This window comes from Chaetodon trifascialis, chromosome 2 (genome assembly GCF_039877785.1).
Source record: "Chaetodon trifascialis isolate fChaTrf1 chromosome 2, fChaTrf1.hap1, whole genome shotgun sequence".
Lineage (NCBI taxonomy): Eukaryota > Metazoa > Chordata > Actinopteri > Chaetodontiformes > Chaetodontidae > Chaetodon > Chaetodon trifascialis.
The window spans coordinates 1,266,168-1,329,446 of NC_092057.1; the positions used below are offsets into that span (position 1 = coordinate 1,266,168).

Sequence of the window (63,279 nt, forward strand, 5' to 3'; positions counted from 1 at the left end):
CGACTGGCAGCCAAACTCTAAACTTTGGTATAAAATAAAGAGAAGTGGAGGGAATGTAGGTGAAAAGCTGACAGGGGCTGCAGATCATCTGGAGTATCATGACAACATGAATGGCAGCCACATCTTGAGAATTAAAGAGCTGAAGAAGAATGACTCTGCAGAATACGCATTCAGATTCCTGACAAAGTCCACAGAAGGGAAACTGTCTTTTGATTCTCCCGGAGTGACTCTGGTGGTCACAGGTAACTCTTTAGCTTAAATACCTGGATATCTTTCTGAAATGCCTCTCCCTCATCATGCAGTCAGCAAACTGCACTCTGTCTGCACAACAGGATGAAACGATGCTTCAGACTTACATGCAGTGTCATACTTCTGTCGCCACCCTCTGGCAGTGAGAGTAATTACACAAACGCTCTCCACATGCTTATGACGCCGTAAGTTGCTCCCCCCTTCACCTCTGGAAAACCAGTCATTGCTGGTTGATGTTAAGTGCATCACTGGAGCACCAGCACATGAAGAAAGTCACTGCAGACCGTAAAACTCTGAAATACTGTGAAATACAGACATGTGGTGGCCAAAGGCTCAACCAGTGTGAAGTCATTTGGCAGGGCCTTGAATATACTGGATGTTCATTTATATATGAAAATCCTGCACTCCAGCTTTACTGTGGTAATTACTGCAACACATGGCATGCCAACTGAAATTCATTATAATGCCAGCAGCACCTCAGTGGCTTAGCCTAAAATCTCACTCACCTACAGTGGTCTGCAGAAGTTTAGGAACCCCAAGATATTTGCGCTCTCAGATAACTTTTACGAAGGTCTCAGAACTTCATTATCTTGTTAGGGCTACGGTTTATTCACAGTCATCGTCAGGAAAGTCCAAGTGATGCAGATTTCAAAGCTTTATAAATGGTCTGATTCCTCAGTCCTTGTCCCAACAGTCAGCAGTCACGGGCTCCTCTAAGCAGCTGCCTAGCACTGACGAAAAGCAGCTACAACAGGCTTTTTTATGGTTTTATTAACTATATTGTGTGCATGACTAAAAGACAATTTACGACGTAAACTTTACGTAATAGACACAGTTAAGTTTCAATCACAACATGTCTCTTCTACCTTTACTGACCAATCTAACCGTCCCTCAGGCCTGAGAGTGACACTGAGTCCGTCTGCAGTGGTGACGGAGGGTCAGAGAGTCACACTGACCTGCAGCACCAGCTGTCCTCTGACTGACAACTACATGTGGTACCTGAACAGTCGACCTCTGACCCTGCCAGAGAGACAGAACAAGCTCCTGGTTCTGGATCCAGTCAGCAGTCAGCATGCAGGAAACTACTCGTGTGCTGTCGAAAGTCAGAGAGACATCAGCTCTCCTGAAGTGACTCTCGCTGTGCAAGGTGCCATTTCGTTTTAACTGAGAGAGTTTTGAGCACTAGAACCACTTTTGCAATTGCAACTCAGGGGTTTTAATAGGAAGTAGGACACATTTAACCTTTCCCTCTTTTGTTTGTCTTTTAAAGTTGGTGACACAAATCAATTTTCTCTCCAGCTCAAGGAAAATCAATGGCAATAATCAATGGAGTAAGACTGATCCTCGTATTACTGATCCCCATTCCTCTGCTTCTCTTCCACCTGTGGATGAGGTGAAAGACTTGTGCATGCTTTTACTTATACTTCCTGTAATCTACATTTTGACTTTGCTGTTAACAATGGTAGTTTGAACTGTCTGACCAGGAGTGTGTTTGGTGTGCGCGTGCTCAGTCATCTCTGTTTGAACTGCCCTGCAGGTGGACTCGAGGAGGACATCTCAGTCGTGGTCATGAATCCTGCAGCTCAGGGAGAACCAGCAGGCAGCAGGACGACACTGTGTGATGTACGACCATGCATCTACACAGAACACTTCGCACAGTGCGGAAAAACTGCATGTCTTTATCATTTCAGCACAAGTTCACAAGATATGATCTGAGAACTGCAAAGGCAACGCCACAGGATACAGCGTGTATATTCAGTTGCACCTTTGATGTAGTTTTGATTTGGGAGAAAACATTTCGAGGAATAATGGATTTATATTTGTCAAGCGAACAGAAACATGAACATAACATTATTGATATTAATCCATGTCTGATGGGCGTGATCGTAAGTCGGGGCTTGTTGTGTTTCTTTCTCAGAGCGTCCCAAAATTAATGCATCAATAAACAGATATAATAATTGTTATTGAAATATTTGGTATTATTCAAGCTAGTTCACCATTTCTCATTTGGGAAGTGCAAATCTGTAACATTCATTTTTATTAATCTGGTTCATTACGTTAACTCAAACTATGAGTTTTAAGTGGCCTTTCTGCACCGACCTCACTGCTGATGTATCCTGCCCCACAAAGGCAAGTGCAGGACTACAGAACTACAGTTTTAGTCACAACAATATTAAAAACAAGCTCACTTGTCTTTGTTCTGTTGTCAAAATGGGTGCATGTCAAAGAGAAATGATCTGCTTTATGTATGTTTTATGCAGCATCCAACTGTTTTTGGAATCAGGGTTGTAGTTGTTGAGATATTTCTGTCCGGACTGAAGAGGTGGACCGACTCACATATCACTCAGCTTTTTACCATCATATTTAAATACTTTTGGAAATATGTCCTAACATCAATATTCAGATGTTGTGATATGTGAGCAAATGTCCGACTAACGAAAGGTCGGTGGAGGTAAAGTCTGCAGCTTCTTCTTCACAGGTTTGGCACCTTTGAACAGCACACTAACCGCAAACAACACTTAGGTCATTGACACCTACACAGGTGGACTCTTTGACCCCTTTAACACCTTTTTTGTTAACGCATATTGCTGTTTAAAACTGCAGCATGTTGCAGTGCAATACAAGAAATGTACACACACCGTACTCTTAAAAGGTGTTTCTTGTGACTAAAAATAATGATGACAACAAGAGGAAGGAAGTGAAGTTCAGAGCTGCAGGCTGTGTCCTCACCTGCACTGATGAACCGTCCATTCTGTCCTCTTCAGCCTTTAATGTGGACTGCTGGTGAGTCTGACTCAAGGTTATAATTTGGAATTAGACCTTTATACAATCGCTGATCTGATTAGAGGCTGAGTGACTACGAACAGCCATGTTGTTGGCAGGAGCTGGATGTACGCTCATGGGTTTCATCCTGTACACCTCAGGTATTAATGACTGTTCACTTTATATCTATTACATACTCTTATTAATGGTGAATAGTAAACAGAGTATATGCAAATCTATTATGCATGATCATTTTTCTTAAAGGATCTGTTGATTAATGCAGAAAGCCATATATTTGTCCTAATGTTTGCTGATGAAGGTCTTTGGGGAGCAGCAAACAGCATCTGTGCTTTGAAAGGTTCATCAGTGCAGCTGCCCTGCTCAGCTAAAGAGCTAACCTCAAGCATGAAGTGGTACACTGTGCAGTGGAGTGGCTACGAAGTTCTTCAGAAGGAGCTCTCTGCAGGAGAAAAGTACGACATGTCTGAAGCCAGTAATTTCAGTCTGACGATCAAAGATGTAACAGAGGCTGATGAAAGGGTTTACTGCTGCAGAGGAGCCGACCAACCAGATCTCTGCTGGTACAACAGAATTGAGCTCCATGTTGCAGGTACAGTGGACGTAATTTATTAATACTGACATCAGTATATCAGTCTTATCTGACACATGATGGTCCTCTCAGACCTGCAGGTGAAGGTGATTCCCTCCACAGAGGGACACACAGTCACACTGATGTGTAGCACCAGCTGTCCTCTGACTGAAAACCCTGCAGCCTACATCTGGTACAAGAACAGAGAGTTTCTCTATCAGGACTGGTCTCCCTGGTACCAACATCTGGTCAGCAGTGAGGAAGCAGTCAGATACTCCTGTGCTATCAAAGGCTACGAGGATCTCAGAGCCCCTGAGGTCTCAGTGGGTGAGTGACCACGTTTAGCCTCTTATCATGTTAAGAAACCTCTTCATACTTTCAGGAATTGTATTAATGAGGCACTGGAGCCTTAAATGCAGAAGCTTTTGAAGCACTCTGTTGGGCTGGCTAGCCGCCAAATAGTTGGACCCAGAGATGCAGACCTGGAGACAGGACTTGTGTGAAAACGAAAATAATTTATTCACAAAACGAGAACAGAAAACGCACTCAACGAGTGGAAAAACAATAACAAAAAGCGCACTCGAAAACAGAGTGGATGAAACACAAGGAGCTCCGACGAAGCGGGTATGACGAAAGAGACATGCGTGGAAGTGGCAGGAGAACACTGAAATAAAGAAAACACAGCACACAGTAAGTGGCTGGAAAGTAGACAAACAAAAAACACTTTCTCTGAGAAGAGATAGAAACAAGAGACGTAGTACTTACTAACCAGTAGACCAAACACCGTCATGGGAGGATGCGAGAATAATCTGGCGACTGGAAGAAGACTACATGCTGCTTAAATACTCCAAACAATGAGAAAGTGTGCTCAGGTGAGCACCAGGAGGCGGAGCCGGCTGCAGGTACAGGGATGCCCAGCCGCGGGAACAGGGGTGACAGACAGACACACACACACACAGGGAAAGAGGGGAGGAGACACAAAAGGAGAGACAGGAAGGTAGGATCCTAACACTCTGACTGTGAACACCAGTCAAAGTAATATATCACATTTCTTCTTGTCCAGATTCTGTCACACCAGCCTGCTTCACTGTGAGCTATGCTAAAGGGAGAATGTGTTCTCATGAGCAGACATCAGAGGACGAGCCCTGCTCCATCACATACCCCAGAGGTGAGGTGTCCTGCACGCTCCGCAGACATTCACAAACACAAAAACAACTCGTGAACCAGCGACATTTTCTGAAATCGACAATCAAACATCCCCATTTCACACAATGTGGATGTGAACATAAATATAAATATAATCAGGTGAGTTACAGATAAGAGCCTTTTCTACAAGACATCAGCAAGCCAGATCACACCTTCATCGTTAAGTAACAAAGTGTTCACATTATCTTATCATCTTTACTTTCTTTAAAAAGGAAAAAATAAAGGAACAAAATCCTCACTTGTAGTGTAATTACTGCTAAACACAGTCTCCTTTTTCTCATTCATTTCTGAACAGAAGTGCATGTTCAGAGTCTACGTGAAGAGAGTTACGTCTCCCTGAAATGCGCCAGCAGCTGTCCTCTGGTTAGCCCCAGAACCCCCTACACGTGGTACGACAACAGACAGTTATTCAGATACATGGAGGAAGACCAGTTTTCAGTCTCCTACTCCTCTGCTAAAAGAGTCTCCTGTGCCGTGAAAGGCCACGAGGATCTGCTCTCTGCTGAAGTCTGTGAGTATCAACCAGCTCATGCACTTTTGACATTTCTGTCAGTTTGTTGGTTCATATCCCTGCAAAAATTCAGAAGTGTTTCATGTCTGTCACAGACTCAGGCCTTCAAAAATTAATGGTTTGAAGCATTCATCTGGCACCTCGCGGTCAAAAGTGACAGTGTTAACACCGGCTTCTGCCCGGATTAAACCAATGCTTTTCGGCTGCGGTGCACGATGCGAAGATGCAGATGCGCCACGAGAAACCTGCTGCTCTTTGCAGTGTCATGACCGGCTCCAAGCCACAACAAATAAAGCAGAGGGTGACAAACGTTAAAGCAAAATGATCACCATTTATTTAACTCAACAAACCAACTAAGGCAACAAACTAAAGCCAACAATGCAAAACATGGGGAGCGCCGCTCTGGGGAGGGGAGGGGAGGGGAGGGGAGGGGAGGGGAGGGGAGTCCTTTCTCCCTTCTCCCACCAAAGTCAGTCAGGCGAGGGCTTAAGTAGTGGGAACACCGGCCCAGGTGCTCCCAATAACATTCATGATGACCCCGCCTACTGGGCACCTGCAGCAGAAAAAGAAAAAGAGACAGCAGGCAGCCGAACAGCCTAAAGGGGCGGGGTCGTGACACTAAGCAGTTGGCGATGACATGTTGTAGCAACACACATGTCTGCGTAATGAGGTCAGAGAGTACGTGAAGCAAATAAAGAGCATGGTGATGACTGTCCGAGCGGAGTATGGTTACTAATGTTAAAAAGAAGTTGAAAACATTACAAACGATGACGAGAATCCAAAATGGTACGCGGAAAAAGCAGAAGCAGTTAAAACTACACTTGAAGCTGACGAAGAGGAAGAAGAGAAGTGAACGGAGTGAGCATGGTGCTACCGACAGTAACTCCCCTTGATGTGTCGAGCGACCCAGCTAATGTCGGCGTCCGCTGGGAAAGATGGCTTAATAGTTTTAAACTCTATTTAGTGGCGTCGGGAATCCGCGACGATGCACAGAAAAGAGCTTTGCTGCTACATTTAGCAGGAGCTGAAGTCCAAGACATCTTCTTCACTCTGGATGATGCAAACAACGGTGGATATGACGGTGCAGTAAATAAGCTGAATGCCCATTTTACACCGCAGAAAAACATCCCCTATGAAAGACATGTGTTTAGACAAGCAGAACAAGCACAAGGAGAGTCCACAGACAATTCTGTGCATAGATTAAAGAAGCTAGCAGCTACATGTGAGTTTGGGGACAACAGAGAGGATTTCATATGTGATCAAGTGATTGATAAATGCTCATCAAACGCACTGCGCAGACGGTTGCTGCCAGAAAAAGATTTGACACTCCTGGTGCTCCAAGAAATTGCAAGAGTGATGGAAACAGCAGATTATCAGGCTGAAAGGATGGAAAAATTGACAATTAATGCTGTAGGAAAGAAATTTGACAAAAGTGGAGAAAAATCTGTAAGATCCAGATTCACCAAACACCAAAGTCAGTCAGCACGTGATGAGCACAGCATCAAGTGTTACAGATGTGGGCGTGCCGGACACATGAGCCATGAGTGCACAGTGACGAAGAACAAAAAGTGTAATAACTGTGGAAAAGAAGGACATTTCGCAAAGATGTGTCAGACAAAGAGGATGCATAAAGTAAACAGAGTCCCAACCACAGTAACACACCAAGGACCAGTGACAGTGAAGATGAGCATGTGTTCACAGTGAATGACTGTGCTGCCGAGGGGACACTGTCCATATTAATAAATGACCAACCAGTTGACATGTTGATAGACTCGGGGGCTTCATGTAATATCGTGACAGAATCCAAGTTTGAGCAGTTGAAGTCAGAGTTACATCAAGCTGCAGCGTCCAGAGAAGAGAGTCTATCCATTTGGCTCTACAACACCATCCATCCATCCATCCATTATCTTCCGCTTATCCGGGGCCGGCTTGCGGGGGGAGCAGTCTGAGCAGGGACGCCCAGACTTCCCTCTCCCCGGACACTTCCTCCAACTCTTCCGGGGGGATCCCGAGGCGTTCCCAGGCCAGCCGAGTGACGTAGTCACCCCAGCGTGTCCTGGGTCTTCCCCGGGGCCTCCTCCCGGTGGGACATGCCTGGAACACCTCCCTAGGGAGGCGTCCAGGGGGCATCCGATAGAGATGCCCGAGCCACCTCAGCTGACTCCTCTCGATGCGGAGGAGCAGTGACTCTACTCTGAGCTCCTCCCGGGTGACAGAGCTCCTCACCCTATCTCTAAGGGAGCGCTCCGCCACCCTGCGGAGGAAACTCATTTCAGCCGCTTGTATCCGGGACCTCGTTCTTTCGGTCATGACCCAAAGTTCATGACCATAGGTGAGGGTAGGAACGTAGATTGACCGGTAAATCGAGAGCTTCGCCTTTCGGCTCAGCTCCTTCTTTACCACGACAGACCGATACAGCGACCGCATTACTGCAGCCGCTGCACCGATCCGCCTGTCAATCTCATGTTCCATCCTTCCCTCACTCGTGAACAGGATCCCAAGATACTTAAACTCCTCCACTTGAGGCAGGAACTCTCCTCCAACCTGAAGGGAGCAAGCCACCTTTTTCCGGTCGAGAACCATGGCCTCGGACTTGGAGGTGCTAACTCTCATCCCAGCTGCTTCACACTCGGCTGCGAACCGCCCCAGCGCATGCTGAAGGTCCTGGCTCAAGGAAGCCAACAAGACAACATCATCCGCGAAAAGCAGAGACGAAATCTGCCGGCCCCCGAACCGAACCCCCTCCGGCCCCTGGCTGCGCCTAGAAATCCTGTCCATAAAAATGATGAACAGAACCGGTGACATAGGGCAGCCCTGCCGGAGTCCAACATGCACTGGGAACAGGTCCGACTTACTGCCGGCAATGCGGACCAAGCTCCTGCTCCGGTTGTACAGGGACTGTACAGCCCTCAACAGAGGGCCTCCAACCCCATACTCCTGGAGCACCTCCCACAGAATGACGCGAGGGACACGGTCGAATGCCTTCTCCAAGTCCACGAAGCACATGTGGACTGTTTGGGCAAACTCCCATGAACCCTCAAGCACCCTGTGGAGGGTATAGAGCTGGTCCAGTGTTCCACGGCCAGGACGAAAACCGCATTGTTCCTCTTGAATCCGGGGTTCGACTATCGGCCGGATTCTCCTCTCCAGTACCCTGGAATAGACTTTACCAGGGAGGCTGAGGAGTGTGATCCCCCGATAGTTGGAACACACCCTCCGGTCCCCCTTTTTAAAAAGAGGGACCACCACCCCAGTCTGCCAGTCCAGAGGCACTGTCCCCGTCTGCCACGCGATGCTGCAGAGGCGTGTCAACCAAGACAGTCCTACAACATCCAGAGACTTGAGGTACTCAGGGCGGATCTCATCCACCCCCGGCGCTCTGCCACCGAGGAGCTTGCGAACTGCCTCAGTGACTTCAGCCCCGGTGATGAATGAATCGACCTCCAAGTCCCCAGTCTCTGCTTCCTCTACGGAAGACATGACAGAGGGATTGAGGAGATCCTCGAAGTATTCCTTCCACCGCCCGACAATATCCCCAGTCGAGGTCAACAGCTCCCCACCTCCACTGTAAACAGTGTTGACAGAAAGCTGCTTCCCCCTCCTGAGGCGCCGAACGGTTTGCCAGAATTTCCTCGAGGCCAACCGGTAGTCCTCCTCCATGGCCTCCCCGAACTCCTCCCAGACCCGAGTTTTTGCTTCTACAACCGCCCGAGCTGCCGCACGCTTGGTCTGCCGGTACCCATCAGCTGCCTCAGGAGTCCTATGAGCCAACCAGGCCCGATAGGACTCCTTCTTCAGCTTGACGGCATCCCTTACTTCCGGTGTCCACCACCGGGTTCGGAGGTTGCCGCCACGACAGGCACCGCTGACTTTACGGCCACAGCTATGGACGGCTGCATCAACAATGGAAGTGGAGAACATGGTCCATTCGGACTCAATGTCTCCAACCTCCCTCGGGATCTGGTTGAAGCTCTCCCGGAGGTGGGAGTTGAAAACTTCCCTGACAGCGGGTTCCGCCAGATGTTCCCAACAGACCCTCACGGTACGTTTGGGTCTGCCAAGTCTGTCCCGCTTCTTCCCCTGCCAGCGAATCCAACTCACCACCAGGTGGTGATCAGTTGACAGCTCAGCCCCTCTCTTTACCCGAGTGTCCAAGACATACCGCCGAAGGTCAGATGATACGACTACAAAGTCGATCATTGACCTCCGGCCTAGGGTGTCCTGGTGCCACGTGCACTGATGGACACCCTTATGCTTGAACATGGTGTTCGTTATGGACAAACTGTGACTAGCACAGAAATCCAATAACAGAACACCACTCGGGTTCAGATCGGGGAGGCCGTTCCTCCCAATCACTCCCCTCCAGGTGTCACTGTCGCTGCCCACGTGAGCATTGAAGTCTCCCAGCAGAACAATGGAGTCCCCGGTTGGAGCACTTTCCAGTACCCCTCCCAGGGACTCCAAGAAGGCCGGGTACTCTACGCTACTGTTCGGCCCGTAGGCCGAAACAATAGTGAGAGACCTATCCCCAACCCGAAGGCGCAGGGAAGCGACCCTCTCGCTCAGCGGGGAGAACTCCAACACATGGCGGCTGAGCTGGGGGGCTATAAGCAAGCCCACACCAGCTCGCCGCCTCTCACCGCGGGCAACTCCAGAGTAGAAGAGAGTCCAGCCTCTCTCAAGGAGTTGGGTTCCCGAGCCCAGACTGTGCGTGGAGGTGAGCCCGACTATCTCTAGCCGGTACCGCTCAACCTCCCGCACTAGCTCAGGCTCTTTCCCCCACAGTGAGGTGACATTCCATGTCCCCATAGCCAGAGTCGTTGTCCAGGATTTGGGTCGTCGGGGCCCCCGCCCACGACTGCTACCCATTCCACATAGCACCGGCCCCTTCTGATCCTTCCTGCGGGTGGTGGGCCTACGGGAAGGCGGGCCCACGTCGCTCCTTCGGGCTGTGCCCGGCCGGGTCCCGTGGGCAAAGACCCGGCCACCAGGCGCTCGCCTGCGAGCCCCAACCCCAGGCCTGGCTCCAGGGCGGGGCCCCGGTGACGCCAATCCGGGCGACGTACGCTTCCTTGCTTTAATTTCTTTCATAGGGGCTTCTTGAACTGCTCTTAGTCTGACCCGTCACCTAGAACCTGTTTGCCTTGGGAGACCCTACCAGGGGCATTAAGCCCCGGACAACATAGCCTCTAGGATCATTCGGGTACTCAAACTCCTCCACCACGATAAGGTGGCAGTTCAAGGAGGAGGCTCTACAACACCACTACATGTAAAAGGTGTTTTCACAGCTGAATTCAAAGCTAATGAGACATCAGAAACCATCACAGCAACAGTCCAAGTGATTGAAGAGGCACAAGTTTGTGTGTTAGGCAGACACACTGCTGTGAAACGGGGACTTCTACACATTGGACCTATTGAACATGTGAATACAATCCAGCCACAAGATACGACAGCTTCCACAGCTGACACAGAGGACAAATACAAAGACTGTTTTCAGGGCTTAGAAAACTGCAAGACTTTCAGCTGAAGCTGCATGTGGACGACAGCGTACAGCCAGTTGCACAACCTGTTTGCAGGATACCTTTCAGAGTGAGGAAACAAGTGGAGGTGAAACTGAAACAACTCGAGGAAGATGATGTCATTGAGAGAGTAAATGGACCGACACCATGGTATCACCTCTTGTTGTTGTGCATGGTAAGAAAGAGCCTAGACTGTGTGTGGACATGCGCAGGGCAAATGAGGCCATAGTGCCAGAAAGGCACCCAATCCCCGTCATCGACGACATACTGGAGGACATGACAGGAGCCACAGTATTCTCCAAACTCGATCTGAAATGGGGGTACCATCAAATAGAGCTGGAGCCAGAGTCCAGATCACTCACCACTTCTGTAACACACACAGGCCTGTGGTGTTATAAGAGACTGATGTTTGGTATCTCATCTGCGCCTGAGATATATCAACACATCATTGGACAAGTACTGCAAGGCATCCCTGGAGTGCACAACATATCAGATGACATCATCGTATCAGGAGAAACCATACAGCAACATGATGAGAGGCTGCACCAAGTCAACGGCAACCATTGCAAGAGAGGCATCTGACAGTCAACAGCAAAAAGTGTCCATTCACAATGTCACAGCTGGAGTTTATGGACACGTGCTATCCAAGAACAGAATAGGAGCAGCTCAGTCTAAGATCGAGGCAGTGGAAAATACACGTCCACCGACTAATACTGCTGAGGAGAGGAGTTTTTTGGGTCTTGTGAACTATTGTGGCAGGTTCATCCCTAATCTAGCCACAACATCCGAACCACTGAGGAGGCTCACAAGGCAATCCTGTAAATGGACTTGGGGATCAGAGCAGGAAACAGCATTTGTGGAGTTAAAGAGACAGCTGGCCAGTTCACATGTAATGGCATACTTCAAACAAGATGCAGAGACTCATGTGGCTGTGGATGCTAGTCCAGTGGGATTAGGAGCGACACTGAGCCAGAAACAAAGTGATGGACACACAAACCTGTCTACTATGCCAGCCGTGCCTTGTCTGATGTAGAGCGTCGCTATTCCCAAACTGAAAGAGAAGCACTCGCTATTGTGTGGGCATGTGAGAAATTTCATGTACTTCTCTACGGAAAGGACTTTGTGCTGGTCACTGACCAGAAACCTCTAGAAACGATCTATTCACCAAAGTCCAAACCAGCAGCCAGGATTGAAAGATGGGCTTTGCGGCTGCAGCCCTGTCGCTTCAAGGTCGTGTATAAAGCAGGCCCACAGAATGCAGCTGATTGGCTGTCACGCCTGACAGTCAACCAGCCAGTACAGAAAGGTACAATGGAGGACCACGTTTACTGGGTGGCTCAACATGCAGTGTTGCCTTCACACCATGACAAACGGAGGAATGGTCAGCAGCAGACCTCACTCCAGTTACTCTACGGGACTATATCAAAACTGGTAACTGGAGTAAATGTGAACCTGTTTATCAAACAGTCAAATCTGAGCTTTCCACTGTGGGGAAAACAGTGTTGAGAGGTTCCAGAATTGTAATTCTTCAGGCCGCACGACGACAGACGCTGACGTTAGCACACGAAGGTCATCAAGGAACAGTTAAAACAAAACAGAGACTGAGAACAACAGTGTGGCGGCCTGGAGTTGATCGACAAGCAGAGGAGCTAGTGAGGTCATGTCATGCGTGGCAAATCAACAGTCTGACTTCACAGGAGGTTCCTATAGGACAGAGCTCCCAGCAAAACCATGGCAGATGCTCGCATTAGGCGTGTGTGGACCATTTCCATCAGGACACCATCTGCTGGTACCGACTGACTATTCCTCCAGGTGGGTGAGTGTTGATATCCTTCAAAAACCCACCTCTGTCAACATAATAAATGGTCTGAGACACTCATTTGCAACATACGGGCTCCCAGAATGCATAGGGACAGACAATGGTACTCCATTTGTGTCAAAGGAATTCAAATCTACAGGAACATGGGAGCACACATCGCCGTGTCACGCCATACTGGCCGCAGGCAAATGGCGAAGTTGAAAGGCAGAACAGAACTCTTTGTAAGGCCATACGTGCAGCTCATGCTGAAGGAAAGGACTGGCGCACTGAGCTGGACGTTTTTCTTCTGGCTTACCGCAGCACCCCGCAGTGTGTCACAGGCTGCAGCCCGGCCGAGCTACTATTCAACCGCCAGATCAGAACCAAACTCCCTGAACTGTCAGAATCCCGGCTGCAGCCTACAAGACACGATGCTGCTGTTCGCACAGCTGATGCTGTGAGGAAGGAGAAGGGACGTATGAATGCAGACAGAGTCAGAAGAGCAAAAGAAAGCAGGGTGACAAAGTGCTCTTACAGCAACAGAAGAAAAACAAACTTTCAACACCATCTGAACGTGACCCCTATTCAGCGATGGATCGAAAAGGTCAATCAGTCCTTATTGAAAAGGATGGCAAGAAGATGATGCGTCATGCATCATTTGTGAAGCTATGGGTTGAGCCTGAAGAAGACGCTGCTGAGCCGAATCGTGTAACTGGAACTGCTGAAATAGCGCCTGATGACGCTTCCCAGCAGGACAGTAGAGCTCAAAGAACCAGCAGGCGGCCAGCTCATCTCACACACTTTGTGGCTTAGACAGACAGTGACAAAGGGCAGAATAATCCCCGCTACTTGTCTTAATGGCAGGGTAGAAGGGGAGGGATGTAGTATCTGGCAACACACGTTGTGTCTGCGTCATGAGGTCAGAGAGTACGTCACTTGTATAGCAGCAGGAGTGAAGCAGATAAAGAGCATGGTGATGACTGTCCCAGCGGAGTATGGTTACTAATGCTAAAAAGAAGTTGAAAACATTACACAGGTCCAGCTTTGTGACAGTAAAAGCACTCTCTGTCCTCCCTCCTTGGGCTACGTGTTTTGTGAATGCTGCTGTGCTGCTGTAGTATACTGGGACTGATCAACACAGACTGACTGGACAACAGTCTTGTGAGTGAGCGCATATTCGTCCACAAGCACAGCAGCGGAGGTGAGAGTGGCGACTTCCTGTTCAATCAAATATACCACCATGCTCAGACAAACATTTCTCACTGTAGGTCTGATGAGGGGCTTTTTATCATTTCTAAATGTCTGCCTGTGCTGCAGGGACCAGCTCATAAGCACGTAAAATTGCAGCTTTAACCGAATCGTAGTGCGGGCTGTCCTCCACTGGGAGCGCAGCTACAGTTTCCTGAGCTTTCCCGCCTTACACTGCACAGGAGACACCGCACCTCTGGCGGCCACTGCGATGCGGTAGCGATGCGTTCGCTAAGTAGGAGTGCAAAGTACAAAGCAAAGTACGAGTCTACTTCAGTTTCTCGGAACACAGTAATTACAGCAATGTGTTTGCTAATGTCAAAAGGTTTTTGAGAAGTGGTAGAGGAAGGAGATACCTGGGGCATCAGCGAATGCTCTCGGCGCGCGGGTGTCTCTGTGAGCCTCGAGCCGCGGCTTTATCAGCCTCGATTTCCAGCCGTTTTATCTCCAGCTGGATCTGCCTCTCCTGTGTCTTTTCCTGAGCTTCCATCTGGCGACGTGCAAGCTGTACGATTAGCTTCGCCTCCACTCTGGAGTCAGTACTAACAGACAGCGGACGAGCCACCACTTTTTGTTATGACCCAGCTCGCTACGGGTGAGCCTCGGGCTCTAGCTGGCGTAGCCGCACGGCTTTGTCAGCCGTTTAATCTCCAGCTGCCTCTCCTGTGTCGTTTCCTGAGCTTCCATCTGGCGACGTGCAAGCTGTACGATTAGCTTCGCCTCCGCTCTGGAGTCAGTACTAACAGACAGCGGTTCATACCCAGGCAGCGTGGACGGAGTTTGCGGCCGCTCAGCCGTTCCAGTCTCTGCTGCTGAGACTGTTGGAGCACCGGTAGGATCACTCTCGAGCATCGCTGGCTCTGGTTGAGCCAGCACCAAGAGGATCTCTCACCCCACCCGCAATTTGAGCCAGATCATCTCTGTGGCAGCTGTCCAACTTGTCCGGGAATCTTTTAACATATATCCCGGACGAGACACAACTTTTTGTTACGACCCAGCTCGCTAGATATGAGCCTCGATTTCCAGCTGTTTTATCTCCAGCTGGAGCTGCCTCTCCTGTGTCGTTTCCTGAGCTTCCATCTGGCGACGTGCAAGCTGTACGTCCAGCTTCGCCTCCGCTCTGGAGTCAGTACTAACAGACAGCGGTTCATACCGAGGCAGCGTTAACGGAGTTACTGCTACTGAGACAGTTTGCGCACCGGGAGGAGCATCTTCCGCCGGCACCCCGATCATCTCCAGCTCTACCAGTTTATCTAGAACAAGAGCTTTAAGCTCCCTTTTCAGAATTTGTTTCTGGAACGAGAAACTGAAATAGTTCGCAACTTGCGCCAGATCATCTTTGCGGCAGCCGTCCAATTTGTCCAACGAAGGACTGGCCAAAAACTGCTGCAAAGCGAACGACATCACCACCACACAGACAGTTACTAAGACAAAACCATGTAAACACTCTGGTTTAAACTATAACTGACCTTCGGGAATCTTTTAACAGATATCCCGGACGAGCCCCCGCTTTTTGTTACGACCCAGCTGGCTAGGGGTGGGGAAGTAACAATGATTTAAATCAAAGTATTCAAACCTGTTTTAAATTACAAAAGGCAAAAGACCAAGACAACGAAAAGAGCGAGTGGGTGCTTTTCAAACAAATGAAATAATCCAAACCAAAAGAAAACTCTCCTAAAATGAGAGTTAAACTAAATATAAAAGAGACCTAACTAATACTAACCAAAGAAAACTCTCTATAAATGAGAGTTAAACTAAATATAAAAGAGACCTAACTAATACTAACCAAAGAAAACTCTCTATAAATGAGAGTTAAACTAAATATAAAAGAGACCTAACTAATACTAACCAAAGAAAACTCTAAAAATGAGTTTAACTAAATATAAAAGAGACCTAACTAATACTAACCAAAGAAAACTCTCTATAAATGAGAGTTTAACTAAATATAAAAGAGACCTAACTAATACTAACCAAAGAAAACTCTCTATAAATGAGAGTTTAACTAAATATAAAAGAGACCTAACTAATACTAACCAAAGAAAACTCTCTAAAAATGAGAGTTTAACTAAATATAAAAGAGACCTAACTAATACTAACCAAAGAAAACTCTCTAAAAATGAGTTTAACTAAATATAAAAGAGACCTAACTAATACTAACCAAAGAAAACTCTCTAAAAATGAGAGTTTAACTAAATATAAAAGAGACCTAACTAATACTAACCAAAGAAAACTCTCTAAAAATGAGAGTTTAACTAAATATAAAAGAGACCTAACTAATACTAACCAAAGAAAACTCTCTAAAAATGAGAGTTTAACTAAATATAAAAGAGACCTAACTAATACTAACCAAAGAAAACTCTCTAAAAATGAGTTTAACTAAATATAAAAGAGACCTAACTAATACTAACCAAAGAAAACTCTCTAAAAATGAGAGTTTAACTAAATATAAAAGAGACCTAACTAATACTAACCAAAGAAAACTCTCTAAAAATGAGAGTTTAACTAAATATAAAAGAGACCTAACTAATACTAACCAAAGAAAACTCTCTAAAAATGAGAGTTAAACTAAATATAAAAGAGACCTAACTAATACTAACCAAAGAAAACTCTCTAAAAATGAGAGTTTAACTAAATATAAAAGAGACCTAACTAATACTAACCAAAGAAAACTCTCTAAAAATGAGAGTTAAACTAAATATAAAAGAGACCTAACTAATACTAACCAAAGAAAACTCTCTAAAAATGAGAGTTTAACTAAATATAAAAGAGACCTAACTAATACTAACCAAAGAAAACTCTAAAAATGAGTTTAACTAAATATAAAAGAGACCTAACTAATACTAACCAAAGAAAACTCTAAAAATGAGTTTAACTAAATATAAAAGAGACCTAACTAATACTAACCAAAGAAAACTCTAAAAATGAGAGTTTAACTAAATATAAAAGAGACCTAACTAATACTAACCAAAGAAAACTCTAAAAATGAGAGCTACCTAAATACAACACCAAACAAAATGGAAAACAAACCCTCCTAAATGAGGCCTACTATTCAAATGGAAACAAAACGAGAAGCAAAATACAAGAGAAAAGCACCCCTAAGCCTACTGAAGCTAACAAATCAAAACTAAGTGTATGTACAAATCAGCCCCACGCACTAAGTGAACCTGCTGCTACACAAGTTGAGAAACCTGCACCTTTACCTCACTGTGACCTCTGTCTGTCCAGCCTTAAAGCAGTTCAGGTGAGACCAGAAGCTGCGTCTCTTCTTTGCCGCCGCCTTCTTTGCTGTCTTGGTGTCCCTCTGTTGGAGCTGCTGCTCCAGATGGTTCACCGTCACCTGCAGTCTCTTCTGGTTCTCCTCCATCTCTCTCATCTCCTGGAGCCAGGTCTGTTCATTCTTGACCAGCTCCTCTAGGAGCTCCTCCTCGACAGATTCGGTGTAGTCTGTGGCCTCGTTGAGCAAGTTAGAGAGATGGTCTTTCTCCTCTTTGAGATCCACGATTTTGGTCTCCCTCTGTTGGAGTAGCAGCTCCAGATGGTTCACCGTCATCTGCAGTCTCTCCTGGTTCTCCTCCATCTCACTCTTCTCCTGGCACCAGGTCTGTTCGCTCTTGACCAGCTGCTCTGTGAGCTTCTCCTCGAGAGCTTCTGTAGCATCTGTGGCCTCTTTGAGCGTGTCAGAGAGATGGTCTTTCTCCTTTTTGAGATCCACGATTTCGGTGTCCCTCTGTTGGAGCTGCTGCTCCAGATGGTTCACCGTCATCTGCAGTCTCTCCTGGTTCTCCTCCATCTTGCTCTTCTCCTGGAGCCAGGTCTGTTCGCTCTTGACCAGCTGCTCTGTGAGCTTCTCCTCGAGAGCTTTGGTGTGGTCTGCAGCCTCTTTGAGCAGGTCAGAGAGATGGTCTTTCTCCTTTTTGAGATCCACGATTTCAGTGTCCCTCTGTTGGAGCTGCTGCTCCAGATGGTTCACCGTCATCTGCAGTCTCTCCTGGTTCTCTGCCATCTCGCTCACCTCCTTGCGCAGGATGGTTTCTGCCTGTTCAGCGCTGTTCGTCTCTTGAGAGCTGGCTTTCAGAAGCTCATCCCGTCTGCAAATTTCTCTTTCCAAGTTGGAGACAGTGTAGCCGAGTCTCTTCTTTTCAGTCCTCAGTTGATCCCTTTCATACCACACCTGGTTCAACTGGATCTTCAGATGGTTGATCTGGCTCTGACTGCGTTGAAAGGCATTTTGCAGATGGGAGAATTCAGCGGGATGGACTGGATGGGCCTGACGAGCAGGACCAGCCAATGGACCCCTTTGGTAGCTTCTGGGGTTGCCTCTCTCCGCCATTGGACTGTCTAGTAGGCTGTAGTTGTCTGTAGCAGAGAGCAGTTGTCTGTAGTAGAAAGCAGTTCTCTGTAGTAGACACTAGTCACCCGTAGTAGACAATCTCGTAGTACAATGTGTTCGTCAGTAGCAGAATAATAATCAATCAATAAATGAATCGATGTAATAATCTGTACTGAGGAACGCGTATCTCTCTTGTGTGTAAATCCAAGGTCGATACTGCTCTGCTGGGGTTCGCAGCTGAATTTATTGGTCTGGCATCAATTCCATTCTAGAACTACATCAAAGCCACTTCAATCCCATTGGCTGCACACATGATGACACATTTGGTGGGCGGGGCTAATCCAGGAACACATGGCTCCTTTTTTTTTTTTTTTTTTAGATTCTTCCATCAGGCTGTGAGATTTCTGAACTCATCCTCTGCACTTTTGTTTGCACTTGTCGTTTTTGTTTTGTGAGGAGCATAAAGGGAATATAGCTGTCCTTCCATTGTGTTGTACAATGACAAATAAATGAACCTTGAACCCTGAAACATCAGAACAAGAGACAAACAACAGTTTAAGAGAGTGTCTTTGAGGAAAAGTTGAAGGTTCAAGAAGCCTGTGGACATATGTAAAAACAGGGAAACATCAGGATGTCATGAAATCTGTTTGGTAACTGCAAGACATTTCAGCACCATGAGATGGAGCCAGAGGCTAAAACAGCTGGTCCTCAGAGAAAGAGACCACTTCAGTGTGTGGACCAAAATCAATGTGTTCAGTCCATCTTGTTTGTTTAATTGCAGATGAAAAGTGGAAACTACCCCACATATCATCTTTGGTGTCATCTTTGATGGCGGCCTCAGTGTTAGTTACAGTTAAAGTGTAAAATTACTCACAAATCAGTCATAATGGGCTCTGTCCGTGTCACATTTATATGCTACAATATTATCTCATTGTCACTGATGCATTACCATGTGAGAAGAGCTGCTTTCACTCATTTTACATCCTCTGAGGTGGCTTATTTCACTCCATGAAAATATTTTGGATTCTTTCAGCTCATTGCAGGTTTTGAACCTTCATCTGCAAAGCAACTCAAAACTACAGCTGTCAGAAAAAAAATATTATTTTCCTCCAAAATGTAGGAGACTACAAGTATAAAGTAAATGCTCAAGGAAAGTACAAGTACCTCAGTCTGTTTCAAGAGTTTTTATTCTGTAGCTGATGTTTCCTTCAGCCCAGTAACCTTCAGCCTTCCACTCTGAATTCACCTGAAGTTGGTATTATTGAATTCAAAACACAGTTATTTAGGTTTGAATAAAACTTGGCTGCACTGCACAAATGTTTCCAACTGGTGGCTCAGTGCTTTCATATTAATTCTAATCTTAAATCTCATCTGTGTTACTTGCATTAAGTCTACTTTTTCTCCTGTGGCTTTAAAACCATGAAAGCGTCTTTTCTGCCATCAGCGGCAGCTCATCTCTGCGCCGCTTGCTGTAAATGTGAGCTGTCATGAGTGTTATGTGCCGGTGAGTGTGACATGCTGTCAGTGCTGATCAGGTCTGTCCACTCATATCTTTGACTCCCTTAAAGGTACAAATCCCACAGCGTAAAAATCCTGCTTTCAAAACCTGATTTACAGTAACAACATTTCCTCCTTAAATAACCCCCACTAAAAACATGCAATCAAAAGTATTTGACCAATCACGTGCGGCTTGAACGGAAAAAAGTCGAGAAAAAAACGAAAACAAAACAAACAAAACAAAAAAAGCCCAAAGCGGCTCGCGCTCTGGATCCAACCGTTCACTTCAAACCAACACACGACCGACACATCACTACTACATTACTACTACTGTGTTACGGCAGAAAGTGTTCAGCACCTACCTAGTAGGGGGTTTGGGGAATAATCCCCGATTATTATTATTATTATTATTATTGTTATTATTGTTATTATTATTATTATTAAACTGGGCTGTTAAACATGCAGTTTAAATGGAGTTTGAAGGAAGAGAAATTGTCTTGTGTGACACGAATGAAGTGGATGGCTGGAGTGGAGGAAACATGTGAACGCAGTTTATGCACCTTTACTATTAATGAATATCTATATTTTAAACTCCAAAAAGAGTTCATGACATGCACCTCCATGCCTTGAAAAATGAATTCAGTCCACGGTGCTCTGGACATGATTCATAGCACAGTGCTTTCGATAACCTAACAGCGGATCTGTGGGAAGGTGGCGCTGGGTGGAGAGACACCAAGCGCCGAATTCAAACGGCTGGTGTGGAGGCTGGTGTGGAGGCTGGTGTGGGAGCTGGTGTGGGAGCTGGTGTGGAAGCTGGTGTGGGAGCTGGTGTGGAAGCTGGTGTGGGAGCTGGTGTGGAGGCTGGTGTGGAGGCTGGTGTGGGAGCTGGTGTGGGAGCTGGTGTGGAAGCTGGTGTGGAGGCTGGTGTGGAGGCTGGTGTGGAGGCTGGTGTGGGAGCTGGTGTGGAAGCTGGTGTGGAAGCTGGTGTGGGAGCTGCAGGCAGGGCGCTGACAGAGATCCGTGTCTCACTCAAAAAAGCGCGGACGGTCTTGCTTCACACTTTGTATGTGTGTGGCAGCACCAGAGACCCAAACAAGTGAGTTTTTCATAATATGGGACATAACTGTGAAAAATCGTTTTATTTATTTATTTATTTATTTATTTATTTTCTTTTTTTTATTATTTCTGATTGGGCGGGCAAGCTGTCAATCTGGGCGGGCGTACGCTCGTCCATGCCCGCCCGTAGCTCCGCCCCTGGTCTCAGTGCTTTATCTGTTCTTTGTGTTAGCTTACATCCCTAATAACGGTGGAAATGTTTAAATATTCAGGCATTTATATAAAAAAAACAATATATCGTGGCAGTTAAATGCATATCAATCTATTCAGTCCAAATACAAAATCAATCAATAATCATATTGAATCTTCAACAATAACCACCTACTTTTGTCTTTCATTCATATTTCAGGCACTGATCTTAAGAGCTGCTGGACTGTGAATTATGTCAGGAGGAGAATCTGTGCTCTGAAAGGCTCCTCAGTCAACATTTCAACTGAATACTCGCATCCTGACCACCAGCAGCCAGAGTCTAAAGAATGGTATAAAACAAAGAGAAGCAGGAAGGGAGACAGCGAGGAGCTGATGGAGGCTGCCGGCCGTGTGGAGTATCATGACAGCATGAAGAACCACCACATCCTGAGGATTAAAGACCTGAAGACGAATGACTCAGCAGAGTACACATTCAGAAGACCAATCCAGTCCCGTTTACCTGGAGTCACTTTGGTTATCACAGGTAATTCTTTGGAAGAATACTTGTATGTTTGTAATAGAGAATTTGTTGTTCACCATGTTCAGACCATAATCTTGGCCCTGTCCAACGCCAGAGCCAGGTCAGCCAAAATCTGTCTACCAGCACCTCTTCAGTTCTCTAATGTACATGATATATCTCATTTATTTCCTCTGTCCAAAAACTGAAGGAGAAAAACAATGGCACAGTTTCTCGGTGGGTTAGGTGCCAAAGTATTTCTTGGCCAGGCACAGTGACTTCATGGAGCCTCCTGGTTTACTGCCCCAAGCCAAGAAATAGTCCAGCACATGTTCTACACCTCTGCTTATATACAGATGATGATGGTTAGATAACAATAATTGGATTCTTCTCATCACGTTGGTATCATGACAGCCGTGTGCCCATCAGGCCTACGGCTTCATTAGAGCAGTTATGTAAGAGTGTTTTCAGTGGTCAGTGTTTTTTTAGCTATGCTTGCATGGATCTGTAGCATGGCAGTATCAGTCTGTCAGCTACTTTGGTCCAGAAATATCTTCACAGCTTTTGGATGGATTTCATAGCACTCTGTTGGCACTCAGTCTGACCGTCTTTCAGGTCTGAAAGTGGCGTTTACTCCGTCTGCAGCGGTGACGGAGGGTCAGAGAGTCACGCTGACCTGCAGCACCAGCTGTCCTCTGACTGACAGCTACACGTGGTACCTGAACAGTCGACCTCTGACCCTGCCAGAGGACCAGAACAAACTCCTGGTTCTGGACCCAGTCAGCAGTCAGCACGCAGGAAACTACTCGTGTGCTGTCAAAGCCCACATCAGGTCACATGAAAGGACTCTGACTGTTCACGGTGGGCGTTGCTGTTCATTTGAAATGAAAGGTTTGTTGGCGTTAGAGGCAATTTCACAGTTGAAACTCAGACATTTTAAACAGAAATAAGACATGTACGACCCTCTTTCTCTCCAACCAGTCACACAAATCTTACATCAATCTCTCCCCAGCTGGAGGGAAATCAATGGCTACAATTAATGCAGTAAGGCTGGTGGTCATATTACTGATCCCGATTCCACTCCTTCTCTTCCACCTTTGTATGAGGTAAAAGACCTGACAGTCTGTGATCTGCATGCTTTTACTTTTACTTCCTGTTGTCTGCATCTTCTGACTGACTTGATGGGTAATAGTAATTTGCACTGTCTGACCAAAACAAATCCAGGAAGAAGAAAACCTCCACGGCTGAGCCTGAAGGATGAAAGGTGAGCACAGAATCTGAAAGCTAGAAACTGATTGTGTGTGGGTGTTTCCTTCTGTCATCTTTCTGTCTTCTGTGCTCTGCAGATCTCATTCGCCGTCATGAGTCAGCAGCCTGTGAATGCAGCACAGAAGAAACCAAAGCAGCAGGAAGACACCGTGTCATGTCTGCCAAGCGTGGCACTGCACACTGTCAGTCCTGTTCATTTGGGTCCCATTCGGCTGCACATCTGCAAATGAATACTAGAGAAAGATGTGTTTTATATCGACAATGACTTACTTCAATGTTAGCCGTAGCAAGGCAGTCATTTTAAGATGACAATAATTCTTCTTTAGTAAAAATAATGCAGCGTTGATATTTCAGTCTCAGATCTGTTTTGCTGTTGTTTCAGCTCTGTGAAAAATAAATACAAAAATGTCTCTTTTGCCACAGTTTTATTCTGTTCTGTGTAGCTGTGGTGGTACTAATCATGACCTGATTTGTGGCTTAAATGTCCTCCATCAAGATCTGTGTGGAGCGATGAGGAGGCTGCAGCCTTCCTCAAATTCATAGGTGAAACAAACATTTTTTTTCCCACGTTTCAGGTTTGACTGGCACCCTTTTACTGTTTCATTAGCGCCTCCTACTGTTTATCTTGATTTACTTCTGCGCTCCACCTGGCAGCGTTTCTATCTGCTTTCATGTCTCCATTAAAGACTAAATGAATTAATGAACTCAGACTTTTTCTCCTTATGTTTTCTCCCCCTCCACCCTGAAGCCAGCCCCTGCTGGATTGACTTGCAAATCGGTGTTTCTTCACTGAAATTCGGTGGCTAAAGGCTCTGAGGAAAGCAGAAAGCGATGCGGTTGCCAATAGTTACATCACTTGCAAACACTGGGGGGGTTGAAAAGTTGCCGGTTTCCACTTCAAATTTAAAATAAATTATCTATGATGATGACAAAGATAATAATTAGTAGATTAGTAGAATTTGCTGTAGTAGCAATAAAGGAAAAGAGAAACGGTTTCACAGTTGCATCAACTTGAAATGGCTGTATTTAAGTCTTATTGCCTCCCTCTGCACAGTTAGGCCCCCGTGAGGCCCCCGTGAGGCACAAGAGCAGCTTCAATGGGTTTTTAAGCAGCATTTACAGCAGATGTGATTCTGGTTTCTGGAAATGACTATAAAGAACACCTGCATTACACTTCTGATATTCCCCCAAATGTTTCTGTGCGACCTGGCTGATTTCTCTGTGAAATACATCACTTAGATTATGGTCAGACAAATGTGAACCAACATGACATGAAGCTGAGGCTCCATGTGAACACACATATACTTTTATATCTAAAGATCAGATTACATCTGCCGCACCTTCCTCACAGCTTCACATCGCTGTGTCTCACCTCCATAACTCACTACTACAACAACACAACAACACTACTGACACACACTCTCACACTTGTGCAATATGGCCTGTAAAAATCTCAAAAAGCAAAAAATCTTATTGGCAAAGTATGGAGAGATACAAGTAATTACTGCCTTTAGATGGATTTATGATGAAAACACAACATTGAACAAATGTTTTCAGAGACTTTTCTACAGCAGATAATCACTGAAAGAGGAAGGAAGAAGCTCTTTGATGTCAGAGCTGTAATCGAGTTCGTCTACCACATTCACGCTGTCCTCTTCTGCTTTGCTTTGTTGGAAGACTGCCGTCAGTTTTGACTGGTGAGTTACATTTTGTAATTCTTATGTATCCTCTTAATGCAGCCGTTGTGAAGGCAGATAGAAACACTCTTATTCAATCAATGTCCTGATTAGAAACTGAAGGAGTGCTGCAGCCATGCTGTTGGCAGAAGCTGGATGTGTCTTTATGAGTTTCATCCTGTATGTCTCAGGTATGATTTGTTGTTTATCCCTTCTTATACATGCTAAACCATTACTGTGATATGTCTAATTATATATAGGATTATCAATTGTAATCTGTAAAAAATAAGGGGCAGGGGATTAGCTATATTTTACACAGGGGTATGTTGACTTGACTGATAAAAGAAAACATTGCAAATCAGCTCTCATGATTATCACATAAATGCTAACATTTCCTTAATTTACTGTATATCATACTGTTAAGATTAGTAAAGCAGTATTTACAGGTATAAATGCTCTCTACAAATCTTCTGTTAAAGAGGTTCAGGGACAGGCAAACAGCATCTGTGCCTTGAAAGGTTCGTCAGTGGAGCTGCCCTGCTCAGCGGAAGAGAACGCTTCAAGCATGAAATGGTACAGGGAAGGATCTGCACGTGTTCAGAGGGAGCTCTCTGCAGATGGAAATCGTATAACGTACAACATGTCTGAAGGGAGCAACTGCGCTCTAACAATCAAAGGTGTGAATGAGAGTGATGCCGACTTTTACTGCTGCAGAAAAGTTGACCAACCAGATCTCTGCTGGTCCAACGGAACTCAGCTCCATGTTGCAGGTACAGTGGACGTAATTTATTAATACTGACATCAGTATATCAGTCTTATCTGACACATGATGGTCCTCTCAGACCTGCAGGTGAAGGTGATTCCCTCCACAGAGGGACACACAGTCACGCTGATGTGTAGCGCCAGCTGTCCTCTGACTGAAAACCCTGCAGCCTACATCTGGTACAAGAACAGAGAGTTTCTCTATCAGGACTGGTCTCCCTGGTACCAACATCTGGTCAGCAGTGAGGAAGCAGTCAGATACTCCTGTGCTATCAAAGGCTACGAGGATCTCAGAGCCCCTGAGGTCTCAGTGGGTGGGTGGATAAACTTCAACATGTGTGAAAACTGTGACTATGGTCTGAATGTGAATGCTATTTCTTCTTGTCCAGATTCTGTCACACCAGCCTGCTTTACTGTGAGCTATGCTAAAGGGAGAATGTGTTCTCATGAGCAGACATCAGAGGACGAGCCCTGCTCCATCACATACCCCAGAGGTGAAGCCTCCACAAACATTTACAAGCACATCTCTCATCCCTGTGTTTCACAGTGATGGATGAAACATGTATCTGTCATCTCCCAACAGAAGTCCACATTACAAGGACTCACGTGAGGGTCTATGACACACTGACCTGTGACACCAGCTGCCCTGCGGCTGACCCTCAGACAGCTTACAGGTGGTACTGGAACAGGTTGTTATACAGTCACTGCGAGAGTCAAGATGTCACACTTTTCCGCTCTTCTTCTGAAATCTTCTCCTGTGCTGTAAAAGGAAACGAAGATCTGCGCTCTGATGAAAACTGTGAGTCTAAACCAACTTCTGTTTTGTTTTTTTTGTTGTTTTGTTCAAGTTATGGAGCATATCTGAAATGTGAGTAGTTTTCAAAGTCAGTACTGTCTGAGGTGACCTGACTTTCCTCTCACTCACTTAATACTCGTCAGTGTTTGTGACATAATTCAAGCAGATTTTATCTCTTAGCATTGTTGGTTATTTCAGCCTCAAACACTAAACACTGTGCATTGCTCGCAGGCTGTGCTGCACCACACAAAAGAAAATGAAGAATTTAGATATGATTTGTTTCGGAAAAAGACCGTCTGAAAGCCCACACAGAGAAGTATCTTTGCAAAGTAAATTTAGCCTTTACTAAAAGCCTTTCATCTACGTTTCAGGTCTTGATTCTGATTCCTGTTGGAGTGTGAATTATGCCAGCTGGAGAATATGTGCCCTGGAAGGTTCTTCAGTGAATATTTCAAGTGAATACTCACAGGCCTACAACCAGAATCCCGGCAAAATATGGAAAAAAGTAAAAAGGCGTGATGAGAAAAATGCTGAAGTTTTGATCGAGGAAGCTGGTCGTGTGGAGTATCACGACGACGTGGAGAAGCAGCATGTGTTGAGAATCAGTAATCTGCAGAGGAATGACTCTGCAGAGTACACGTTCAGACTCCAGAGATACGACGGAGCACGGCCACCGTCTGATTTACCTGGAGTGACTTTAGTTGTCACAGGTAAATCTTTATCTTCGCTGACTGCTGCACCATGAGATAGCAGCCATAGAATGATGTCGCCTTTCAGATGTCCTAGTTTATCATAACTTCCTACACAGCCCAGTTTATGTATTTTCAACACATTTAATCTGAGTTTGCCTCAATCTTCTGTCCTGTGTAAGAGCTCAGCATTATGCTCTTTCTGTTGTTTTATTAAATATCTAACGCATATTGTCTGAAATTCTAATTGGCATCAGATATTTTGGTGATTGAAAGCCAATTTATCCAAACACACACACAAAAGCTGACACAATGTCTCCTTCGTTAATTGATCTATCAAACCACCCTTCAGGTTTGAAAGTGGCGTTTACTCCGTCTGCAGCGGTGACGGAGGGTCAGAGAGTCACGCTGACCTGCAGCACTAGCTGTCCTCTGACTGAGAACTACACGTGGTACCTGAACAGTCGACCTCTGACCCTGCCAGAGGACCAGAACAAACTCCTGGTTCTGGACCCAGTCAGCAGTCAGCATGCAGGAAACTACTCGTGTGCTGTCAAAACTGGCACAAGAAACATCATCTCTGGAGAAAAGACTCTGACTGTCAGCGGTGAGCATGGCTCTCGTTGTTTGGGTGACATGGTGTACATCAGTATCCATATCAACCAGTCTTTGATTCAATGCAGCTCAACATAACTGTGTTCTACTGTACAAACATGATGTCAAAACAATAAGATGCTGCGACTCCACCCGCCCACCAAGGCTACTTAATTTACATTTGGTTGAAGCAAACTCGGGACTTTATCCTGAGGATTGCAGAGATTATGATTTAACCTGCAATTCTGTATCATGCTTTTGTTATTCTGAAATATGTTGCACTGGTATCTCACATCCCACATCAACCTGTCTGCAGCATTTCCAGGGAAGCCAGTGGCAGTACTGAATGCAGTGAAACTGATACTGGTCCTGCCTGCTGTATTTTTCCTCTACCTGATGATGAGGTAAAGGACTAGAAAGTCTGCCATTTCATGTACGCACCTTCATTTCCTGGAGTCAAAGTCTTCTTGTTGAGTAAATGTGGCTGTTTTTAACATTAGTAACTTGCATAATATGACTAATAAAATCCAGGAAGAAGAAAACTCTGAGCTCTGCCGCTGAGCTAAGTGACAAAGTACAAACTGGACAGGTGAGTACAAAACCTGAGACAGAAATTACATTTGTGTGTTTGCGTCCGTGTGTGTGTTTACCCTCTGCCTTCTGCTTTTTCGGCCCTTCAGGTGGACTCGCTGAATGACAACATTGCACTCATGGCCATGACTCCTGCAGCACAGACTGAACCAGCAGAGCAGCAGGATGACACTGTGTAATATCAGAGTTTTAGACATCTGTGTTGGGTGCTTTGCAGAGGGCAGATTAAATGTCTGTCTTGGTCATTAGATCTAGGTTGACAGGACATGATTTGAACACTGTAAAAAGCACCTGTAGCACAAAGTACGTGGTCCAGCCAAACCTGCATCCATTTACTCATACACTTTCTTATCTACTTCCTTGCATCTGAGCCCCACTTGTTTATGATGCTGATGCTGAATCAAATTAGTCCGATTCTTGTGGTAACTTGCTGTGAAACAACATGAGCGGCAGCAGAAAGACTGAGATGTGAACTCATAAAATCTTGTAGCTGAAAGTGCTTAAGTGTTATTTACCATTGAAGGCCTGCAGTTATTGGGGTTTCTTCTCTTTTTAAAATCAATATTTTATGGTTTTCTTTTTGTCTTTATTTGTCGCTGTTAATTACATTCACACCAGATGTCTACATCCCACAAGAAGCATTAAAGAACACGCTGATGACTCGTCCGGCACATCTTGCTCACTGCAAAGTGCCTGTCATGGTCCACTGTGTTCCCAGGGAGAAAGAAGCTCTTAAGGATAAAGATTGTTCTTAAACTCGTCCCAAAAGCACACGTAAAAGTCTCACAGCAAATAAGAGACATTTAAGTGATATTTAGACGAATTACATGTCACAGATAATGCAAATCAAGTGATGCAAAACATCATAGAGGTTATTAACTCCCAATAGTTTCAGTTGTTAAAGCTGTCAAAAAATATAGATTATTACAAACATTCAGAGAGCAGAATTTGTTAGGAGCCTTATTTTGATTTTATTTGCCTATCTATGAGTATGTACTTACTTTGTTTCTTTGTCATATGGACAGTGTGTCTCAATTTAAAAAGAAATAGTTCTTCAGTTTGTGCAGAATTCATGAATGTCAGACATTTAAACACGAGCCTTCATCTCTTTTGCATGAGGAACAAGTCGGAAAAAAAAAAAAACTTCGAAATTTTTGGATAAGAATATTTGGAATATGTGTTTTAACACTTGGGATACGCTGTTTATTTGGAGTGCTTGGAATATATATTTGTAATATATTGGAATACATCTTCTGTTTTTGTGACGCGGACCAATTTCAGACCATCTTGATGGAAAATTTGCTGATACAATAAAATTATCTCCAAGTAAGATCAGATTCAGAGTAATTTAGGTACACTTTGGTCATGAATAAGACAGAATCACATGAGAAGCGCTGTCTACAATATTACCTTTACGTTTCTAGACGGGAGTGGAATACGTCCGCAATTTTACAAGAAGAAGAAGAAGAAGAAGAAGAAGAAGACGACGTCCCTAATACGTGTGACGTCACAAGCCCTTGACGATTACGTGCTTTTTGTCGTGCCTGAGAGAGTCGACCCTTCTCACCGCTTTGAAAGAGAGCTGCAGAGGCTTTCGCTGCTCGTTTCGATCGGATTGTCTGAAAAATACTATGGACAACAGAGGCTACGGTTCTGGTAAATATACGCCGGCTGTTTGGCGCCGCACGGGCGTTGTATACCAGTGTGGTGCAGATACCTTTACCAAGGCTTACGTTACCTTTATTAATTAGGTTTCCAGTTAGCCACATGCCTTATTAGCCAGGATGTTAGCTGTTAGCTAGTTCGGATGTGTAGCTTCCTAGCAACAACCACCAACCCATATGCGGCTGTAGCCTGAAACAAAGAAGTGTTAGCTGCTTTGTAATGCTTCGTAATGTTGTCCCATCGGTTGTGGCAATAATCGTAATCATGAATTTGTATCAGAGAAAACGAAACTCCACAAACCGCAAATCGGTAACAGGCCCGTTAGCTAATTTTAACGAAACATAGCTAGCAATGTTAGCCACCTCGCCATCAAGCTGTTTATTTGCTAGTATGCTAACACAGCGGGCTGTGCGGCCCATTGTTTCAGTTGTTGTAGGGCGGCTGGAATGCTTTGCTAAAGTTAGCTGGTCAGTTCTGTTAAAATGGAGTCAGTGTGGGAATAACCCACTTTTAAAGGCTAGTTAATAAAATGGCCGCCTCAGCAAAAATGCCTCCAAAACCTAAGTTGGTTTAACGTTACCGTCACAAACACAGTTGTGAATTTCCCATTGACTCTAAATTATCCAATTTATTATCCAATCCTAAATCCAATAAAAACCTAAAGCTAACAGATGCATCGTCTGCTGAGAGTCTAACATTAAAGAAAACCCAGCCGGCTTACTGCTCCAGACGTGATTTAGACTTATTCTTTTTGACTGTTTGCTCCTTGGTGGTGGAACCACACAGCCGTATACAGCCTCACTGGTAACTATCAGACTTGACTGATTGAATAGTTTGAATATTAACATCTATTACCTTTCAGTGTGCTTGTACCAATGTATTCTCTGCTTTTGTAGGTTACTCCAGTTGGGGAGGTGGAGGGTCAGGCAACAGAGGTGAGGCAATGAATGAATGAATGAATGAATGAATGAATGAATGAATGCACTCTGGCATTGCACAATGACACACAGAGTTTTATGCTCTGCTGCAGCCAACACAATTCTGTTTTTTACTAAAATACAACTAGGTGATATTGTGTAAATGAGATATGACAGTTACTTGGACTGAATACCGCCGTTGATATTATAACTAGTTGTTGTAGTGTTATCTAAGATGGTAGAGGGATGAAACTGTCTTCCTGTGAGGGGACAAAAAACATTAACATCGGGGAGGTGATCGTCAGACACGCTTCAGTTTCCTCATTATTTAGTTTGACATTACATCAATTCTAATACATGTGTTACATACAGATTTGCTCATTTTATTTTAAATCAGTCAGATTTTGATTAAACGCGTAGTGGTTTCACCACTGGTCTGATAGTATATCAAGGGAGGAGATGGTTGTCGTATTAACATCTTTTAATTCCTCGCCGTATTAGGTTCTGGCGGCTTTGACCTGTATGGGGGAGGTTACAAGGACTCGATGTCTGGGCTCGGGGGATATGGAGGAGGAGGAGGAGGAGGCCACATGAAGAGAGGTCTCTCGGGAGCGTCCCTGATCTCATCCACAGGCACACATGCAGATGCAGTCATTGCCAAGATTAACCAACGCCTGGACATGCTCACTCAGTTGGAGGGGGGTTTGAAAGGGTCTCGGGGTGACAGGTATTAACTTTTATTCCTTCTTCTGTTCCATACTGTCCCCATCAGTCAGGTAACACATCCACACATCCATGCCAGTGCGAGCATTACATTTACCGCTGGTGTCTCTCATGTTAAAGACTATAAGTAACATCTTAATGTGGCATGTGGTGAGTTGAGAACATTGTCTCTGAATGTTGCCTCATGCCTGGACAATACCCAGCTAGTTCAGTGTTACTTCTATTGGATTCATCTGAAAAAGTATCTCACTGAATGTCTTGATTCACATTTTGCTGTGACATAATAAAAAGATGCTTAGGCTTTCTAATGCTATTGGTAAAAACTAGTTGAACAGGTCTTGCCCTAGTTTGGGTGAAATAGCAGAGACAGAGTTCTGTAAAATATTTCCAAACCATTCAAAACAAAGACAATACCAGTGTGGATGGAAACGTAGTGGTCATTGTTTTAGAGTGGTCAGGTTGTCAGAATGAATTGGACCGTCTTAGCCTGCTGTGACATTTATTACACTCTACATTCAGCCCTGGTGAAAATGTGTACGCCTTAATTCCTGTTTGGGACGAAAAGGTTGTGAGTTGCTCAGGCTGCATTTGAATGCCTCAGCATCTGAGGAAGCTTTGATCGCTCCCCATTTGCTATGTTGTGGTTTGTCTGATTGCTGGGAAGAAAATGTTGTTGTGATGCAGCAAAACCGTAGACGTCACGAAAATGCATGGCGACTTGTTGGAGGTGCAATTATAGACCAACTTTCCATTTGTAACAGACTGACATCTGTGCACATAAAGCCAGTCCATCCTTACCCAACACCCCTTGAACATTGCCTCTGTCTTGCCTTTGTCTTTATTTGTTCACACACTTTGTTTCTCTCATCCTCCATGTGACCTAACTCTGTGTTCTGGCTTTAGGTTACGTAAGAGAGATGAGTTTACAGGTGTTAGCTTGATATTACTTTTCAAGCCTAACTGTTAATTGAAGGCTGTCTGCTGTGTCTACAAAAACCCTCATGGAAAAAGGCCCAGTTTTGTTTCATCCCCCTTCTTGAATATTTTCCATAATCCAGTCACTTCCCAGGGTATTTCACTTCGTGCACGTGTCACAAGACATCACTGGTTCTGATGGACCATTATCATGTCTGTTCAGAGTTTCACAGCGTAAGAAACTGCCTTTCCCGTAATCTGCAGGGCAGTGTTTGACCTCCAACAAACAATGGTTGGATGAGTTTCAGTAAGCTTAATGATAAGAGAAAAAACATTACAGTGTTATAAAAGACCACAAGTGAAGTGTTAACTTGTTTTGGATCATCAATTTCTGATCTCATGTGGTTTCTGAAATAAAGCTGGGAGTGACAAGAAAACAAATGGAGAAAGCAAGACCATGGAGGAGAAGGAAAAGCAGGTGGAGAAATCCAACCCTGACTGCCCTCCCTGCCTCCCCTGCTCTCTGCTCTTCTCTATCAAACCTCTCCCTCCCTCCCTCCCGCAGGTATGACCAGTACGAGTCCTTCGACTCGCGCTCCTCCGCTCTCACCTCCTCCCGAGATCTCTACAGATCTGGCGGCAGTAGCTATGGTTATGGCGATGGCCGTGGGGACAACATGCTGTTGGGTCAGCGAGGAGGCTCGGGCTTCGGAGGGGGAATTGGGCTAGGGGGAGGAGGAGGCTTTGACAGCCCCTCCTCTTCCTATGGAGTCGCTAAAATGCGACAGAATATGAGGGATTCCTTCAGCAGTGGCCAGGGAGGAGGCTCTGGAGGTGGAGGATGGGCTGGAGCAGGCCGACGTTCCCCCAGAAGGGGTGGAAGTGCTGGGGGTCGAGGAGCTGGAGGAGGGTTTGGAAGCCGCAGGTCTGACCCCACTCCATTAGGCGGAGGTGGTGGCCAGTCCCACCGCGGCCACTCTCCAGGAGGTGGTAGAGGCAAGCTCCCATCCCTCCTGTCCAACCGCATGTACCCTGAGAGTGGGGGCTTCCATCAGGGTTCCATTCAAGGGCCTCACGACTTTCCTGGGAGGCATTTTGGAGGGGGCCCACGGGCTGGCCGCCAGCGAGGCCGCAAGAGACCCCTCAACAAAGTAAGTACCTCCAGCCAAATAAGACCTCCTCAGACACTGGGCAAAAGTTAAGCCCTTTCTGATTCCCTCCTTTTTCTGTTCTCACCCAACTGGCAAGTCAGCCTAAAGTGCTAGTGCCTGCTATCTGCCATGTAAAGCAGTTTGTCACAAATAATCCCTGACACATTTGACACATCGCTTGCCCCTCTAACTCTGCCCAGTCCTGATTTAATCTGGTCAGAAATGCCCCATCAGCTGCCCTTTTTGTATAGTAAAGGCAAGTGAGAACTCCCCCAGCCCAGTTCTTTGTCTTGTTTACCTGTGGACATGTTAAATAGTTTGAATGGTGGATTTTATTTTGATTTTATTTATTCATTTGTTTTCTTTTGCCCCAAATCCTGGGTAGTCTTTAAGATAAGCCTAACACTATTGGACGAGGAAATGCCCAGAGAAGGAAGACAAATGAAGTCTAATTGACTTTGGCAGGCAGGTCACTCATGTGCTGATGATAGGTTATGGTTGTATTTTCCATATGTTTTTTGCCAGAAGATGCGTTTGAGTGCAAATTGATTTTGTTGACCGTAGCAGGCAAAACCACAACGTGATGTCCAAAAGAAGAGAAAGCAGACGCTTACTGCAGCTGATGAGCCAGAGTCGAAGATGAACAAGACAGAGAGCGCCGGGTCCGAGGCGACCCAAGGTACTGACTTCAACAAAGTCCTGATGTGTTTTAATGAGAGAAGCAGAAAACAGTCATAGATCTGTCTCGGCCTGATGTCTGTGTGCTCTGTTTCACTAGAGCAAACAGAGAAGAACGGTGATGACAGCGAACCAAAGACTGCAGCTGCGGTGAGTAGGTCGAGCTCGTCTCAGGAGCAAACTGTGGCCGATGAAGTCTTAGACGTGTGGTTATCGTGGTTCCCTCATGACTCAATCACTGAACCGCTTCATTTAAGTGAACAACACTGACCCTTCATATGTAATTAATCTGGATTATTTCAACAGAAAGTCGCTAAATGGAAAAAAAAGCCTTTTCCTTCCCTTATTCTTAATAGATTAACTAATGTGATGCTTTTCTTCTTAGGAGACAAAACCTACTGCCGATGGAGATAAAGGTAGGATCAGCCACGGCTCACTCATCCTTCCTGACACGCTGTCCTTTGTCAGTTTTTGTCGTCATCACCCTCTGTGGAAGTTTAGCCTGCCTGACTTCTGTTCTTTGCTGTTATTTAGTTTCACCCAAACAGGAGGAGAAGAAAAGTCCACAGGGCAAACAGACCCCAGTCCAAGGTCAGGACAAGCACCCGAAAATGAGGAAGAGGAGGGGCTTTCTGGAAAGGTGAGAGGACATGCCATAAACCCCTGACACCTGGCTCCAGATTTACTCCTCCACCCTCCTCCGTCTCTCCTCTCGGCTTTCCTGTTTGTGTGATTCATTTATTGCCTTTGTTTTCACTGCACATTACTACGACCGTTGTTCTGTTGCCATCAGTGAGCTCTGATTGTGTAGTCAAGTCAGATTTCATTTGTATGGTCCAACATCACAAATCACAGTTCCTTCGGGGGGTTTTGTGATGTGTACAGTAGTAATTTGGATTATTTCTAATCATGTTTTCAGGGTGATGTTCGCATGCTCTGTGTGCAAGTTCCGTTCGTTCTACAAGGAGGAGATGGAGACTCATCTTGAGAGTCGCTTCCACAAGGACCACTTTAAGTTCCTCTCCAGCCAGCTGTCCAAGCCCACTACAGACTTCCTGCAGGTGAGGCAGACACAGTCAGACATAGATGCATAAAAGGATTCATAAAAGGATTCATAAAAGGATTCATGAGTGTAGTTAAATCTGTCATTCAGTGAGGAGAGCTGTACCCACATCTGACTTCAGTGCAGTCTTTCCTGTGAATCTTAACATTTTCACAAAGGTGCTTTTCAGTCCCACGTTTCTGTATTGAATTGCATGATATTTGACGTTGTTGTTATTTGTTTCTATGCAAGAGAAGTTACACTAAGCCCCACTAAAAGGAAGCGATCAGTTCTCTGTTATAACAGATTAGATTTAAGGAGACTGGAGCTGCATACACAGATGTAAACCGCTGCTATTAACACTTCATGCATGTAGGATTTATGGGTCATGTTTATTACCTAATTCATGCAGTGTGTCACTGGAGTCACTGCTGAAAAATCTGGCACATGAAGTGTAAGCTAATAAAAACGTCATTGCTTTGCTTTTGTAGGAGTATTTGCAGAACAAGTTCAAGAAGACAGAACAGAGGGTTACTCAACTGGAAAATCACAGTGCTGCCATCTGCCAGATGTACAAAGAGCAGGACCTCACCAGGGGTAAGCATCATCATCGTCATCATCATCATCATCATCAGCAGCAGCATCAGTTGTGTGTTAGAAGAGAATTTGAATGATGGCTCATTGCTAATGTTGCTCGCTCTCTGTAGATCTCGGTATGGAGCACTTCATGAGGAAGGTGGAAGCTGCCCACTGTGCAGCATGTGACCTTTTTATCCCCATGCAGCCCCACCTGATACAGAAACACATCAAGTCTCCTGACCATAACTACAACCGGAAGGTAATGCAGCCGCTCCCAAATTGATCATTATTCTATATTCAGCTAGATGTACTCACTAGTTTGTTAAGAAGAAAAAGAACCTTACTTTGATATGTTCCTGTTTCAAACCTGTGGCCAATACAGGAGGATTCACTACAATCATGTTTGTTCTGGGATGTTTTGCACTCTGTCCTGTGTTTAACTCGGGGCTTTTGTCTCTCTCCAAGGGTATGATGGAGCAGTCAAAGAGGGCCAGTCTGTCAGTTGCTCGTAGCATCCTGAACCACAAAATCATTGGCAAGAAGCTGGAGAGCTACCTTAAGGTATGTGCCCCCTACATGTGGGTGGTCACAGTGTGCATCGTGCACTGAATTTACTCGTGCTGTTTACTTTGCAGAAAGAACTATGCAAAGAGTTAATGGCCACAGTGTTTTTAACACAGTAAAACACAGTGAAACCAGTATACATCCTTACTTTCCTGATGTCACACTTTGACTTTGCTGCTAATCCACGTCTTTGATTCTGAATCATTCTATACTGTAACTCAAAGAATCTGAAAGTAAGGCAGTAAAATCCTAAAAAACTTCAGAATCATTTGAATCAGGGGTGCAAAGTCTTATATCACGGCCATGATATGCATGCTGCCTGTGTAGAGCGTGGGGGAGGAGGAGGAGGACTCATCCATTTTGAGTTGATATCTATACCACATTTATTTGGACATACCTGCAATGTCAACGAAAGAGTGGAAGTCAATATACAGACGTGCAGAAAAGAGTATGAGGCAGCGACACTGTGTGCAAAGACATCAACACGCCTGCTCACAGTCTGCGTAGCAGTTTAGCAGTGCAGTTACCGAATGACATTTTGCTTCTTCAGGTTTTTAAATGCCGTGTGGAGAAACTCTCATCATCATAATGGATTACAGTTCATACACAGGACATACCATGCATGCAAAAATTAAGCCCAGTCCATGTTTGTTATTGTCATTGAGCAACAAGTGAAACTGTACAGAAACACCTCTGAGACGTGCATGTCCACAGACATAAACCTTGCTAATGTTAGTATAACTGGTGATGAATGCAGGGACTCACAGACAAATGTACTTACAAACGCTTTCATTGTCAGGGTGAAAACCCGTTCTCTGGAAACCAAGACGACCAGGACCCAGAAGACTCTATGGCGATGGACGTGTCTGAGCTGGAGTTGACCAGTGAGACAGTAGACAATCAGACAGACGAGGCACCGGTGAAGGATGAGCCAGTGGCCGAAGGAGAGATGGGCCAAGAGGCAGTCGAGGGTGAAGCAGAAGCTGCTGGAGAAGCTGTAGCAGCAGCAGCAGCAGCAGCAGAGGAGGAAAAGATGGAGGAGGAACTCGGAATAGAAGGAGAGGAGGAGCCAGAGATCCAGGAAGAGGAGGAAGGGTTTGAAGTTGGTGAGGAGGAAGAGGAGGAGGGATACGTGGTGCGCGATGAGATTGGCGAAGAGGGATTGCATGGTGAGCTGGATGATGAGGAGGAAGAGGAAGGCCTAGAGGCAGCAGAGATCGAGGAGGAAGACAAGAATGACGAATGACTTTGGCATCCTGTGTGTAACTTCTCATCCTTAACATCTGTCCGGACCAGTCAGTGACCCCCCCCACCCCCCCACACACAGTCCCATTGAAACCAGTTTCATTGTTAGGCATATCATAAAATAATCTGCTCCCACCATTTTCCATCATCTATTACCTCTGAGTTTATTTAATATATAAATATTTCTTTGTTAAAGGAATAATTCCACATTTTGGGAAATACTTTGAATCACTTCTTTGCCTGAAGTTAGATGAGAAACTCAAAGAATAGTTACACTACCTGCCTGTCTTACGCATGCCCACCGGCTGTCTTTGGAGGTGTTTGAAGGACATGTTTTTGAACTCTGGTTCCCCCTGCCTCTAGTCTTAATGCCAAACTAAACATCTCTGTGCTCCAGCTCCAACTTAAGAGCGTCTCATTTAAAGGTCTGCAAGACAGTAATTGGGTCTATTTCTCAAAATATTAAAATATTCCTTAATACTTTTTCTTGTGCCTTTGTTCAAAGTATTCTTGATTTAGATTAATTCGTTCAGAGTTGTTAAAGAAGTCTTGAGTGTTGTAAAGCTGAGAGATATGTACTTTTTTTTCTTATTGGGGTTATGCAGTGCTATGTCCATTGCCAGTGTTCGTGGTGAACAGATGATTTTCCAGCCTTTTGGTAAAATTCAGAGCTGGGTGGGCTTTTTGTTGTGCAGCTGGGGTGACTGAGATAATTGAGCGGACTGTCTGTAGGATCAGTATAGAATATTCAGAATTCATAGCAATCATGTAACAGTGTCCTTTCACTCCGAGTAAGAAATAAATTTGTTAAATAAATCCGTCTCACTGTTTTGTTTTGAAGGTTTTTAAAATGTCTTTCTTGAAGTCACTGTAAGAAAAGTACAAACTTTTCAAAAGAAAAATGTCGACAAGACTTAAAACATTTTTCTTAGCTGAATATTTATCTCAAGGGTGAAACTTTTACTACATTTTAGCCTGCAGTTGGCAGTGATTCGAGGGCTCAAAGGTGTCACTTCATGCTGATTTACTGGAGCTGCTAATTGGATTTAGCACCATCTGTGACCACAAGGTGGCGTGCCAGCTCCCATGACCCAATCACTAATAACAACATCTTGAAGATGAAACATTTCAGTGATATGATTTCATGTTAAAAACGGTTCACCTGTCTCTGTCTTCAGATATTGTTTCCTGTATTATTACATGGCAACAGCATTGGCCAACAAACACCTCGCTGTTAGTGAGGTAAAGGACGTGCCCGCTAAACCTAAACTCAATTTCATCCTGTAAAACCCTCAATAATTATATAATTTACTCATACAAATGAATGACAAAATGTACATGAATATGTAGTCCCCTGTTTGGATTTATACATCATCAACATTACATCTATATTACCTGAATTATTGTCATTTCGGCAGCAGAAGCATTTTTTTCTGTTTTCTATAAGGAATGTGAGCATTGCTTGATTAAGAAAGATGTAATTGTGCTTTATTTAATAATCGCATGTTGTTTTTTTTTATTGCTGTTATAATAAACATTTATTATAACATTGTTTCTACTTTCTCTGTCATGTGACGTTCTGAGAACACATCATCTGTAACTACGCACTGTGTGCACTCAATGACCTTCCCACACTTTCGTTGAAGATAAAAAAATGCGTAATGAGTGGATTTTTTTACTCGTATTTACTTCAAGCATCTTAATCTAAGTGAAAGCATCAAAGAGAGAATTTGCATGATGAACTCAAACCTGTTTAATTGCTGAAAACATTTCAAGTTATTGCATGATGTTCGCCCTGGGGAGGAGGCGGAGCTATGGGTGACATTTCGTCTGACAAACTTCGGCCTGCCCCCGTGCGTCTGACGTCACCGACGTCGAACGGGACTGTTTGTTCTGGATTTGGGGCGAGGAAGGTCCGCGAGCGCTGACAACCGACTGAAGAAGGTAAAAATAGCATTTTATGCCTCTGTGTAGATGACATTGGTTTATCAAACGAGAGCATACTGCTCCGGGGATCTGGTAAAAGGTTTACAACTAACATCGGGGGCGTATTTCGCGCGCTGTCAGTGTGCGCTTCGGCAAGCGGAGCATGAGCTGTCTTCACAGGCCTTGCACCGGTCCGGGCACACGAGATAGATTAATTTATGCCTTTTCAGTTAGCGCGATTTGGTTTTACTGTGCATATTATGGGTTGCATCTTTCTTCTGTCAGTAGTTGTGTGAAGGTCGTTTTCGTGGCATTTGACACTCCGCGCTGTCAGAGTGCACGTTAGCTGCAGGTCGGTATCATGCTAGCCAGTTAGCTGCTAGGCTGTTTGTTTGTAGCCCCGTAGGCCGTATTCGTGACATAAGTTACGTCCTCTCGGTAGCGTAGTTTACGCGCGATGGCGCAGGAGCGCATGTTAAGTGCGACGTACGTCATTTCGAGAATATCAATCCCGTCCAAGTAGTATTCTGAAAGGCCGTTTACGTGTGGAGCTGTCACTCGGTCTCTCTCAGTGGACATGGCGGCGGGCTGACATGGAAGGTTAGCAAGGCAAAGGTGTAGAGCAAAGTTGTTTTTCAGTAAATTGCGTCTTGGTGTTCGCTGTTGGTGATAAGTAACGTTGACATTATTCATGACACTCAGCGTCGTTAGCTTCTTCGTTAACCTAGCTATGCGATACGAAATAACGTCAGTAGCAAAATGGCTGATAAATGTTGTAATAACGATTACTTTAGGAGTGAAATTACGTTTCTTCGCCTCACTGTCCAGACGTTTGGTCTTGTATTGTAGCTAGTTAGCTTGCCTGCCAAATTACCCTGCGCCTATGCTAGCTGTGTTCATATGAACGTAGTTGCGTACATTAGTGTCCACACAGGACGGATTGCATTTCTGAGTAAAATCTCAGAACTTCAGGCTAACTTTAACCTTCAAACATGAACCACAGGCTGCTGGTCAGTTAGGATTAATATATATCTGTGGTAAGGTAGTTTGAAATTTAAAAGAGGCTGAATTACAGTATTGTACGTGGTGTATTAAGGTATGAGCTCGGTCCCCTTGACACACATATACTAGATTATTCTGATACATGATTGTCTGGAAGTTTGTGGATAACTACAGTAAAGTTATCTGGTGTCACAGTGTTTGTTTTGGTTTCTGCAAGGAAAGAGACCTTAAACATGATGCTGTTGAAAAGCTTTTTGACACCTTGTTATGTGGACCTGACAGAAAAGATGGCCGTTTGTCTTTTTGTCTCTTTGCAGGGATTTTATATACATATTTAACAAACACAAGTTTAGAGAAGTTAATCCGTCTTTGAAATGAAGAGTTAGGTCTTTGGTAGAAGAAATTCCACGATCATCATAACACAATAATAATGTCATCTCGTGAAAGACGAGCCCCTGTCTTTGTTTGAGCATTACAGGTTGTCTCACACAGAAAGTCCTAAGAAAGGACCTTTGAGCACCATGAGATAAACAGTCAGGGTTCAAGGTCGAGGTCCAGCACAGTCACGTAGAACTAGTGATGGCGAGGTGAAGCTTCTTGAAGCCTTGAAGCCTTCCAGCCAAAAGGTTCATCTCTCGAGTCTTCATGTGCTCTTTCATTTTCATTCAGAAACTAAATATGCCACATTCCCCTCATTGTTTTCATGCAAAGTACGAAAACGCCTCAGCAGGGATGAGTTGTTGTTGTTCCCCAATTCTTTAGCACACAACAAACACTTCAGCTTGGATTAAAAGAAAAGACGGTGAAAAATATAGTACACTGCATAACAAACATGTAATAATGTTACTGACAGTGGACTTATTTTATTGGGAGAGATCAGATCAAAATGTTCCCACATGGGGAAAACTTTCTCTTTCTCACAGGCTCCATCAAAACGCTCCTTTACGTCACACAAACCAACAAATCGCCAACACTAACCCACAAAGTGCGAGCGGATCCATTGCGGTATATAAATCGCGCCGATACTCGAACCAGTTCCTGAACCAGCGAGGCTTCGAGCGTCATCAGTGACATCATTCGCCCTAAACGACACGAGCATCGATGCGCGCTTCACTAAACATGTCCAGGATTTCTGGACACACCCTCTGAAGCGTTGGCACGGTACGACCATCACTACGTAAAACCATGGGAGCTGCACTACTCGCATCCTCTTGAGCTAGTTTGTCTTAAAGTCACTGAAATCTACTTTCACAAAAGATAAACTGTCGCACCAAAACCTATAAAATAGCAACAAACTACTCATATGCGTGTGATGAAAGCCGCCACATAAGAACTATGAAAGAGTCTCTGGACTAATGTTCTTCATACAAACAGCTCATTGGACTGAAAGAAGAGCACTAGTACATTCTGTATTAATGGACCGTCATGTTTACACGTGGTCCTTTTTGTCCTTAACGTGGAAGAAACAGCTTAATCAAAAGGCCCATTCATAAGGGTGATTGTGCCACAGGGGTGTAGAAACGTCAGACAGGAAGTCAGGTGACGTGTTGTGATAACTCTAAGCGATTCTTAATTGGCTGGTGGTGAATCTCTTTCAGATATTGCACAGGCGGATGAACAAAAGCGGTGCAGTCTTAAATGAGGTGGACGATCAGATTTCCAAGTCGTCATGAAGGAATGCTAAACTTGTTTGTGTTACGTCTGTGGTATCAATTTATCAATATATATTGGTCCTTTGCCCGTGTCGTGGTGATCAGTGAAGACGCAGCTGTGCTCTAATGTGACATGTTGACCTTAGTTTTAACCAGGGCGTCCGTCTTCGTCTCTCAGGGGACACTCAGCCCTCTATCTGTGTGTTGTGGTTTTCCTGCCTCCACAACGTGTCGCTGACAGACCTCCGGCGTTACCTCAGGAAGTCGCCGCCTCACCAACTGAGATATGATCACTCAATTGGATTAGACCACCGCTGCACAGCAACAAACATGTGAGTCTTCAGAAGTTATTTGTCTTTGTAATATTTAAATATGTCAGACTTTGGTCCACTAAGGCCTTGATAGTAGAGTTGTTCAATGGCAAATTTTGGCCTTTCCACACTTTTCAGCCTCAGCTTTTACAGTAGATTTGTAGAAACCGTCATCGCTATCACCTTCTATCTGCTTACACTATATTCAGTCAGAATAAGTGTTTGTGATCATCTGGATGGTGCATCGATAAACTGATAAGTTATCACAATAAAGTAGTTTTTCCTTTTTAATAGTCTTGATTAAGCTGACGTACCAGATGATTTGTTACACACAACCATCACAAGTTGTTCTTGGAAACTATTTGGAAAAGCGCAGGCCGCTCTAAAAAAAAAAAATCTTGGCAGGAGATTGGATGAACCATATTCCTGTCACCGTCTACCAGAGTCCAACCTCAACCAATGATTTAGCAGGAGAGTGAAACTCTTACCAAAGCCAGGCAGAAGAAGAATGAAAGCATCTTTTCCATTGAGAAAAGCCTTCGGTGGCGTTTTCACCCTCCAGTTCTGATGGAGCTGATGATATAGCAGCGTCTGCACTGACCTCTTTAGGAGCCGCATTGTTATTTTGAAGGAGCAGTCGCCTCTTGATGTTGTCCCCGTCAGCCTGAACTATCTGCCAGTAATTCCTCACAGGGCACTGATTGGTCCGTATGACTGTGATTTGGCTACAAGCACAAAACTTGAGGCCTGGCAAGATGGATGAATCCTCCGCCCTCGCAAGGCACAGTATCTGGTTCTGAACTGAATATTTCCCTCGACTTTCCAATAGTCCAGACACATTACCTAACCTTGACTGTAAATTATTAAATTAATTATAGCACTTTTCAACAGATCAGCCTCACTGCTGCATGGTATAGCTGGCAGGTTCTTGTGTGGGTAAAGTGTTTCATCCTGCACAGTAATTAAAGGTTAGTGTGTGCATGATGACTGAAGGGCCTCCTTATTAAGTGCCATGGTATGGTGTAGTAACACAAAAAGATTTTCACTGCAGCAGCCTCCACGTTGCCTCCTGTCCAGTCCAGTGTAGAAAATTGGTTTTAATTTTTGGATCAGAGACTGAAAATGTGCTGACCAGTCTAATATGAAATACAGTACGGCTTCTTGTGAGCCAGAATATTTTGGTTATTTTGGATTTTTAAAGCTTCACACTGAACCGCGTGTCTCTCGGCTTAAGAAAATGCAGGGCAGGCTTTGTAGAAGTATAGAAATCTGAAATGTTTCCAGTTCCACTTGAACGTGATGAGGCAGAGATGCTGCAGGCAAACAGTCTTATGATCAAAGAGCCGTGAGTCAATAGTTTTTCAGAGAGTTTGCTATCTAACAGGTTGTAATTGGTCAGGAATGCACACATTTGTTTGTGCATGTAAGCGGAGACGTTGTGCCCTCATGATTATTGATTTTAAGGCAAACTACGAGAGAGAATATTGGCTGCATTTAGAGAAATCCACTGCTCTCAGAGCAGCTTCAGTGTCTCACATACTGATGCCATAAAAGCTGAAGTTTCAGAGCAACGTGCAGACACTGTGGACTGTCAGCGGGACAGACAGGTGATTGAGACACAGAGTGAGGGAAGGGCTTGATATCGACTCTGATCGTGGGTTGATTTCAGATTTGAGGTGTGATAGCGATGCTTACTGTGTGTTTGGGTTGGTCACTTTGACTGATATCTCTGCGACTGGTGATTGAGTCCAACAGCAGTTGCTTTTTTTGGCCGATTAATTTTAACGGGTTTGCCTCCGAAGAAGGAGTGAGAGAGCCGCCGTTCAGCGACGGACTCTGTTCAGGAAGCCCGGCAGCAGAGAGAGGTGGCGTGTAGAGCCACAGTGTTTTCACGTCTGACTCTGTGAATTAAGGCCTCATCTTTCAGCCAAACAGCTGATGATCGTTGTAACAGTGGAAAGACTAAAGAAGATGGTTTTGGTCAGGTTTTCATTGTTTTGAGGGGTTTTTTATGGCGAGTTTGAAGTGTGTTTTACAATCAGTTAACAAGGCACTTAAGAAGTTCGGTGGAAGAGAGAAACTTGAATTCAGAAGGTGCACGGTTTAATAATACATCTCCTGGTTTGATATTTTTGAGTTTAGTTTGTTAATTCGTCAGCTAAGAAATGTGGCAAATTTGCCACTCGTGGGTTGGGGGTGGGGGGCGGGCATCTTATTTATTGGCAGTCAGCGTTTGTTGGGATGACTGGTCACCTGGAAGATGTTTGAATCAGAGCTTCACTGACAAGCGTGAGTGCTAACCGCAGTGGCAACGGTGATGATGCTGTTGTCGATTGTCCTTCCAGAGAGTCCAGTGAGGAGTGTAATGGCCTGAGGGGGGTCCCAGCGGTCCCACCTGCCCCTGCCAGGTCCAATCTACGTAAACTGTCTGCTCAACCACTGCACCCCACTGCCGCGATGGGAGACGGACTGGAGGCAGGCAGCAGCCAGAACCCTCCCTCTGCCCCACAGCCCCTCCTCTTCAACCCTCCACCCCCTGAAGTGTGGAACCCCACCAAACCCAAACGACAGACCAACCAGCTGCAGGTACGTCCGTTTCTGTTAATGACACGTAAGCGCTGTCTGGTGTTTGGGCTGAAGTTTGACACTGTTTATGTGTGATTTTGCTCTTTTCCAGTACCTGCTTAAAGAAGTGTTGAAGTCATTATGGAAACACAACTTTGCATGGCCCTTCCAAGCTCCTGTAGATGCCATCAAACTCAATTTGCCTGTGAGTCATGTGTTTGTTTGTTTGCATGCCAGTAATCACAGTGTATATAGTCCACGACACGGTGATAGCATCAGAATAGCTGCCGTGTTCATGAGATGTTGATAGATTCCCCACACTGCAGTTGGCAGATTGTGACACTGGACTTGACGTCTCTCCAATGAAAATACTGCTTCTTCTGTGGTCCCGTAGTGGTCACAGTCAAACAGGAGAAACTTGTTCAGGTTGGAAAATACCTGGAACTGCAGAAGCTACAGTTCCTAATGCGTCTCTGTGGTTTATTGTTTGTTTGGATCCTCTTTACAGCTGCTACTCTTCTGGGGATCCAGTGTCATTGCTGCAGAGTTTAGCTTTTTACAGGAAGAAAGTGAAAGTGAAATAACAAGCAGGGGACTCCACTGTATCTGTCACTGTATATGCTCTATACTAAGCTTCATATGCTTTGTGCTGCTGTTAAACAGTTTGGCTTGTGGTCTTTTATTCGTGTGTTGTCACAAAACCTATAGAAACACAACAACAAGCATAACTTTTCCAGTTTCTCCAGCATGTGTGTTGCTCTCAGCCCCGAGCGGGTCTCAGATGCGCAGATACTTTCATGCTGCACATTGTGGTTTTTAGCAATCATTACTCAAACAGTAATTAGTGTATGTGTCTTCATCTGTGGTTTTAGTGTACCAGTAAGTATTAACTGCAGCGGGACAGTGTGGCCCAGTTCATCACTGGTTTTCATCTTTTTATGGATAACAAAGAAAATCGAGAATATCACCTGGTGTAAATTTGCCAGCTGCGGCGCCTCTGATGTGTGCTGCAGGTATCAGATGACACAGTTCATATGAATAATGTATATTGGGCTGATGAAAGCGGATGAGAGTCAAGCATACGCTGTGTCCTGTTGTCTCACGCTCTTTGCTTTAGTTCGGAGATGATGCTAATCCAACACTCTACACCTGCTCTCCTTCTCTCTTAAGGACTACTATAAGATCATCAAGACTCCGATGGACATGGGCACGATTAAGAAACGCCTCGAGAACAACTACTACTGGAATGCCCAGGAGTGTATCCAAGACTTCAACACAATGTTCACTAACTGCTACATCTACAACAAGGTCAGCCTCCGCCCACCTCAGTTCTACTGACATGTGACTTCCCTGAAGTTCAGGTGGCAAAGGGAGACATCGTCCTACTGAAGGAGAGATGCTGTCCACAGAGCTGATGTCCTCTGAACATGCATGTGTTTCTGTGTTTAGCCTGGGGATGATATTGTCCTAATGGCAGAGGCCTTGGAGAAGCACTTCCTTCAGAAGATCACAGAGATGCCGCAGGAGGAGACAGAGATCGTAGTGGTTTCCAAGAGACGCAGAGGGGGCAGACGAGAGCCAGGTAGGAGTTTCACATTCAATATGGGCTGAAAGTGTCAGTGTGATGATGGTTTGTTGCCCCAGGAGCCTCCCTCTCCGTCGTGAAGGTGGCGTGGCATTCTGACAGGTTGTAATGGTGTTTGTGTGTACTGGTATACTTTGAGGAGTTGCAGTGGCAAGTAAATAATACTAACCTAACCAGTCAAGCCTGTATGTGAAGCTCTTGTGTAGTCTGGCTGGTTCTCATCCTTCATTAACTACACCTAGCACCACAGATTTATTGTTAAATCAAGCCATGATCACTTCATGCCCGTGGGCCTGTCATGTCCTGTGCGGTTGTTCAGTGTTTCATAATCCGTCAGTTTTAAAGTAGGTCTGGCGTTGGTGTTTTTATCCGTGACTTTTTTCTGTGTTTATGTTCCATCTTCCAGGCCTGATCACCAAATCTGATTCAGGCCAAGACTCGTCGTCCCCCTCCACCACCCCGCACACTCGAGGCTTCTCATCCCCTTCAAACACCCCGCAGACCCGTGCTGTACCCGCCTCTCAAGGCCCTTCCACCCTGGCTCTGGCCCAGCCTCAGCCCCAGCCCCAGCCCCAGCCTCAGCCCCAGCCCCAGCCCCAACCCCAGCCCCAGCCCCAGCCCCCACGCGTGCCTCCTACCCCCGCCTCCCACGCACCCCATCTAGGACCTCCATTTCCCCTCTCAACACCTGACGTCCTGGCGCAGGGCATGACCTCTGTTCCCCCTTCAGCGCCGACGCACCCAGGCCTCCATCCTGCCCCGATGCTGCAGAGCTCCCCTGCCCTCATCAAGGTGAGGAGAAGCAGCCGCCTTATTAATCACTAGCTGATTTTTTTTGTCATTTTTCTAACCTCTGACCTCTGATGCTCCAACAGCAAAGGAAGAGCCAGAAGAGGAAAGCAGACACCACCACACCCACAGCCAACGACCAGCTCAGCGAATCGTCTCCTGTCTCTGCGGAGGCTCGGCCACGCCGAGACAGCATTCGCCCGTCTAAGCAACCCAAAAAAGACGCCTTTCAGCCGGACTCTCAGCATCACCTGGGAGGCGGTTTGGAGATCGGAGGCATGGTTACGCAGAAGCGGCAGGATCAGTTGCGTTTCTGCGCACGCCTCGCCAGAGAGATGCTGTCTAAGAAACACGTAGCGTACGCCTGGCCCTTCTACAAGCCCGTGGACGTAAAAGCCCTCGGCCTCCACGACTACCACGACATCATCAAGCACCCCATGGATCTCAGCACCATCAAGGTGATTTTATTAGGACTGGTGATTGTACCAGACCTTGGGTTGCTGCTAGAACAATATCTGGATTGTGGTTACGTTTTAGTTATTTGCTTTTCTTCTCAAAATCCCTATTTTCATCGAATAAAATAACTACACAAACAAGAATGTACCCTCAAATGCAGCAAAGAAAATGTATGAAAGAGTTTGTTTGTTCATTTGGATTTCTTTTAGCTCAAGGCTAATATTAAAATAAATCATTCTGTGTCATTCTGTCCTTGGTATTTGTCAGCTTTTATAGACGAATTTGGATAGGTTTGATCATGGCAGTGCGTTTGTTTGTCTCCTCCAGAAAAAGATGGACAACAGACAGTACAGAGACGCTCAAGAATTTGCAGCAGACGTCCGGTTGATGTTCTCAAACTGTTACAAGTACAACCCCCCAGACCATGATGTGGTTGCCATGGCGCGCAAATTACAGGTAATCAACACTTCATACATGTCGAGCAGTCCACGATGAACATTATACACGTTGCATGAGCAGCACCTCATTAATCTAGAAAATTGTAAAAATGACCCCCAGGCCGTCAGAGTGCCACAGAGTTGCCACACAGCATGGACAGAGTCTTACTGACCACTCAGAGCGCTTCACAGCACAAGCCAGCGTTCACCCTTTCACACACACATTGATAAACTGCAAGGTGCCTCCTGCCCATCGAGAGCAATACCCATTCACACACACACTCACACACAGATGGCACAGCTATCTTGGGATTCTTACCCAAGGACACTTGGACATGTTGACTACAGGCGGCAGGAACCAAAGGACAAAGACGTTTACATACGGTGGGGACAGACACTCAGTTTCTGTCCATGGTCCCTCATTATTGAGTACGCTAACATTGCTCCAGTTAGTTTTATTTAAATACCAATTACATGAATTTGGCCATTAAGCTACACACAACAAGCCAAAATATGCTAACATGTTTTTATTCCGTGTATTATTTTATTATTACAGTTATATGAAAAAAGTAGTCTCATTTACAGTTTCAGTAAATGTGATTCGCTGTGCAGGATATCCTATAACGTGTTCACGTAGACACAAAAACACACTTGTTTCAGTCTTCAAAAATAATTAGAAATGTTTTTGCAGTTATTTCTCTTTGTCACTGTTTGAGTTCACCTCTTTTGTCCTCACAGGACGTGTTTGAGATGCGTTTTGCCAAAATGCCCGATGAGCTAGAGGAGCCCGTCCCTGTTCCCACCCCATCGTCGGCCCTCCACCCTGCCCCCTCCACTCGACAAGCCCCGCCTCCTTCTGCTGTCTCGGAAGACGATAGCTCCAGTTCCTCCGAATCGGAGTCGTCCAGAGGAGACTCAGAACAAGAAAGGCAACAGCGATTGGCTGAGTTACAGGAACAGGTTAGAGGATGGAAAATGAAGGGGGAGGGAGGCTTATGAGACGCGACAGGTGGGTGGGCCACGCAGAACAGCTTTACCAAACGTGGGTGAATGCTGAAACACGGAGAGACACGTTTGCAGGCTGCTGTCCTTTCTTCTCTTAAGACCACAATGTGTGTGTTTGTGTCCTCCAGCTGAAAGCTGTCCATGAACAGCTGGCAGCGCTGTCCCAGCCCCAGGCCAGCAAGCCCAAGAAGAAAGAGCGGGAGAAGAAGGAGAAGAAGAAAGAAAAGCACAAGAAGAAGACGGGAGCAGAGGAACCTGTGGAGACCCCTCCCTCCGTGGCGCTTCAGACTTCTAAGAAAAACAAGAGCAGCAAGGAGCTAATCATTGCGAAGAAGGAGAGGAAGAAGCCTGGGTAGGTGTTACAGCGGTAATTAGATAAGTGATGCTATTGGAAGCTTCAAGCTGGAGCTAATCTAATCATTTGTCAATCACAGTAAGAAAGAAGGAGTTAAAAATAGCCGCCCAGCTGTGCCGCCTCAGCCTGGACCAACCCCTCTCGTCCCCTCGGCCTCTCTGGAAGCAGAGGATGACTTGGGTATGTATGTGAGACGTGCCGTCCGCTGAGCGCGATTCTCTGTTCGAAAGCGTCTTATCAACCGGCTGTTCCGCTCTCCTCCCCAGATGTGTTCGGGGCCATGTCCGCTGACAGGTGCAAGCCGATGTCGTACGAGGAGAAGCGCCAGCTGAGCCTGGACATCAACAAGCTGCCCGGCGACAAGCTGGGCCGCGTCGTGCACATAATCCAAACACGTGAGCCTTCGCTGAAGAACTCCAACCCAGACGAGATCGAGATCGACTTCGAGACTCTGAAGCCCTCCACGCTGAGAGAGCTGGAGAAGTACGTCTCCAGCTGCCTCAAGAAGAAGAAAAAGCCGTCAGGTAGGCCGTTGTGCGCGCCACGCTTCTTTTGAAGGATTGTCGAGCGGCTTTTGTGTTTCCAGCAGCTCTCTCCTGAGTCACAGCACCTGTTCTGCTGGTCATAATTAAATTGTGCGTAACCGTTGATCAGTGGAACATGGCACTTTGTAAAGACTGGTTACGCCTGTCTTGCAGCGTCTAGACAACACAGGAATAAAGATTGATAGTTTCAGTTTTGGTTTCATTCATTTGCTGTCACGAATCACAGTTGATTAAACTGAGCATCAGTTTGACTACGTTGTATCTTATTTAGCATGTTTGCCATATTGCTATACACATTGTGATGTGAATTGAAAAATATTGAAGGAATAGTTCCACATTTTGCAAAGTATGCTTGTTTGCTTTCTGGCAGAGCGTTAGATGAGAGGGTTGAAATTACTGTCATGACTGTCATGTAAGGCTAAAGCCAGCAGCTGGTTAGCTCAGCACAGACGTGTGACATGAGATGTAGCCTGGTTCTGTCCATATGCAAGCTAGCCAGCTGTTGGTTATATAACTCTCCACCAGAGAGCAAGCAAAGCATGTTTCTCAAAGTGTGTTTCGTGTGGTTTAAGCGAGGGGTGGAGCCTGGGTAGAGCGTGCAGGAGGACAGTTCACCTGTACTTAATGACTGACTGATGACAGCATCAACATGCCCACTCAGTGTGTCGCAGCACAGCGCGTATGCACTGTGAATGTGAGGTATAGCTCCCACGGTGGAAACTGTAGCCAAACTGGACAAATTTCTGCCATTGCACTGTACTGTATATACCATCATATGACTCAACCCTGCATCCGTGTATCACAGCCTGAATAACAAGTCATCAGGTGTGTTGGAAAGAAACGTCCCGTCTTTACACATATGTTGGTGTGTTTTGTTGCAGCAGAGAAGCCGCTCGAATCAGCAAATGTCATGAAGATAAAGACAGGATCTTCATCTTCAGACAGCAGCGACTCCTCTGACAGTGAAGACTCTGAGAATGGTAACGTGCTCATGCAGCAGTTTGTCATACTGTGAGAAACGTGAGCTCTCTTTGTATTTCATGGTATCTTCCTTACACTGTTTGTGCACCAGGGCTGGTTCCCAAGCAGCAGAAGAAGACCTCGTCTAACAAAGACACCAAGAGATCGCACCAGTCCCTCAGCGGGGCCGTCGGCCCGGTCGCTCCTCAGCCTCCGATTCAGCCTCAAGTGGTCCAGTCCAAACCACCATTTGTCCCGCCTCCCCCTGTCCACGTGTCTGTCCCCTCTCTGGACTCGTCCCAGCTGCTGAGCTCTGGATTTGATCCTCTGGCTCAATTCATGAACCCACATCTGACACAGTCGAACTCAGAGCCCAATCCAACCATTACTGCCGTCGGTACCACCATCGTGTCTGGCCTCCTCAACGCAAACACACCCACTGGCCAGACGGCCCCTGAGACGCACCCTTTCCTAAACCAACATCCCATCATCCCTTCACCAGGTACGTACAGTTTAGTTGCACAACTTGCAAATCTCTGGTTAATTTTAGTTATTGCTATGATTGTGACAGTATTCATGCATTTTAAGGGCTGTATGTCATCATTATCAATCATTATCAAATGTTGAAAAACCATCTTCAGAAAGCAGGAAACAGCAAAAAAATGTGTAACTGTTCTTTTCCGTCCCTCTCTTTTCCCGTCCCTCTTTTCCCGTCCCTCTCTTTTCCATCCCCCTCTTTTCCCGTCCCTCTCTTTTCCGTCCCTCTCTTTTCCCGTCCCTCTCTTTTCCCGTCCCTCTCTTTTCCGTCCCTCTCTTTTCCGTCCCTCTCTTTTCCCGTCCCTCTCTTTTCCGTCCCCCTCTTTTCCCGTCCCTCTCTTTCCCGTCCCTCTCTTTTCCATCCCTCTCTTTTCCTGTCCCTCTTTTCCCGTCCCTCTTTTCCCGTCTCTCTTTTCCCGTCCCTCTTTTCCCGTCCCTCTCTTTTCCCGTCCCTCTTTTCCCGTCCCTCTCTTTTCCCGTCCCTCTTTTCCCGTCTCTCTTTTCCCGTCCCTCTTTTCCCGTCCCTCTCTTTTCCCGTCCCTCTTTTCCCGTCCCTCTCTTCTTTTGTTCGCAGCGATTCACAACGCTCTTCCCCAGCAACCGTCAAGACCCAGCAACCGAGCTGCCCCACTTCCTCCAAAAATCCCACAGCCTCCCCCGTCCTCGCTCCCCTCCCTGCCTCCATCCTCGTCACCCCAGCTTCAGCCCTCGCTTCCCCTCACTCTCCCCCAGCCTGTCCCCCGTCCTCGCGTCCCTTCACCCCCGTCGCACGGCATCTTGGGTACCCTCTCAGCGCAGCCTCCCCAAGCGCTGCTGGAGGATGACGAAGAGCCGACGCCCACCAGTTCCGAAATCCCACCCCTCAGTCAAGTGCACACCTTCTTGCAGTCGCTCCAGGCTCGACCCCCCGCGCAGACGCAGCCGCTGCACGCGCACACGCATTCGCCGGCGCCGGCGTCCTCTCAGCTGGTGCCGTCGATGCACACGCAGGCTGTGACGACACCCGCCCCCCCTCTGACGCAGAGGCACAGCTCCGGCCACGCTCACATACGGCAGCCGTTCCCACACACGCACACGCCGGCGTCACAGCAGCAGAAGGGGGTGGCCCTGCAGCAGAAGGTACAGCAGATGCAGCAGCATCAGCAGCAGCCATCGCCACGCAGCAAGGCGGAGCCTTTCTCGACAGGTGAGAGATCGACGTGCTTGAGGCGGTGGTTCCACAGACTGTAGAAATCATGGACGTCTCTCTGTGACGTCACCCACAGGTTTCTGAAGAGCCGCTGTGGAGCTCAGAGCTCAGTGTGGTGAACAACTCCACCAAGACGATGCAGAAATGGGCAAAGTGTGGGTGGAGCTGAGGTTGCCACATGAAGCCTGGCTTCTGAACCCCAGCGGCGAGCTCTCACATGCAGCCATGCCCACAATTACGCAGAACTTCAAGCCTGAATATAATATAATATTATAAATTATATATATATATATATATATATATATATATATATATATATATATATAAACCCCTGTACAGTTGGCACGAACATGGAAATTAGCGACTGTTTTAGTACCAGGCTGCGAGCATGTTTATTTCTGCTGTGAAGTTAGACATTTTAATACGGGCTCTATCAGGATTGACTCCCGCATGGAGCCAGCCTCCAGTGTCTGTTCAAGGAACTGCAGTTTTTGCATCAGCCTCATTTTTCACCCCCAGTGGTTGCTGCTTGGATCCCAAACTGAGATTCCAGATGGTCCAAGGACAAAGAAAAACATATATTTCTGTTATACAAATGTATATTTTTTTTCTGACTTTTGCTGAAGTAAAAACAAGAACACATCTTATTCATTAATGAGTCTTAAAAACCAACGTACATTAGAAGCATTGCAACAGCAAATAAAACTAATTTGGGCCTATTTCTTCTTTTTTCTGTTGATAAACCCAGTAATGATAATGGGAGCAGGGCGATTAAAACACCGCTGTGCTAAAAGAGTAAATGAAAGATCAGTCAGACCACTACTTTAAATACAGCGATGCTTTTCCTCTCGAAGTCTGACTGCATTCAGCTGAAGAGGCTACAAGAAGCTTCTTTGCAGATGTCACTCCTCATATAGTTAAGTGCAGTATTTTCACCATTTCCTCATCTGTGTTTTAGGCTGCCTGCGTGAGAGCCCCTCTCCCCTGATGATGCACTCTCCTCAGATGCCTCAGTTCCACACAATGGGACAGCAGTCACCCCCACAGACCAAGAAACATGTGAGTGATCCAGCTACGCTTTATGCTGTGTGTGTGCGTGCGTGCGTGCGTGCGTGCGTGCGTGCGTGCGTGCGTGCGTGCGTGCGTGCGTGTAGACTGTGTGTGACAGCAAAACAAGCCAGTTAAAGGCTGGAGATGCACGAATGTTAAGAGGAAAGTTTTTCATTTTAATTCTGAGAGCGTCTGCCTGTAGGAGCAGAGGCCCAACCTGGTGGGGGTCAAAGAAGAGAAGCCCCCCCAGTCGCCGGTTCTGCCCCCCTCGCCCTTCAGCCCTGCCATGCGTCAAGACTCACACAAACCCGACAGCAAACACAGTGAGCACAGGAGTTTTTCTGTTTGCCGTCTCTTCTCGTGTTGTAAAAATGAAAGTTGTGGTGAGCTGAGCGTCGTGAGCAGCACAGTCTCTGTTCCTCTTCTGATAATTATAGAGGTGATGCGTGCATGAAAGCGACCTGTACCACAGGCCTGACGCTTCAGCTGCATGTGTGTACTTCATCTCCATTATGTCTCCCGCAGGATTAGATCTGAAGTCAATGGATGGTTCGCGCCCCAGTTCCCGCCTCCCAGACTCCCCAGCACCACCCTGCCCCCAGCAAGACAACAAAATCAAGCAAGAGCCCAAAACTCCCATTGCTCCCAAGAAGACGCAGGTGTGTATGAGCGTGAGAGGATAATGGCATCAGCTGCACCACCCGTGCTGGTCGGGCTGTTTTCTCTCCTTCCATTTCATCTACCCTCTTCTTCTCCTTGTCCTCCCCCAGGATGTGAAGCTAAAGAACATGGGGTCTTGGGCCAGCCTGGCGCAGAGGTCCCAGTCCACGCCGGCCTCCTCCGTGCGCTCCTCCAGCGACAGCTTCGAACAGTTCAGACGGGCCGCCAGGGAGAAGGAGGAGCGGGAGAGAGCGCTGAAAGCGCTGGCTGAGCAGGCCAGGAGAGAGCAGGAGAAGCTCCGGTAGGTGGGGGGAGGACGGACGGGTGTGTGAACGGGGACGTCAGCGGTTATGGTGTGAGACAGAGACAGAGACAGACGTGATGAGAAACTCCTAAAGGACAAAGGATCATGTTTTCAACATCACTGTTTAAGCCTTTCATCCGTTTCATATAATCATACAATCCCTGCTCATAACATCCGGCTCCTCTCACTGTTTGTGCTGGTTGAGTCTGAGTCAGGATCAGTGATGAACACACTGAACGAGTCAGCTTTCACTGAAATCGCACTTTCATCTGCAGCCTTCAACTCAAGTTTTCAAGTTTCAAATCAACTGACTTTTCATAGTTTTAAACGAAAAAATTAACTGTGGTATGTGCTGAAAAATAGGACAGCAACTGTGATATGTGGCACGTGTCATTTGTTGTAAATTAGTCAGTATTCAGTCTGCTGTCGTGGAGCTTTTTCATTAGCTCTTATGGACGTGCTGATGCGCTGAGTCAGGTCTGAGATGGACCGTCTCTGGAGTTGAGTATAAGCTCGCTTGACCCCCTCCAAGCGGGCTGCAGTGACGTCAGATGGGTTTCATCATCATTCAGGGACCATTCATGTTTAAATAGCCTCAGTCATTATTTCCACACATGCTTCATCAGTTTCAAACATGCTGTTTTTCAAGCAGTAAGCAGCACATGTCCAGCAGAATCCTCACAGCCTGAACGCCACGATAAGTAGCTGCCTGCCAACAGTAAATAGTGCTAAAAGGCTGCTTTTGAACGTCATCGCTTCAAGACCAGAAAGACACCTTAAAGCAGGTGTTTCTGCTCTAATAGAGATGCAGATCCCTGCTGCTCTGGGCTGACGTTAAACCAAGTGAAGCCACGTCAGCACGTGTTCGTAGAACAGCTGTAAATGTGTCCTGTGACGGCTGAGTCACCCCCGAGCAGGTGGAGGTCGTTCACATCAAGTCAGGCTTAATGCTCAATTTTCACTTTTAGCGTCATTGTAAGCAAGGCCCATGTGTTAGCATTGGTTTATGACAGACGTGTCAGTGTCAGCACAATGTCTGTCTGTCTGTCTGTCTGTCTGTCTGTCTGTCTGTCTGTCTGTCTGTCTGTCAGTAAGGACAGCAACAGAAATATCTGGACGAGGAGTTTCAAACATATTGTTTATTATTATTCTGGAGTCAGTTTCAGTGGATATTTTAAAGATGTTGAAGTAGCAGCAGTCTGATAGAGCTGCTGTTGCTCGGCTTTCGTTATGTTTCTTTGCCATCAACCTGAGTTAGCAGACCTTCAGCAGCCAGCCGTTGTCTTCGTCTCTCTTTCTGTAGCCGTGACGACGAGGACGCCATCGAGCAGGCTCGGCGAGCGCAAGAAGATGCCCGCCGTCGCCAGGAGCAGCAGTCGCCGCTGGCTCCGACACCTCCGGCTTCCACCCCGCCCACTCACTCCCCACAGGCCCCACCCACGCAGCAGCCAGCCCCGCCCCCGCCCTCCTCGGCTGCGCAGAACACTCCCGACCAGCAGAGGGAGATGGCACGCCGCCGCGAGCAGGAGCGGCGCAGGAGAGAGGCGGTACGCACACGTTTCCGACAAAGAAACTCTCTTTTCTGCTCTCTGCCGCGCTTCACGCCGCTCTCTCTCGTCCTCTGCAGATGGCCGACACCATTGACATCAACTTCCAGAGCGACCTGATGGCCATCTTTGAAGAGAACCTGTTCTGAGAGGGAGGAAGCAGACGATGGGAGCGAGAGAAGGACCTGGAGACACACATGCACACACTTACAGACATTTCCACAGAAAACACAATGCTCTGACACACATGGTCGCTGCTCGCACACACACACACACACACACGCGCACGCACACACACACACACACACACACACACACACACACACACACACAGGCGTAGTAACTGTCCCTTTCTCTCAGTAGTTGAAACAGCTGGCTTGTGTCATGTGAATGAGAGGGGAAGTGAAAATGAAATGAGCGGCCTCTCCTCCTCCTCCTCCTCCTCCTCCTCCGGCCTCAGACACGTTTCGCTGTCTGGCTCGGTCTTTACGGTTGTCGGTTCGGAGCCTCCGAGGACGGAAAACGGACATCGTGACGATCAGATAGTCGGCTCCCTCGAGGAAAACGAGAAAGGCGGATTGAGAAGGAGGAATGGAACTTTTACTTTTAAAAACTAGTGGTGAAAAGGAGGATTTAATTTAAGAAAACTGAGTGAAAAACTTCTTGTCTAATGTCTTGAGAGGAGAGAAGGAGGTTTAAAAGCAACGGGTGAACAAATTACAAACGTACAGATCACTTTGTTTTTGTTTTTTCCCTCTCTTCTAATCTCGTCTCTTTTATTATTATTTTTTTTCTGTTTCATTTTTTATTTTCAGATGGATTTTAACTGGGGGGGGCGGGGCTGGCGTGGTCTAGCTTGCCAGTTTGAGCGGTCACCTGAGAGCCGTTGTTTTCCCAGGATGCACTGGGAACGCAGCACCCCGGCCACATTACACACTTTTCTAAGACGTCCTCCCTCCCTTCACTTCCTTCTAATTCTCTCTCTTCAGTCACTAATTGGAGAGGCGGAGGCTTCGGGTGGCGCTCGGCCTGCGAGAGTGACGAGGAAGGAACGATGGCATTTTAAGAGTTTCAGAGTGTGTCCTTTGCCTTAGCGCTCTGGCCTGTAAACTAACAATCATACCCTACAAATTATACATATTATATATATAAATAGATACATGAATATATATTATATACGACGAAAAGTCAACGAAAAAGAACACGAGAGGAATTTGGATTTCGGGGAGCAAAGCTCGTCTCTGTTCATCTCTGAGCTCTGGTTTTGATTTTGTAGAATTTACTGTAAAGAAGAAAAAACTTTTTTATGATTCTATTGAGAGCATTGTTTCGTCTGTCGTGTTCTCTCTCACCTTTTCTGTTCGTTTGTTTTTTTTGTTTTTTGTCGACTCTATGCCAAAACCAATCTATCGAGTGCTGAAAGTTCATTCACATTTTTTACATGTAAGATGCATCTTCTTTTCACTTTATATTAAAGGCTATGTTTTTATTGCTATTTAATTTTCCTTTATCCCCTTTAAAACCTGAAATTATGCAGCAGTTTGCTCTGTAATAGTTTGAAGAAGCGGTTCCAGAATCACTGTACGCTCCCATCATCCTGTAGCTGGTGAATATCTGCACTTAACTCTGATTATTCGCGTCTTCTACCTTTTTTTTTAGTTCCTGTCATCATGTACGTGTTTTAGTCTTTCTTAGCCGCCTCGTCCACCGCTCGCAGCGTCTGCAGTCTGCACTGTAGCTTTGTGTTTGTCATCTTTGAGTCTTTCAGTTTTTAATTTTAAAACCTTCTCATCGTCCGCGGTAGCTGTTTTGGGATGTCGTGTGCCATCGTGTTTTTCTGGAAGCGGGAGGTTTTCCTGGTTTTCTTGGGTCGGCCCTTCTGTTCTTCCACTCTTTAATCACATTGTGTTTCATTTCTTTTCTTTTCCCTTTTCATATTTGATTGTTTTGAGTTCATTTTCTTTTCTTTTCCCTTTGCTATTTTCTCTGATTTATTTTACCCAGAACAACCTGTTGGTATGTTGGTGAGTGAGGCATTGAAGTCAATAGATTCATCTTGTTCAGACTATGGAGTACAACATCTTTTTTAAGAAAAGTATTAAAATAATATTTAAAAAAAACTTACAAACAAATCTTCTATTAGTTTTTTGTCTTCTGCACTGTGACTGTTATTCACACACACACACTCACACACACACACACACACACACACACACACACACACACACACACACACACACACTCACTCTCTGCTGTTTTCCAGTGTGTGCCACAGGGAGGCGCTGTAGAGACAGAAGTGGTCAGGTACAGTTTGAGCTCTCGTTTAAGTGTGTGTGTGTGTGTGTGTGTGTGTGTGTGTGTGTGTGTGTGTGTGTGTGTGTGTGTGTGTGTGTGTGTGTGTGTGTGTGTGTGTGTGTGTGTGTGTGTGTCTCTCTCTCTCTCTCTCTCTCTCTCCAGCTGAACACTGAAGCTGGTTTTCATGGTTTGGACTCCGGCACACAGTATTGTCTTAGACAGGAATGTCTGTCCAGCTTTGTTTGTTGCTGCCGTGTTTCACGTTTTCTTTGTGTCACACTGAGAAAAACAAAGACGAGTGTGTCACAGGAATAAAATAAATAATAATAAACAATAAGAACAGCAGTCTGAAGCAAGGAGCCCTCACATGATATAAACATAAAATCAATACAGAAATCAAGTGTTATTAAAACGAAGGAAAGAGGAAAATTAAAGTGTGATGTCAGTGGATTAATTTTACTGCTGCATTAATGTGTTTTACTGCTGTAGATGTTTAAGATTGAGCTCAGGTTAACTACTTCATATCCTGTTGGCTACTTTAATCCACAGCAAAGCATCATATTCTGCATCGTATGTGTGTAGCGCCGCCGTCCTCCTGAAAAGTGTGATGAGCTCAGAAAAACAGCCTGTTTTCAGCTTTGTGATGAAACATTTTCCAGTGAACCATGATGCTTTTCAAAGAGTTTATTTAGTTTGAGACTTTTCTAAATCCATAAAGGAACATTTAATCCTTCAGTTTAACAGAAAAAATCAAGCTCAGAATCACCAGTTTGGGAGATACATGGTTTTTAGTGGACAGACAGGGAATGAAAAGTACCTGAAACTGTCAGGTGAGTGCAGTGAAGTTCAAAGTGCAGGATTTGTACTGGGGGTGCAGTGAAATAGTACCGTATGTGAATGAATGTACTCAGTTACGTTCACTCGCGGTGAAGGTAAATCTGATGTGCTCTGAACCTGTGCAGGTTGAGGCCTCGCGCTCTCATCAGCCTGACCTCCGTTTGAGGCGGTGCACATTTTCATGATCGTGTAAATCTCAGTTCTGCTCCGATGTGTGATGAACAAACAGGCAGGAAATGAAAGCCAGTCAAAAGTAAAGTGGACTCAAGGTTTCGTGAGGCTCAGAGGGTTTAAAGGACTCTGGACCTCTGTGCAGGATGCGGCGGTGGAGTCCAGCTCAAACCAGCTGCAGGTTGAAAGAATCAGCAGACACGTTCAAAATGTAGATAGCTGCACGATTTTAACAGGTGCAAAGCGAGTTCAGACACCACGGCCTCGAAGTGTCGGACATCACCTCATCCCTCAAGTAACACACATCTGTAGCACACGTTAATCACACTGTACACACTGTGATTAAAGTGTGCCTGCTGAGCGCACTGATCACTCTGCTGTGATGATCAGCTCTGTTCTTTATCTTATTGAGCAAACACAAAGCTCTTCCCGTCCGTCGCCTTTGACTTTCAAATGAGTTCCTCTGTGGCTTTGTTTGGCATCTGACCTATTAACAATCCAGGGCGTGACAGAAACCTGCCGCCTTTCCAAAACCCACACTGGGAGGCGAGGTCAGCGGAGCTGCACGCGGGACGACTGCCAGGCAGGAGCCGGAATTTATCAGGTGAGGGTGAGAAACGGCCAACATGAAGATAAGGCGCGCTCTCTTCTCTGCAGATAAGAATGGCAGATGTATGTAAGAGGAGGCGAAGGGGGATGTGAGAACAGCACAGACGGTTTTTGGCTGAAGCAGCTCCAAATTCTGCAAGTGCGGCTTCAATGTGACAGGAAAGGAGGTCGGGGGGGGGGGGGGGGGGGGGGGGGGGGGTTAACGGATGAAGAGTGAATAATGTGGCGAGGCATAACGAAAGTGTGGCGGGCAGCGGGATGATGATGATGATGATGATGATGGGAGGTGAGTGAATAACACATGAGGAATGAGAAACAGTTACTGCTGCATGTGGCAACAGATACTGCAGAGCCGCGCGGTGAATGACACCAGCAGTCATGTGATCCTCTTATAGAGGCAGGGAAGCGCGGCTCTTTGCATTCTTGACCTCCTCCCTGTTCCCGTCCAGTCTGCTTTATGTCTGCCAGTATAGGAGGAAGGTGCATGTAGCCATTTATGCATTTAAGCTCAGTTTTATATTTCATTTCCTCGGGTTGTGTTTTGTGAAGGAAGCATGGCTTATGAGGGAAAAGGTCTTTGTGAGCCTCTGAAACACCATGTCAGTGGTTGCACATGTGCACCAATTCTGCCAAAAAGTTGTTTTATAGAAGCCTGGAAAGGTGAAAATGGAGGAATGAAAGCAGAGGCTGGAAAAAGTCTGAGCAGACGTGTAGCAGAAACGGGTTTTACTTTCCTTCTCTGTGACCTCTCACATTTATTTTGTGGCCCTTCCCGGGGGGGTTCAGACCCCCGGGTGGGCAGCCGCTGCTTTACAGGACACAGGAGCATTTCTATGCATGACATGGAAAAGTAATATCTGTTTCTCTGTGTGAAGTTTAAGAAGAGGCATGTTCAAACCAGGAAGCAGCTCAGGAAACACTCTGTAAGTGTAAACGTCTCAGAGTGACACTGCGTTTACGTGGACGCTGCTTTACATTATCCTGGTTATGTCTGCATGTGTAAACTTCAGCACTCTGACAGAAACCAGAATACTGAGGCATGTAAACGTCTCCTCCAGGTCTCTGTACTGTCTCATGGTGGCTGAGAAGGCGAGAAATCAAGACTGCACACTGTTAAAATGATCGTGTGAACAGGGCTGTGAATAACCAGGTGTTTCATGCTCCATGTCAACGGTGCATCCTCAATATGACCAGAAGCAGGATGAGGCTCAAACCCAGGATGCGGATGTAAACGCAGGTGTTTCTATTGTTTTGTCCAACCTAATTATATCAGTGAGGATTAAGCTAGATAGATCAAAAAACAGTTTCAACAAAAACTGAGCATCATGACCTTCATGGAGGGGGGGTTTATTGGATGACTGTTGTCATTTTTAGCTGGGCGTTCCTAAACTGACTGTTATCACCACATGAAGTTGATGAGGTGGATTTATTAGCAAACAGCAGCTTGTTTACACGTCCAGCAGTTAGCAGCGTTCATTTGGAGGCGCCTCTCTGGCCACCTGCTGAGTTTATGCTCAAATTTCATGCACTTGTCGGCCATTTTCGGTTTCTACCAGCTGCCTGGTGTGTGGATGTGATGTGAGCTGTACGGTAAAACCAAAAAAAGCAGCTGAAAGACACTGAAATGCTGGAGCTGAGGGAAGCCACGGCTCATATATTTCACATATCATATGTTTGAATGAGAGACTGTTGTTGCTTTCTTTTAATTTCCAGAGCAGCACTTTTCAATTTGTGTCTAAATGGAGGCATTTTGTCTGCGCTACGGCGAATGAAAGCAAGCATCCGCACCGTCTCTGTGCTCCAGCAGGCGTGACCACACGGAGGTCTGCCTCCACTCAGAGCTGCATTCTTGAGGCGCCGTGATGTCATCTTTTAAGAGAGAAAAATGTCGGCGTTTGTGTGAGCGGGGGAGCGGACGTGATATACAAACGTACAGAGCCACATACCAGCGCATGTATGGCCGCCTCTCCGCTCTCAGATTGGGAAAGAACCGCTGCAGTCTTCCCGTTAATGGCATTAAGAGCGGCGGGGGGCGGAAATCAGTGATGAGGGCAATCACTGGGACATCAAGGCCCTCCCAAAATCAATGCCAGATGACAGTAAGCGGCTCCACATGTGATTTATGCACACGCAAACACGTACAGTCACAATTCAGACTTCAGCACGTTGCACAAGACCCCATATAACTCCGACAAACACACACTTGCTGACACATCGTGCTGCTCACACGCAACCTGCCCTCATGCTCTGGATCTGTGTTTTATGGTGCACATGGCGGCCTGTGGGAGGTGATCTGGCTGTCATTCAGCTGCTGACTGGGCCTTCCTGCTCCGTCTCTGCTGCTTCACCACGTCGCGTCGTCTGAGGTAAATCACTGTGAAGCACTTCTGCTTTTCCTCCGGAGTCGTCTCGTGATCCACACGGCGTTTCCCCTTCCTCCTGTCTCTGCTTCCTGTTCTCAAATAGAGCTTCCTTTTGTCTGTTTTGACATTTTTAGAAATGCAGCACTCTTTTTTGAAATAACCTTTTGACTCTGTGTTTGCACTGTGATGTCATTACTACTTCATGAAGGCCCGGTTACATAAATCGCACCAGTCCATCATCTACTGAACGAGGCCTTACACAAGGCCTGGCAAGATCAATGAAAAGGTTGTGAGTTGATTAACATAAGAAATCTGAAAGCTTGTCTGAACTTGGAAACAGCAGCTGACAAAATAATCTCCCAGAGGTCCATTTGGTAGCTGATGACCTCTCAACCAGCTCCAGCCACTGCAGTGAGTCCCAGCCAGCAGGAAACTCCATGAGGCAGTTCAGCTACTGACAAACTGACAGATTTGTGTTAAAGAGTAAAATCAGCAACACATTTGGGGTGAAAATGGTGTGACGCTGATCATTAGTGCATGTATAGTCACAGCAGCGACCAGCTGTGAAAACAGGAAGTTGAAATAGACATGATAAAGGATAAATAGTTGAAATAATTACCTAAAAGTAAATGCAAATGTTTGAAATGTCTGCGACTGCAAGTGGTCGTAGTATCAATGCAAATCAAACTACTGTAACAGTGTCCACTCACGTGTCCTCTTACATTCACACATGTACATACAGTCTACACTCAGAGGCCAGTTTATGAGGCACTGATGCAGCCCTGCCATAAACTCTGCCTT

At 45.9% G+C, this 63,279-nt stretch overlaps 2 protein-coding genes across 2 annotated transcripts; both read left to right on the forward strand.

Annotated features, from left to right (window-relative positions):
* The first annotated feature begins 29,392 nt into the window (after positions 1 to 29,392).
* On the forward strand, positions 29,393 to 38,144 carry akap8l (A kinase (PRKA) anchor protein 8-like). The gene is made up of 13 exons (XM_070972824.1): positions 29,393 to 29,505; positions 30,411 to 30,449; positions 30,933 to 31,158; positions 32,635 to 33,220; positions 33,785 to 33,899; positions 33,999 to 34,048; positions 34,284 to 34,314; positions 34,433 to 34,538; positions 34,818 to 34,959; positions 35,432 to 35,537; positions 35,648 to 35,778; positions 35,985 to 36,080; positions 36,883 to 38,144. The coding sequence occupies exons 1-13, from the start codon at positions 29,481 to 29,483 to the stop codon at positions 37,327 to 37,329; spliced, it is 2,100 nt and encodes a 699-aa protein (XP_070828925.1). The 5' UTR covers positions 29,393 to 29,480; the 3' UTR covers positions 37,330 to 38,144.
* Positions 38,145 to 39,210: 1,066 nt separating this feature from the next.
* Positions 39,211 to 58,317, forward strand: LOC139337958 (bromodomain-containing protein 4-like). Its single transcript, XM_070972811.1, has 22 exons — positions 39,211 to 39,272; positions 42,087 to 42,240; positions 44,565 to 44,805; positions 44,897 to 44,989; positions 45,955 to 46,092; positions 46,234 to 46,366; positions 46,776 to 47,161; positions 47,245 to 47,616; positions 47,942 to 48,070; positions 48,790 to 49,011; positions 49,185 to 49,408; positions 49,491 to 49,591; positions 49,678 to 49,935; positions 50,838 to 50,936; positions 51,029 to 51,418; positions 52,028 to 52,639; positions 53,601 to 53,701; positions 53,895 to 54,015; positions 54,218 to 54,351; positions 54,463 to 54,653; positions 55,960 to 56,203; positions 56,284 to 58,317. The coding sequence occupies exons 3-22, from the start codon at positions 44,677 to 44,679 to the stop codon at positions 56,350 to 56,352; spliced, it is 4,146 nt and encodes a 1,381-aa protein (XP_070828912.1). The 5' UTR covers positions 39,211 to 39,272; positions 42,087 to 42,240; positions 44,565 to 44,676; the 3' UTR covers positions 56,353 to 58,317.
* The last annotated feature ends 4,962 nt before the right edge of the window (positions 58,318 to 63,279 follow it).

Bases quoted from the DNA above. Each gene is read 5' to 3' on its own strand.
- akap8l (XM_070972824.1), top strand. From the start codon at position 29,481: ATGGACAACAGAGGCTACGGTTCTG. The intron at 31,159-32,634 runs GTATTAACTTTT...TCCCTCCCGCAG, and splicing joins AAAGGGTCTCGGGGTGACAG to GTATGACCAGTACGAGTCCT. The intron at 35,538-35,647 runs GTAAGCATCATC...CGCTCTCTGTAG, and splicing joins AGAGCAGGACCTCACCAGGG to ATCTCGGTATGGAGCACTTC.
- LOC139337958 (XM_070972811.1), top strand. From the start codon at position 44,677: ATGGGAGACGGACTGGAGGCAGGCAGCAGCCAGAACCCTCCCTCTGCC. The intron at 49,409-49,490 runs GTAGGTGTTACA...TGTCAATCACAG, and splicing joins AAGGAGAGGAAGAAGCCTGG to TAAGAAAGAAGGAGTTAAAA. The intron at 56,204-56,283 runs GTACGCACACGT...CGTCCTCTGCAG, and splicing joins AGCGGCGCAGGAGAGAGGCG to ATGGCCGACACCATTGACAT.